This window comes from Miscanthus floridulus, chromosome 16 (assembly GCF_019320115.1).
Source record: "Miscanthus floridulus cultivar M001 chromosome 16, ASM1932011v1, whole genome shotgun sequence".
In the NCBI taxonomy this organism is placed as follows: Eukaryota; Viridiplantae; Streptophyta; class Magnoliopsida; order Poales; family Poaceae; genus Miscanthus; species Miscanthus floridulus.
The window spans coordinates 63,496,842-63,568,930 of record NC_089595.1 but is presented as its reverse complement, the minus strand read 5'-3'; the positions used below and the strand labels follow the sequence as shown (position 1 = coordinate 63,568,930).

The following is a 72,089-nucleotide window of genomic DNA, read 5'->3' as shown; positions in this document are numbered from 1 at the left end:
AATGTTGAGCTAGTTCATGCTGATGATTCTGTGAGTATAGCAACAGCTGACCCAATGTATTGGGAACTAGAAGATTTTCAGTGTTTTTCTAGGCAAGCGATGGGAAGGAGGCTTCATTAGAATCAATGATGAAGGCCAACAGCCGATCCGAGCAGTCGGCTCTAAAAGTTTGTTTTAATGGATAATCCAATAGATGATACAGATGGTAAACTAGGACATGGCTTTACGTCGGCCGATGAGTTAGAAGAAATAGATATTGGTACTAGAGATAGGCCTAGGCCGACGTATGCAAGTGCTAAGTTGGGTACTGAGTATAAGCAAGAGTTGATAGATTTGTTAAAGTAATTTAAAGATTGTTTTGCTTGGGAATATTATGAAATGCCTGGTTTAGATCTATCAATTGTTGAACATCGGTTGCCAATCAAACCTGGATATCGGCCATTTAAGCAAGCTCTAAGGAAATTTAATCCAAATGTTCTTGATGACATTAAGGAGACTGAAAGACTACTAGAAGCAAAATTTATCCGACCTTACCGATATGCAGAGTGGATATCGAGTGTAGTTCCTGTGTATATGAAAAATGGGAAAGTTGAGAGTCTGTACTGATTTCAGAGATTTGAACAGGGCTACACCGATGGATGGTTATCTGATGTCAATAGCCGATATGTTGGTAGATGCAGCGGGCGAGCACAAGGTAATTAGTTTTATGGATGGTAATGTAGGTTATAATCAAATTTTTATGGCTGAAGAAGACATAGCAAAAACAGCCTTTAGGTGCCCTGGTGCAATCGGCTCATTTGAATGTGTTGTGATGACTTTTGGATTGAAGAATGCTGGTGCAACTTATCAGAGGGCAATGAATTATAGTTTTCCATAAGTTGATCGACAAGATTGTTGAAATCTATATTGATGATGTGGTAGGTGAAATCCAAAGGATACAAAGAACATCTGGCTGATCTGCGAGAGACTTTGGAGTGCACAAGAAAACATGGTTTAAAGATGAATCCTAATAAGTGTGCCTTTAGAGTGTCAAGCTGGATAATTTTTGGGTTTTATGGTCCACGAGAGAGGAATTGAGATTGGTCAGAAAAGTATGAAAGCAATTGATGAGGCAGTACCTCCAACTAATAAAACAGAATTACAATCTCTACTTGGTAAGATTAATTTCATCAGAAGGTTTATTTCAAATATGTCAGAAAGGATTCTTCCATTTTCTCCTTTGTTGAAGTTGAAAAATGATCAAGAATTTAAATGGGGTGACATACAACAAAAAGCGTTTGAGGAGATAAAAGAGTATATGAAATCTCCACCTGTGCTGGATTCCTCCTCAGCAAGGTAAGCCTTTTAAGTTGTAGCTTGTCGGCCGATAGCCAAACGATTGGATCGGCCTTGATGCAAGAGTTTGAAGGAAAGGAATGGGTTGTTTTCTATTTAAGTAGAAGACTTTTGGATCCAGAAACAAGATATTCTCCTATTGAAAAGTTATGCTTATGCTTGTATTTCTCCTGCACTAAATTATGACATTATTTATTATCGGCTGAGTGTACAGTTGTGTCTAAAGCTGATGTGATCAAACACATGTTGTCAATGCCGATATTAAATGGGAGAATGAGAAAGTGGATTCTTGCATTATCATAATTTGATTTGAGGCTATGAATCGGCTAAAGCAGTCAAAGGGCAAGTGATGGCTGATTTTATTACTCAACATCATAAACCAAGCATCGGCTATGTGGAACCTATGCCTTGGACATTGTTCTTTGATGGATCATCGTGCAAGCAAGGTGGTGGTATTGGTATTGTTATTATTTCACCTCGAGGGGGCAAGTTTTGAGTTTGCCTTTTCAAACCAAACCAATGACCACAAATAATCAAGCAGAGTATGAAGCGATTCTTAAGTGACTTCAACTTCTTCAAGAAGTAAAGGCCGAGTCAATTGAAATATTTAGAGATTCATAGCTGGTTATTAATCAGTTGATTGGCCTATATGAATGTAAAGATAATATTCTAAAGGGGTATTATGATGAATGTCAAAAGTTACTTGAAGAGTTTCCCCTTACTTCTCTTCAGCATATTCCAAGAGCACAGAATCAGCAGGCTAATCGGTTAGCTCAAAATGCATTAGGCTATCGAGTGTTCCAAGAAATATTAAGTAGTGAGACCTTGACCAATGATTGGAGAGTTGAAATAGCCAATTACCTCAAGAATCCATCACAGAAGGTTACCAAAAAATTGAGATATAAATTGACTAAGTATGTTTTGTTGGATGATCAGTTGTATTATAAAATAGTCGATGGAGTTTTGCTTAAATGTTTAAGTCAACAAGAAGCAAAAGTATTGATGGGAGAAGTACATGAAGGAATATGCGGAGCTCATCAATTGGCTTATAAAATGAAATGGGTTATTCATAGGTCTGGATATTTCTGGCCAACAATATTAGAAGGTTGTTTTGAATATTACAAGGGGTGTCAGGATTGTTAGCGTTTTGGTAATGTTCAGAAATCGCCTGCATCAGTTATGAACCCAATAATTAAGCCATGGCTGTTTCGAGGCTGGGGAATTGATTTGATTGGCTAGATTTTTCCACCTTCAAGTAGAGGGCACAAGTTTGTATTGGTAGCAATAGTTTATTTTACTAAGTGGGTTGAGGCGATTCCTTTGAAAATAGTAACTTCAAAGAATATGGTTGATTTTGTCAAGGAGCATATTATTTATCATTTTAGGATTCCTCAAACTATTACTACTGATCAAGGGATAATGTTCACACTCAGAGGAATTCAGAGATTTTGCTTCCAGTATGGGAATTAAATTACTAAATTCTTCTCCTTATTATGCTCAAGCTAATGGCCAAATAGAGGCATCCAATCAAATTTTGATTAAGTTGATTAAGAAGAAAATTGAAGAGCAACCAAGGAAATGGCACTTGACACTTAATGAAGCATTGTGGGCATATAGGATGGCTTGCCATGGATCAATTAAATCACCACCTTATGAGTTAGTATATGGGCATAATGCAGTTCTTCCTTGGGAGATTCAGACTGGACCAAGACGTGTTACATTGCAAATGATTTGACAGTTGAAGTCTATAAAAACCTTATGATGGATGATTTGGAAGACTTAAGTTGTCATTGGCTGCGTGCTCTTTAAAATATTGAGGCTAATAAATTAAGGGTTGCAGGGCATTATAATAAAAAGGTCAAGAAAAAATAGTTTTGCGAAGGAGAGCTAGTTTGGAAAGTAAGATTGCCGATTGGGTCTAAAGACAAGCAGGTTTGGCAAATGGTCACCTAATTGGGAAGGTCCTTATCAGATTAAACGTTGTGCACCTAGAAATGCTTATATTTTGGAAATGCTAGAAGGGGGAGAGGAGTTCGATAGAGCAATCAATGAAAAATTTCTAAAGAAGTATTATCCTAGCATTTGGATTAATACTTGATAGCCGATTTGTTTGGTCATCAGCTCTAATAGTCGGTACTAGGATGGTATCGCCTTTAGTTCAAAAAGGAAAATTAAACTGAAGGGGAAAAAGCTGATATGATATGTATCGCCTATAAAGCAAAATCACATACAAAGACAATCAGGTTTATATTTCAGCAGATTCAGAAACGCATTCATAAAAAGAAGCAGAAATATTATTCATTGATAGTTTGTTCCTAGTACAAACTAATCAAAGACTATATTAATCACATCTGGGTAGATGTAATGTCCACGATGGCTGCAGCTGCATCATCAAAGTCCACGATCAACTCCTCCTGCATGCTAGGGTCATCGGCCATCGGGAAGCCAGGCTCCATGGTGCGGAGCTCGTGCTCGGTCTGGACCTGCACCGCGGTGGATGCCGTGGAGGGTGATCTCCTAGGCGCACACCAGGACGCCATGCAGATGGTTGATGAGTAAGGGGCCACGGGCATTGACAGTTGCCGTAGCCACGTTCGCCACCAGTTGGAGTGCACCATCAGGGCTAGCAATCACATAAACAAAGAAACTGTCAAGACAAAGCAGAGAAAATAAGAACAAAGGTTTTCTTGGAATCCATCTTACCCGCCACCATGGCATTGGACTTAGCCAACCGTGCCTAGGTGGTGTTGGTTTTCTTCCTCGATGGCGAGGAGGGTGGCTTGAGAGGCCTTGAGGTGGATCTCAAGCTAACCGTTCTCCCGAGTTGCCTCGGAGTAACGGTCCTTGGCCGCCCTCCATTCTTGGAGAAAGCACCGGGCATCGTTGCCGATATATGACTTGGAGGAGTCCGACGATGAGGCCAGCATGGGGGCTACAATAGACTTAGCATTGGAGGGCTCACCGGCCCTGGAGGAGGAGGAAGGAGTCTGTCATTCAAGACAAATCTGTGGACAAGTTAGAGGATGATTCATTGCCATCAGCAGAAGACGTTTGGTATTACCTCATGTGGCGAAGGTGCTAGTTCATTGGCATCTCCTCCTCTAGGATCTCGTCTGCTGCATGCTTGCTGAGGTTATCTTCGCTGACCATGGGTGTTGGTTTAGATCTTGAGAGGAGGAGAAGAGGAAATTGCTACAGGGTCTGTGAAGATGGAATGACAAAAGAGAATGAGAGCAGTTGCAAATGTAGATGTGTTTGAGGCCGAAGTCCTTTGGCTGGTATTTATAGCCATGAAGGCGAGACGGTAGATATCTTGGGACGTGTGAAAGCAACCCCAATTGATGGAAGGGGAAGCACCGCTTCACTAATACCGAGGGGAACGCGGCATTGATGACTAAGAAGGAATTCGAAGGGTTTTGTGATAAAAGCCATTTTCATATTCAGTTAAGCTAGATTAAAGTTAGAAATCAAAAATTGGCTAATTCAAATCGGCTCTTCTAGCCTAACTAAAAAGTACAGTTATCATCAGGTTTATGTGCTACAGACACTGGAATGCAAATTACAAGTTAAGAGCATCATGAATTGCTCATAGTGCTTTCAGTCGAATAGCATCAACTTCTATAATTTGTTGTTTATCGTCTTTGGCGGATTAGGGAATGCTCTCAAGACTGCTGCGAATAGCTTTGCCTTTTTTGACCTTGGTCAGCATTTCTTGCTTCTTCTATTTGATAGCATTGGGGATCTAAATCAAGTTGGACTCATGATGTTTGATGGTGGTTTTCACACTTTCCAGTTCTTTTTCAAGCTCAGCACGCCTAACTCTCAGCTGATTTAGTTCTGGTTCAATTTTGGAAGAAGAGTTCTTTAAATTATCGATCCGTTGTGCTAATTCTTTGGCTTCTTGTTTGTTAGAATTCTTTTTGGCCATCAAAGCTTCATGGTCAATCAGATTGTTTTGAGCCTTTTTCACCTTAGGAGCCTGGTCTTCGATATTGGATATAGGTATCAAGGCCTCAGCAAGATTTGGGTCAAATTATCCTTGATGGCCCAGAAGATTCTTCTCATTGGGTCTGCATCTTGAACCAAATTGGCTATGCTTCCCTCGAGCATTGGCAGCATGTCTTTTAGCCAATTTTTGGTCTCATCTGATAAAGTCTCTTGGGAAGAAATGGCTGATGAGCTAATCTCACTTTCATCTATGTATTCTTCAAAGTTGAATGAGTAGCTCAGAGCTAGAGAATTAAGTGCCTACATGTGAACAAAAGGAGTTTTATTAGAAATGGTAGATGGGTTGACAATGAGATGAATGGTGAGAGAAACACAATACCTTTTCTGGAAGAAACTCTGGCTGAGGAGAAGGAACAGCTGAGGATGTGCTAATATCTTTTTCAACATTTGGTTGAATCAGCTCTGGACTTTCGATGTTGGTGTTTGTGGGCATCAAGAAGTTTTTCGATTTATGTTTGTTATAGAAGGACAAGAATGAGCATATGAATTTCTTACCATTGATTGTTTGCTGAGTTGGAGAGTTAATGGGTTGGGTATCAGCATCAATAGGATCATCTTCAACTATTGGATTGTTAGACCTTTGCTCTTGTGCAGATGTTTTCTCAGTTGGTATCTAATAAAGGAGACTGATCAGAGAAGAGTGAGGATTACATGAGATTAAAAGGCTTGAGGAGATACCTTGGTAGCATCAAGAGGTGAAGTAGAGAGGTTCTCATCTTCTGCTATTTTGGGTCTGTCAGAAGCATCTGTTATTTCAATTGTAATCGGCTCCTTAGAGGGATTAGCCGATCAGAGGTTGGTAGACAGCCGATTCAAATGCCTGGGACAACAATTCGGCACCCAAGGCTGATTGAGATGCAATAGTCAATGGCTACAAGGAAGGGATTGAATTAGATGTTGGATATCATCTTAAGAGGGAAGATAAGTTAAGTTACTTGGGTGATTGATGATTTTGTTCTGCAAAGTCTCTTCCTAGTGGTGGTTTTTCTGAGTTACACCTTGGGTTGCCTTGCATTTTGAAGACTGATATGTGAGTATTGTTGGGGCAGCTAGGGTTTTCATCAACTTTTTCAGAGTGGGTGCAGTTGATCCCATTCTTGAGGTTGGACATGGTGGATAATATTCTATGCGATGCCCTTTCCTGTCCACACTTGGTGGATCAAATTCATTATCCTGCAAAAGAGTTTGTTAGATGAATTGATAGGAGAACTTGATCCTTCTAAAAGAAAAGTAGTAAATTACCTCACTATCAGATGCAAATTCTTCATCTAGGGCTAAATAGTTGGGATGAATTAGACTACCAAAGAGGTGAGAGTGCCATTCTTGCCACCAGGAATCAAACAAATTTGAGGAGAAGGTAGCTCTTGTCCATTCATGTAGGCAAAGAGAAGGAAGGTCTGATACCAGTTGAAAAACTCTAGAAGCTTCCATCATCTCACTGATACCTTCTTTTGGCTTCAGAGTGTTCCTGAAGAATAGCCGAGGGGGTAGTTGACCAAGGCCGGATTGATGGGCCACAAAAGAAGGATTATAGAATTCATAAGTTGGGAGGTTATCTGGGAGAAAAGAACCAGTAGCCATTTTGCCACGGCCATGGCAAAATTCGGCTGGCAATATACATGGTTTGATAATACAACTAAAAATTGCAGCAGCTGTTTCATCTGAGCAACCTGATTCAAACCAAAATTTGACTGGCAGAACTAGTTCTTGTCTTCATCCTCATCATAAGGCAGCCAAGTCAAGATGTTTGCATAAAACCCTCTGAAAAATTTCTTGAAAAGGTGGCCTATATCAACAACAATTATTATGGCTGATGTAGCTTCACCATAGTTCATACATTATCGAGTTCTTCCTTCTTTTCCTTTATAATCTTCAGCAAAGTTGGAAGAAGGGAAGCTCAGGTTCCTGAGATTGGGTCTTACAATTTTATGCATGTACAGATTCAGCCACAATTGTATTAACCACCAAAGGCCACTGATGGTATGCACTGGTTCATTTTTAGTAATTGAATAGATACTTGGTGCATCAGGTGATAAGTAGACTCCAACAGATATTTTCTAAGGGGGATTTCATTGCTGGCTACTAGACGTTCTGCCATGTATTTATGATTATAAGTTGGTCTGCAAGATGACCCACAAAAGATGAATTTTTCCAGCCACATGTTCAGGAAAGCTACATGCTCTCTTTCATCAACAGTTGATCTATCCCCAATATGGTTTAGAATATAGCTTGCCCATCCTATGTAGGCTGATATTTTGGATAAATTCTTGGACCCAGCACTTAAGAAATCATAGGGTTGCATTGATCCTATTATTCTAAGGCCGGTCAATATGTAAATATCAGCCAAAGTGTTGGTCATTGGACCATGACCAAAAACAAAAGCATTCAAAGTATTGGACCAAAAGTAATATGCAGAAATTAGAAGTGAGTCATTCCTCTCCATTTCAGACAATGAGAGTGTCAGGCATTGATTCAAGTCATAAATTTTCCAATCTCTAGCCTTTTTCTCTGATACCCTACGAAATCAGTCCCTCCATCTCTTAGGCATTTTGGGCCAGTTCCTAAAGAGAGTTTGGTGTTACAAAATCTATTGTAGATTGTTTGAAGGGGATGCGGTTGGTTTCTTGATTGATGAAATCAGATGGATCAGGGTCACCCATGGGTCCAAGGTAATAGTCATTAGGAACAATAGCTAATGGAATTAGAATTTTGTTCTTCATTTCCTAGAAATCAGTTTGGGTGAATTTAGGAAAAAGGAAAATACAGAGTAGCGGTTAACACTTGAAAGGTAGAAGTTTGAAGGCATACCTTAGGAACGTGGTCGCTAGTTGCCATTGTAGCCGAAATGGATCTAAATCAAAGGAAGGTTACTTGAATGGCAGCTTGGAAGAGCAGAGGATTTGCTAGGGTTAAGGCTTTGACGGTGGCGGCTTTGGCTGTTCAAGTTTGTTCGAGAAAGAAGGGGAAAGTAAGCAAGCCGAGCGAACTAGAAATGATACTGTTGGGGTATTATATAGAATTTGGCCCTAGAAGTAAAGAGCCATGCATTTATTTTGGAATGAGCGGTTTCAACACGGTGAACAGATGAATAGGAATTTTGGAATAAAATCATTTTTATCCCAAAATTGGGGGGCATGTGTTTACACCAAAATTGGGGGGCATGTGTTTACACCAAAATTTGGGAAGAAGAACGTGGAAACTCGACGCTTCTAGGATTGTGTCATCAAGGAATCGATTAGATGAGAATCGGTATCAGCTAATTTGGATGTAATGTCAGAATCGACTATTTTATGGATGATGTCAGCAGACGGCGTCAATGGGCTATACTTGAGTGGCGCCAGAGAGATGTGTCGGACTCTACGAATAAGGAAATTTGGGGTCTAAGTTATTATGAAGTTAGGAATTTTTCTTTTATTCCAAGAATTGTAATGAGTCATATTTGAGTAGGATTCATGTTTAGGTTCTGGGTATAAATATTAGACCCTGGTTATTGTAAGAAAGGACAAACATTCAATCAATACAATCTTTCTAGCTTTTGCCATCGCATTAGGAGTAGGAGTACTGTAGAACTCGGCGAGTTCTTCAGCAAACATGGCTGCATCGACTGATCGACCTCTAGCTTGCTTATGAGTACCGTCATGACTTGTATTGTGCTTGTAAAGCTGCATCAGTTGATTGATCTTTTATGAACCATAATATAAGTTAGTTATCGATCTGTATCATAGTTTGTAAGGCTGCATCAGCTGATTGATCTCTTACAAATCATAATATAGATCAAAGTTATCGATCTTGTGTTAAATAACCTGTTATTTAATACAATATCACCAGTTATCGAAACTGCTAAGATTAGTAAGATTTTTCTTGCTATTTTTATTGATTCACCAGTCATCGATCTTGCTATAATTAATGTTTTATTAATTATAACAAAATCACTCGATTGAGATAGAGATAGATCGGCATCATATCATCTTAATTGGTCGTCCTTTGATCTGGCCACGCTTCAAATCTTATAATTGATGGCTTAATTCTGCTAGATTGGCTATTTTATCTGTATTCTAGTCAAATATAGTATGCATCCAAAGAAATGTCTCAATCTTGAATGAACTCACTAGTTAATGAGATCTAATCCAATGACACTACCATAGCTGCATCGATCCAGTCGAACCTCACTGGTAATACTTTAGATTACAAATTATCGATTAGTGGTCTTGTTCATGATCAAGAAATGTACTCTATTTGTTTGCTATGATCGCATCGGCTATTTTAGCCGATTTGCCTATACTCTCACGCATATAGCCTGTTTTCATGAATCTGTCAACATATAAATGGTTTTATAGATTCTTTGGTTTTAGCTTATTATCGTTATCATAGCTACATCGATTCGATCAAACCTCACTGTTGATGATAATAGATTAGACTCAAAACTGTTTGTAGAATCAATTATATTAGATAGTCGATTTGTTCGTATGTTATACTCTTTTCATCAAACTTATCGGCTCAACACCTTATATCAATCATGTTCCATCTAGCCGATGATGCTTTCTGATGTTCTATGAGCATCGGTTATTTTGATTCGTATCATTATCATTTAATATTAGCCAATAATCCTTGATTTAAAGATCTTCGTTTCATGGATACGCCGGATATCGACTATTGTCGGTAGCCTCATTGAATTGGCTATCTAGCCATACATTTGGAACTATTTGGTGCAACACCGACATGTTCCACCTTAAATTACTGATAAGATTTTCTCTCCTTATCAATTGCAGGTCAAATTGACTGGCACGTCGTTGGGTTTTTAGAATCGGCTAGTTCTGTGTTGAAGCTAAGTAGATCTCTGGTCTTGTTCCACTCAGATCTTATGTCTTGTTGTGTGTTGATCACATCGCCACATTTTTGTGTCAACAACCACTCCATCACGTTTTGAGATAACGTTGTGAACTTCTATCCACCTCCACCTGCCTAAGACCTCAATGGCTCCACCCACCTGTGAAATGCAACCGGATTTGTACTCGCCACCATTCACCACACACAAGTACCATATGGAATCTAGCAGGCTATAGGTCCGGTCCATCACCATGTTCACGGAAGAGGGGTAGAGCTACATGGTGATGAGTTGCTGCACTTGCATCCTTGTTGTCTTGCCTGGAATTCCCAACTGTAGCTCCTCATCCGCCCATGGTGGAAGGCCTTAGGCTCACCAACCACATCGTCGTATGGCCGATAATGGTGGTTTGTCCCATCAGTGCCTGCACCAGGTGATGGAGAAGGATGACGCTGATGCGGTGTCACTATAAGTAGCTGCTATCCACGGTGACCATGGCCCTATTGTGAATTGCGAGTGAGCCTAGTGCGAGTCATAGTACGTGCAAGGATGACAATGGCTAGGGCTGAGTAGAAGCTAGCACATGTGCCACCCATGCCCATGGCTAGTTGTGTCCCCTCTATTGCAGGTGAGCACACCTCCCCTCAACAGCTAGGGAGCAGGAGCTACGCCTAGTGGTCTTTGGCACAACTCGACGTATGGATGGCCCTAGCATGACGTACGGGTGCAGCAAGATGAAGCAATACACCATAGCCAAGTCCTTGATCGGCCAGCCACCTCTCTGCCAGCCATCTACATCTAAGTGGAGTCAAGCGAGGTGTGAAGATGGCTTGGCCAGCACTTCAAATGAGCGAATGTGCAACAAGCCAAGGGGATTAGTGAGAGGGTGGGAAGAGGATGACGAGTGGGACCATCCTTCTTGAGTGAAACAGAGTGAGCGTGAGGTAGACGCTGTTAACAACAATTTAGCAGAATGCTAGATTCTGGAATAGATTATTACTTTCAATGGTATTTTACATAACGGTGAACTTTCGATGCGGATGTGGCGATCTTTCAATGCTATAGAACCAAATTTTCTAATCATAAAATTTCATACCATGGAAAGAGCCTGTGATCGTCATTAGATTTGACAATTCTCAATACAACGTTTCCAATAGTCTAGTCTTAAAAACTGGAACATAAAATAACCTCTCAGACCTATCTTAATATAGCGTTTCATGTTACTATTTTCAATACTACTAGGTCTTGAAAAATGGAATATGAAATAACCTCTCTGAGTTGGATAGTTTCGGTTCATTGTTTCATGTGCATATTGTAGCATTTAATTCTTGTGTTTTGCTATGATCAAATATGCCAGATGAACTTTGTTGTCGTTTATTGGGTTTGGATCAAACTCTATCACGTATGTCTACATACTAGGGATCAAACTTTGTCATGTACGGCTGCATGCCAAATAAACATGGTCAACTATATACTCCCTCTGTTTCAAATTATAAGTCACTTTGACTTTTTTGGTACATCAATTTCGCTATGCATATAGATATAATAATATGTCTAGATACATAGATAAATAGATGAACCAAAAAATTCAAAGCGACTTGTAATTTGGAATAGAGGGAGTATAATATATTAATTAAATACAATACTCATGAACGCACTTATATATAAAAATGATTACATAGACCAAACTTATTCCAAATATGTTCCACCTAAATCTTTCTTAAGCTAGAAATGAGTGGATCAATCTCAAATATCACTATCTTTTTCTAAAACTCTGTCAAACGTAACATATTGATTAGGAGAGAATTCTGGTTCTTCAATAGTCGCTGAACTGGAAGCCTCTTCAGATCTAGATTATCTTGAATGTGCTCTTCCTTTTCATCTTCAACTATCATATTGTGAAGTATGATGCAAGCTAGCACAACTGTCATGGAGTTGATCTTGGTCATATAGACAAGCTGGTCATTTTAAAATGCAAAATTGATGATGCAATACACCAAAGGCTCTTTCAATGTCCTTTCTTGCCCCTTCTTGATGTTGTGCATATAACTTGTCCTTGTCAGCGATGGGCATATGTATTGACTTCACGAATACAGCCCATTCTGGGGTCTATTCCATCAGCAAGATAGTACCCTATGTTGTGTTGATTCCAATTGACCATGTGTTGGACTCTAGGATCTTGTCCTTTCAGCTCTTTAATAAATAGAGTAGATTGGTTCAAAACATTAATATCATTGTTAGAACCCGGTACTCCAAAAAATGCATGCCAAATCCAAAGATCATGTGATGCCGCCACATGCCTCAAGAACCAATGTCGGCACTTTCTAATCACCATGAGTGAAGTGACCCTTCCATGTAGTTGGGCATCTTTTCCATTGCTAATACAAGCAGTCAATCTTGCCGAAGATTCCATGAAAATCTCATCTCTCACCAAGTTTGAGTAGATGCTCAGTTTCTATTTGTATTTCTTAACGCAAATAGAAATATTCCATAAGCGCATGGAAGTACCGTTGTAGCACTTCACCCGGAAGTATTCAGGTGTTGTATTGTCCACAGGGAACAGAGGTACTCTTCTAGCTAATTTGTCCAAGGACAACACATGGATAGAGGTGGAAAGCATAGAGGAGGATTCCTATCATATTAGGGTCTAAGGATAGATAAACTCTACTTCTACTTGTGTCGGGGTTATAATCCTCGGGTGTCTCAAGGCATCGACTAGTTAGCTGGCCGAAGCGGCCTACTGGTACACTAGCTAGCGAAAAGCCCAAACAATCAAGGCCTAGCTAAGCAAAATAGACCAGCTAGCTAGGCTAGGGTCAGCCATGACCCCTCTCTTCTGCCTTAGCCACACGCCGCATGAGGGTTCCTGACCTCTCCTCATGTCCCGACCCCTAGGAGGAATCAGAGAAGGTCAAGCCCAACCAAGCGTGCCCACTCTGACAAGAGCCGACATGCCGCACTAACCCCACTAAGGACCGAGGGGACAACAGTCACCTAGGCCTAGTCAGATGCCATCCCTGCGCCATGTGGCATAGACAAGACAACACCGCCTAGTGGTGATGGCTAGTATGGTGACCCACCATCCCAATACGGACCAAGACACATGTATGATTCTACCCACTACAGGATGGGATCCATGACGGAGGCCTTCACTTAGGGGCCATCCAAGTCGGCGGGAGCCACGACCCCAAACCTTGGGATCATGGCCACCAACTACATAGTCTAACAAGGCGATCGATGACCTAGGTGCAGCTACTAACTCCTATATGATGCCCCTAGGAGATCAGGAGGCAATGATGAAGGCCATGGCGGAGACCATGTCGTGCAGGATGGCTAGCGAACCACCACCGTGCCTACAGTGCCCCCATGGCTAGCATAGTAGCACCACACCACACCTTACCATGACGTGGGCACAAGACCATGATGACAACCACGCCTAGACATGCACCACAAGATGGCATAGCTGCAAGCCAAGTGAGCTAGGCCCCTCTCTCAGGCTCATGACCCCTCGGTCAGGAGAACCTTCTTCTTTGTTCATGCCCTAGCCCCAAACTCTATATAAGGGCAGCTAGGGCATCCTTCCTAGCATCTTGAACAATCCTCACTCTTCACATCCTTTGGACTCCTGAACCTTCCTTCAGGTAGTTCATCTCCTAGCTCTAGCTCTCCTACCTCTTCTACCATTCTTGCACCCCCATTGTAAGAACTTCAGAGCATTCAAGCGAGGAACACGCAATCGATCATCTCTAAGACTGGAGGTAGGGCTCCTGGCCTGAACTAGTATAAATCCTCATGTCTTTTGGATTCTACCATCATCTTCCTAGAGCAGTGTGACTAATCATAAAAATTTACTAGTCTAGGTTTACAAAACACCGACAGTTGGCACGCCTAGGTAGAGGGACAGTCGTGCACTCTCATTTGTTGAGAAGGAAGCGATGGCTCCTTGCACCATCAGTGGACTCGCTCATGGATGGCCTACGATGGCCACATCCATCACTGAAAACCATGAGTTCATCGATGTCGAAGGGCCACTACCCATGTCTACCTTCAGCTACGGCCCGGACCTCCACCCAAGAGATGTAGACCCACAGCCTATGGTGGACACACTCTTGGAACTACCCTCAGTGGTAGCATTCTAGAGTTTACCTACAAAAGGGGGGCCTAGTAACCTCTCTTATCACCGGCCATGGCTAGGTCTTCCACCTAGGAAGCCAGAGGCCCATGGCTTATGGTGAACTCACCCACAGAATGGCCCTTGGTGGCAACATCCTTTAGGGAAATCATGAGGATGTCCGCACTGACAAGTTAACACCCGTCACCGGTCTCTACCCCAGTCTAGGGCCACCATGTGGGAGGCATGGATTTCGATGGCCGGGACCACTGCCCTAAGCAGTGCCTCTATAGCCAGTGGAACACTACTGAATCAGGGCATAAGTGAGCGACGAAATCACCCACCGCCACGTAGTGTCATCAGTTAGTGATCAGGTGGCTACCTAACACCATGCCTCACAAGGCCAAGCCTGGAACCAAGGTCCTAGTCCCATGTGATGGACTAGTCATCTGCCATGCCTTTATGAACTATTGGTTTTCACTCGGAGGCATGTGCATCGAAGGAAGTGGGTTCTCTAAGCGCACCACGTGCCGCGCCGAGCGGACCAAACCGTGTTACCCTACGAACCCACTTCCATAGCGATAGATCATGCTAGGCTCTTTGTCAAGAGCGGCAACCACACCCAAAAGCTCAAGCACTAGAGCGCATGAGCCCTCTTAGCTAGAAACTATAGCAGGCCGAACATGAAGAAGTCATCCCCGGGGGCTCGTGAGCCCATCGAGGACATCGAGCTAGTAAGGGACAACCCGAGGCTACCTGAGATGTCGACCTACACCATCTACGACTGCTCTAGGCAACAAAGAAGCACCCTCACTAGCTCATGGTCTAGGGACTGCAACAACTCTGCCATGAGCAAGCGCTCGGTGGCTCGCCGTGTCCCAAGCAATGATAGCCTAGGTTCACTGATAGCTTCCGGTACGTTGGTCAGTCATGTCAACTTTGACCTTAGGCTCTCTACCTAAGGATGTCCACATACATGTGTAGGCTCACCTATAGTTCCAAGAAACTTAGAGCCGACCCATAGAGCTTACCTGAGAACATGATGCCCGTACACTTCATCCTAGTATTGCTTAAACTCTCGAGCAATTCGATCCGGCTCGTGCTAGCAGCTGAACACGATTCACTTGTGGGAGTATCACATATAGACACATATGCATGATCCACAATGTAGCACTGACTTGCCATCATCCCTATGACTGACTCATTTTGAGTTCTTTCCAATTGCGCCTGAAGCCATGACAAACTGGTGACCCAAGTCTTGATTTCTCAGTTTGCACTAAAATGGTCGCCCTAGCCAACCCTCATGGGCCAGCTCCCAGGCAAGGCTAGGAACCTATGCATGAGTTCAAAAGGAAATGAGGAACTCACTCGTTCAAGGAGGAGGGAACAAAAGGAAAGAGAATTCCTAGCCACTCGCTTACTCGCTTTCTTCTCGCATCGCACTGGGTCGGTGACATTTTCCTGATGTCCTACCGCACGATCGGGTCGCATGGCTTCTAGCCCCATGGTCTAGCCCCTATGCTAAAACATGCACCCACATGCATAGGACTAAGGGGGATGGCATACATTCCTAGCTTGAACTAGAAGAAAATGGGGGAAATGGCAAAATGACAAAGCGAATGCACTGATCAGACGCCATACATACATAAAACTTGAACATGTTCATCATAGCAAGATCACCCATACAACACCAAACATCCACATCAAAAACTTCTCATACACCAAAAGACTAGGTACTATGATGAATGCTCGCAGCTGACATCTTGCTTGCGAGGACCTTCGCACCTCGAGCGGCGACACTACCGATGGCGAGGACATCACTCTCGGATTTTCCGACTGCATACCCTCATCCAACAGCATCAAAATTGACACTGCCATAGTGCGAGGCCAACTGACTGTCAAGGCGGCATGAGGGCCACAACGAACTCCGTCGAAAATCAAGGAATCCACTTGAGGACGGGTCTCGTCAAGATGAGGCACTAGCTGGGCACTCCCTCGATTGGCGCCGAGCACTGATGTCACAAAGAGCCCATCAGGAGACGGTCAGCGCTGCCAGCTGGTTATCCAACTCCAGCATCCTATGGTTCATAGCCACCTTCTCCTCCTAATCTAAGAGCACCCTCATATGCTAACCCTAAAAAGAGATAGTTGGTTCATGACTAGACACAACGATAGAACGGAGACACAATGTAGAGTAGAAGAGGACTCACTGCTATAGGCGAAGCGTAGTTTTTGGCACTCAACTTCGAGGTGCTGACAACCCTACTCTGTGTTGATGGTAGCTAATAACCATTATAAACCATCAATATAACATGTATAATGGCATCAATATAATCACCAATAAAGGTCAGTTTAAACTAACAAATTTCATGAGATTTGGTGAATCTATATTTTCTATAGGATTTATCTAGAAAATCATCAAGGTGGACCTAGATGTCAGACTTAATCAGCACTTATCCACATCAAAAATAACCCTAGAAGGTTCTAGAAGACTTGAGAGGACTCCACATCGAAGTGGAGAGTGAGGCACCGCTAGGTGGGGCTGGCCGGCCCTTGGGGCCCACTAGTTAGCCCCCCTGTTGCTATGTCGGTTCTCCACCACCTCCTAGATTGCATCTATGCCGCTTATTCAAGTTGGTTTGATCTGATGGCTCAAGATTGATGCTTCGACCTATATATACCAGCCCCTGCCACCCCCCTGAGGCGTAAGTCATTTGAGAAGATAGAAACCCTAATCATCCTCAGAGCTCCACCATATTCTTGGGCATAGCTAGTTAGGCTAGGTCTAGAGGGAGGTGCTTGATGGTCGTTAATGTCAATTATAAACCATCAACATAACCTGCATATATACTTAATTCCATCACCAAACATAGGTCTAGGGGTTTAAACTAATAAATTCCATTAGTTTTGTTGAACCTATGTTTGTAGGAGGATTTAATCAGAAAACCATCAAGGTGGACCCAATCGTCAGATTAAATCAGTAGTTATCCATGGCAAAAACAACTCCAGAAGACTCTAGAAGACTCCAGAAGGCAAACCACCAAAGTAGAGGGCAAGTGGCTGTCAGGTGAGGCTGGTCTGGCCCCACCTATAGGACCGGCCAGTCTATGGTCCCCACCTATCAGCCCCTCCTTCGAATGTTAGGTTCTCCTACCACCTTAAAGATAGTATCTACACCAGTTTATTCAAGTCAGTTTGATCTAAGGTCTAGAATTGATGCTACCCCCTATATATATGGTCCCTATACCCCCTCCCTAAGATCATCCTAAAACACTAATTCATATCTTTCATTCAGATCAACACACACCAGGAGGATTAGGTCTAGAGCTCTCCAATGTAGTAAATTAGTAGCTTGGGAGTGAGGGTCGAGTTGGGCTCTTGCTCAGGATTCAGGATCTAGTCTTGGTGGCTCGGTAAAGCCATTGTATCTTCACTTATTTATCTTATGAGACTTTGTTATCATTATATCATTCTTATCTACATGGCTATACTTACTTTGAATATCAATCTTGCTTAGTTAAGCTTATCTTTACTTTTGTGTGCGGGTTCATAGAGCGCTTAGCCTGCTATAGTTTATCGATTGGGCTAAGTAGTCGAGCCTCGTGTAAGCATGGTGCTTATACAGTGCTCTGCCTATGAGTACACTCTATTCTGTAGTTGTGTGGTAGCAGCAGGGTGGTGACAGTCCCGTCTATCCTTTGTAGTCCATGCTGAATTGAATAGGTTCTTAAATTGTAGGACCGTAGTTCGCGTCAGCAGAGTTATCTATTGTGGATCTCTACTAGTCTAAGCGGCATCCCAAAGTGCATAAGAGTAGAGTTAGTCTTACCTATAGTTAGGGTATATATATACTTTGAGCATGTACTAAGAATGTATGTCACAGGAATCTACCTCACCCGTTGTTCTCCTGAGTTGACTAGTTTATATTATCTTATAGATTTATCCCCTGAGTGTCATTAAGCATTACTCCTATCATTACATTTATCCCCTGCTCTAGCTAGTGTTGGTATGCTAATAGATACTCCTTTGTTACCCAATAAATCTTTACTCCATTGTTTCCCTGTGGTAAAATATAAATAATGATACCTGGAATACTCCTGGTAAATGCTACAATGATATTCTGTATGTTTGCATAATCCTTCATATTCTATTTACATTAATAAATACCAACAAGCATTTTTTGCGCCATTGCCGGGGAAACAATTGGCGTAAAGATTTAGATAATTAACATACCACTTGCTTTAGTAGGATTACCCTTGTTCTGTTATATTATGAAATAGACAGGACAACAGATGTCATTTCGACCTTCTGGCAAGCTTCCACAAGAAAAGAAGAAACATTGAAGAACCCCAGGGTACCTAAAATTCATGATGCATCATCATGGAACCCTGCCATCTCACAGGTTTGTATAGACATATATATATTCTCTAATCAGGTGTAGATTGGAGAAAAAGGTCGTCGTCATAAGAATTCAAATCACATCTCAAGTGACCAATACAGATGCTGCACTACTCACAAATTCCATCATGTGAGTCATGGTAAGTATGATAAAGAAAGGTGAGATAGTCTTGCTCATGGACTTAAAATTTAATGAGTAGTTATCTTTTAAACTTTTTGTGTTCCATTGCATGTTTACTTTGAATAATCCATGCATCCACTCTGATTAGTTTAAATTTTCCCATATCAAATCCACAACATGTTTAGTTCCATTCATGTATCCATCCCACTTGCATCTTTATTAAATAAAGAAAAAAATATATGGACACATGAAGGTCCAAGTATAAAAAAAGAAAAAAATGTGAGCACATGAAGGCTCATGCTTGGTAAAAAAATTTCTCACCATGATCATGCTCGTTCATCTCTATTCGAATAAATCTCTATAATGCTTTCATGCAACCTTTGTTTGCTATAGTATGCTTAAGGTTTTGAAGTATCCTCATACACCTTTTTAAATTAGGCAAGGTGCTTAGTTTAAACTGTTTTCTTAAATCAAATTAGATGAGGTGTTTAGTTTGATTTTTGAACCAAGAGGTGTGTTGATCTTACTTTCAAAGGCTTTTAAAATTAAGCATGGTGCATAGGTTAAAATACCTTCCTAAATCAAATTAGACGTGGTGTCTAGGTTGATATTTGAGCCGATAGTATGCTTTAGTAGATACTGCATATTTTGTTGGACTGACCCCTGTAGGGAACTTTCAAATTCAATCTAGGTAAGTTCTGAGATAAATTCATGTCAAAGATGAATCAAGGCATGTGATGAACTCCAATAACTCTGCTGCAAAGAAGACCCATCTCATTCTTCATGGAAGGAAAAACTGTAAGTATCAAGGTTTATTCACTCATCCTTTGTTGCAAGTTATCTTAGCCTTGAACCATGCTAGAATGCAGCAAACACATAAAAATTGCTATAAGACATGATAAGCAAAACCTATGCTAAAGTAATCCTAAAGCTATCTTTTCATTAGCATAGATGAAAATCACACAAATTATAGATAACAACCCATATTTCAAATTTGTTGTATTCCCTCGGGTATGTGTCCATTAACATTTTGTAGGAAAGAATGAATATAAGATGTGCCTATCCATGGTTTGGTATGAACCTACGAACCTAAACCAAACCACCACTTCAGCTATGGAACATAGAGAAACAAGACGAGTGCCCCAAAAAGGATGTATAATAGAAGCACTCACTCATAGGAAGTGGACAAACAAATCAACAGGCCACAAGTAACAGTCGAAGGCAACCTAGCAACCTAGCAACTCACCTTTTCAGGACTCAAGCTAGGAGGCTAATGAGAAGCAGGGTGCAACTCACCTCATAATTAGCCAAAATGATGCCTGCTTTCATGATCTTCGAAAACACTGACTCGCATGTTGACAGCAAGGACCAAGACAACGAGATGCTATGATATGCATCCTCATATCAACCAACATCATCAACCGATGGTGGATTACTAACGGTGTCTCATAAGGATTGAAAATAGCCATGGTCACACATGACACCCCCTAAGTCATTAGAGATGAAGCTTTCATGCAAATTTCAAAGAAGTTCCTTCCCTGACCATTAGGACGACTGGCGTATCGCTAACAAACAAAGAAGAAGAACTCTTTGCCATGCCGCTAGAAGATAAAGACAATCAAGGAGGAACTTGAGTTTGCATCTCCAATGAACCCCAATTCATCAACCAAGGATCAATAAAAATCAAGAAAGGTTGATGGAAGAAGAGCATGCATTTGTATGTATCCTCATCTCCAGGATTGGATGGTGCAAAATAGCTAAAAGCAAGAAGAGGTCCTACTCAATGGACCTAAAGCCATGAAGCTCTCGCTAATAGATAAATTGGATAAGCTTCGTTCAGGTATGTTTTGTCACTAATCATTTCAATAAAAACAAAGGAAAACACAAGGTAGATTCAACCAAGCATTGTGCAACATGGAATCACATTCACAGGATAATTCTATCAACCAAACTTGATTCTGCATTCTGCAAAATTCAAGTGTGGGGGATAGAGTTCTCTAAAACATCTCATGTCACGTTGCTAGTTTGTCTTGGTCATCCCTACCTTTGTGATGTGCTTAACTTGCTAAATCTCTAACAAGTAACAATTTAAATAATCATGCTCCTTTGAGTCACCATACATATTCTTGTTTCTACTCGAATGAATCTCTTTAGTCTTCAAACTTCCTTATTCTACTGTAAGTATGCTTCAACATATTATACAAACATAATTATTAAATTAAAACATACTTGTATAAAATTTGGTGGTATATGTGGACTAACCCTTGCAGGAAAATATTCAAATTTTGTTGGGAATGTTAGGAGATCATTCAAAGAAACAAATCAAGATTTGATGTATTCTTCAAAACAATTTTGCACATTTTTCCTAAATTTTGTTGAAATTTTGAAGTAGTGGTGAATAATAAAGGCACATTATTTAAAACATGGGATATAGATGATTTTTAGCTCTATGACAACACTATCCTTGTTTTGAATCATTTGTATACTACTTCAGGTATGTGTTGTCCACTAATCCTTTGCAAAGAAGAAACAATGAGTAGAGTAGAAGGTCCAAATAGAATGACAAGATCCACAAAAGAAAGAACAAAAAGATGGTATGACAAAAGAATGAGAAAGAATGAGTGTGACATAGGAGACAAGATGCTCATGAACAGCTCAAGCAAGAAAAGCTTCAAGCAGGAAGAGAAGACCACCACAAGTCATCTACCCTTCATGTCATTCTACTCCAATAATGAAGGTAACATCTTAAGGCTACTATGGGACACAAGGTGGCCAGCCTCCAGCAACAATAGCAACAGCAAAACCAAAACTGGGTCTGTCCAGCATCTCCACATCCGGCCATCGCATTGAGAACCACGACAACAACCAGCTTTGGGAAGAGGCACCCCATTGTATCGAGCTAAGTATTTTCTTTTCCTTTTTATTTTATTATTTTTAGGTTTCCTTTATAAAAAAAGATGAATAACTAAAAACAAAATAAATAGTTATCCTTATAATAAGTATATATAGTCATAGTTATAATGTGTGATCTAAAAATGAAAACAAATAAAGAGAGTGTGTCCAGTTTGCTTTAATTTCTTTTTAAGAGCTGAATAAAATAAAATAAAAACTCTAAAGATGATCTTTTAAAATGGAAATGATGAATAGTTGCTCTATTGTAATTCCTTTCAAGTACCTAGTTTTTAGCCTTACATTCTCCCAAGTTTTGGATAAGATTGTTTTGATACAAGGATTTACTCTAAACTTGGAACTCGTGGGTAGCATATGACAGATATGATATGAGAAGGTCGGAGCTGCTGTTTATCTTGTTCTAATTGACACTAATGTTCTGGAGATTTATCTTTTGAAAAAACAACCATACATGTTATTTAGGCTAAGAAAACTTCCATATATATGTTGCTTGTAATTGCATTGAGTTTTGTCAAGCTTTGTTGACCATTATGAGAGGTTTGTCATGCTCTTAAAATCAAGATCACGTATTGTTGACGGTAGTTAACGACCATTATAAACCATTAATATAACATGTATAAGGGCATAAATATAATCACCAATGAAGGTTTAGGGGTTTAAACTAATAAATTCCACGAGTTTTGGTGAATCTGTATTTTCTGCAGGGTTTATCCAGAAAACCATCAAGGTGGACCTACATGTCAAATTTAATTGCGCTTATCCGTTGCGAAACAGACACTAGAAGACTCTAGAGGACTCGACACCGAAGCGGAGGACGAGATGCCACCAGGCCTATTATCTGCCAAGCCCCTGGGGCCCACCTATCAGCCCCTCATTATTATGTTGGTTCTCCACTGCCTCCTAGGTTGCATCTACTGCTATTCTTTAAGTCAGTTTGATCCAAGGGCTCACGTTGGACGCTACGGTCTATATATATCAGCCCCTGCCACCCTGAGAAGGCATAAGTCATTTGAGAAGATAGAAACCCTAATCATTCTCAGAGCTCCACCATATTTTAGGACATAGCTAGTTAGGCTAGGTCTAGAGGGAGGGGAGCAGGCTTCACTTGGATTCCCGATCTTGTCAAGAGTGTGGTTTGGTATAATCTTTGTACCCCTCTCTCTTTTGTATCTCCATTACTTTTATATGCTAGTTACAATTGTGATGACAATATTCAGTATTCATCTTATTCATATTCTTTGTTATAATGTTCATGGTCTACTTTGATTATATGCTTAGTATAGTTGGATTATCATTATGTTCATGCATAAGTTCGTATAGCACTCACTCTAAGGATCCATGGGTGGGTGGTTGACATTGTGTAAGCGTGGTGCTTATATGTTGTTTACCTATGGATACACCCTATATTGTAGGTCATGTGGTAGATCGCGGATGTGACACTCCCAGTTGAGTCCTTTGTAGTCCACTCCCTGAATATAGGCACACGTAGGGTTCGGTTACTGAAAGGAAGAGCAAGCTCTGTTCTTAATCTTCCTTAGTAATATCCCTTATGTGTAGATGTGATGATGATCTTAGCAATGATTACTAGGTATAATTGCACTAATGAATGTATGCTTTGACTTGTAATTAAGAATGACTTAGGAATTATTCTTCTAATATTCTACCTGACCATGCTAATGCCATAGAAAGAAGTACTCTGAAGTGATTTGTTATTTTCATTGATCAATACTTATCATATATATATATATATATATATATATATATATATATATATATATATATATATCTTATCCTATGACTTACCCCTGTTATGAGTAGAATATTGGTTATGGTTTACGTCTCTGTCAATAGTATAAGTTATCAATACATGTCCATTCTAGACCTTCCCTATGGTAAAAATTTAAATAATGATATCTGAAATACTCTCGGGTAAAATGCTACAATGGTATATTATCTGTGCACTTGTAGATCCTTTTCATTCATATATTTATTTATTCTTCCAAGTCACATAATTAAAAAAGAACTGCTTAGTATTATTCTAGTAGTAATGCTTTGTAGAACCAACAAGTATCTCTGATATCATCACTAGGGATGACAACCTAGTAAAATTAGGAGATATAGGTTTATAATAGGTGGCTATTTAAAAACAAGTGACACGTTAATCAATACCAACAAGCATTTCTAGCGCTTGTTTCTATGGACTAGATTTAAAACTTTGTTCTTAGTAGCGACGCTAAGAAATGTCAACAAGTATTTTTGGCGCCGTTGCTGGGGAAGTAGCTAGGCAAAGGAAGTATTGATAAACTTATACCTATTGATGTGATCGAAGATAACCATTGACTTTTGCTCAAATAGGCTTACCCTTGTTTTGTCTACTTGTGTATCTTATGCAGGGTAATGTATGACCAGTTTTGACCTTCCGACAAACTACGTTGAAGATCCAGAAGCATTAATTAGAAGGACTAGAGCTAAACTCAAGAAAGTTCTAGCTTTAAAGTTGAAAGACAACCATATAAGGTGAAGCTTAATACCAGAATTTGAAGCCATGGCTAACAGGACTCTCCGTGATTTCTCTGCTCCAACTACGGCCAACATCCGTACTGGACCAACAGTCAATGTTGGAGACAATGGATTCGACCTCAAGCCAGCTCTCATCAATATGGTGCAAGCAAACCAGTTTTGTGGAAAGGCACATGAAGATGCGAGTGCACATCTCCAACACTTCTTGGAGATTTCTAGCACTTTCACCATCAAAGGAGTAACCTAGGATGCCATATTACTTCACCTCTTCCCATTCTCACTCTTGGGGAAGGCAAAGCAATGGTTCTATGCCAACAAAGATAGAAATACTACATGGGATAACTGCTCCACTGCCTTTTTAGCAAAGTTCTTTTCCACAGGTAAGACCAATGCTCTACGTGGGAGAATTTCAAGCTTTCAGAAACAACATGATGAATCTATCCCTGAGGCATGGGAACGCTTTCAAGATTACATTGCGGAATGTCCTCATCATGGTATGGAGAATTGGCTACTCATGTAGATTTTCTACCATGGGTTGACCAACAGTACCCGTGAGACTATGGATGCTGGTGCTGGAGGTGCATTCCTATCACTCACCATACCTAGCTATAACGGCTCTTGTGGAGAAGATGGCCTCCAATCAAGGTTGGAATAAAGAACGTGTTCAAACCCGCAAGACGGGTAGAGGTATGCATCAACTCAAGGAGGTAGACATGCTATCTGCCAAGATGGACCTGCTGATGAAAAAGCTTGAAGATCAAGCCAATGAGAAGCAAGATGTCATGCATATTCATGATTCTCTCATGACATGTGAAGTGTGTGGAAACATTGGGCATTCAGGAAACAACTGTCTTGAAACCCAAGAGGATGTGCACTTTGTCAACAACAACAACAACTTTCGTATTCAGTAGAATCAAGGATGGATACAGCAACAGAGACTGAACTACCAAGGTTTATCAAGGTAATAATTTTAATAATTTTGATCAATCACCCTTGAGAGAATTAATTGCTGGCCAATCCAAACTTATGGAAGGATTATCTAGAAAGGTAGCTACCAATGATAAAATTCTAGAGAACATAAATAATAGAATGGATAGCTTTGCTTCTGCCATTAAAAACCAGCACAGCTTTAATAAAATGATAGAATCACAAATAGCTCCGCCCGCTGCTGCTGTTCTTCCATCTGACAAAGGTAAGATTCCAGGGCAACTAGAAGATCTAGAAACTACAAATCTTGTTAATATTCACAATGCAGCATATTACTGTATACAACCATCGAGGAAGGTGGATAGACTATACCTTGCCGGAAAAGAAGAGCGGTCTAGGGAGACATGTCATCCCCATCGCTATTGGACCTCACATTTTTCAAGAAGCTTGTCTGTGACTTCAGAGCAAGTGTCAACATCATGCCTAAGGTAATTTATGACCAAATTAATGGAGATACTTTGTTGTACACAAGTATGGTTTGTAGCTTGCAAATCAGTCACTCTGTTACCCCAAGGGAATTCTTAAGGACGCTATTATTCGAGTGGGACAATCATATGTTCCTGTAGACTTTGTGGTTTTGGAAATAGGTGGAGATGTAAGGGCACCCATTATTTTGTGCCAACCTTTCCTAAGTACCACAAAAGCCATCATCTACCCCATGTTAATTAAGTTGTTGTGGAATGAGATATAGTAGAATAATGAGAACTCGATTCTTGATGTCTTGTTATTGGAGAATTTTATTTCAAAAAGTTAAAAAGAATAGCTACACCTCTCCTTTGTGGTAAGCAATGTCCTACCAGAGCCAAATACGATAGATTAGGAAACCTTCTACATATACTACTTGTCATTGTGTTGAGTTTGGTCAAACCTTGTGACCCTTGTTGAGAAACTTATCATGCTCTCAAGATCAAGATCATGTACACTCCACAGTATATCTTCGGCTCCTACACTAGGGAGTACGCAAAAAGATGTTTTCCATCCACCTCAAAATGCTCTACTCTTACACTAGGAATAGACACAAAAATAAGTTTGTTAGGGTAAATGCTACAAGTTATTGTAAATGTCTCTCTTGAAAGGTTTCAATTACAGAAATAGAGGCATGGCTATGCAAAAGCTATTCATAAAAGAATGAAAAAGAAAAAGTATTGAAAAAATGGACAAGTGTTCCGAGATATTGAAAACAATGGGTACTTAGATGCCTACCCAAAAAAAAGAAAAGGAGATGAATAAGATAGCCCATGTTTTCTTGCAAAGTATTTTCAAGTTTCAATCAAGAGAGATATGTTTCAAAGAGCATAGTAGAATTAGGATAGCCACCATATACATATCCACACACATGCACATCTTGATCTAAGAGTATGACATACTTTCTCCTTGGATCCCTTGTTAGACTTTACAATATATGCAATGCAAGTATGTTTTCATATTCATCCCTACCTGAGCTCCACATAAGCTTCTAGAAGTAGACAAAAGAAATCAAAGTCATCAATGCCTTGGTGAGGATCCAAAAATATTATATATATCCAAGAGTGATTTGAGAGTACTATAAAAGGAGAAGGTAAGCTATGTTTTGTTTTAAAAAATTTTAAATGTTTCTCCAATTGACTTGACTGAAGGAAGATGGTGATCTGTTTCAAGCTGTTCCATTCTTCAACCGACCCAAAGTTTCATGGTAGACACTTTGAATCCTGCAGTGCATGCATGACTGGGGAATGGTTTTATGTTGATGACTTATCCTAAGGTTATGTCTTGAGTAATCCATCTTTTTATCGAGGATGAATAAAAGCCTAAGTGTGGGGGAGTTTGTTGATGGTAGTTAACATTCATCATAAACCATCAATATAACTTGTATAAATGGCTAAAATGGATCACCAATGTAGACTTAGGGGTTTAAACTAACAAATTCCATGAGTTTTGGTGAACCTGTGTTTCCAGCAGGATTTAATCAGAAAACCACCAAGGAGGACCTATTCGTCAAAGGAAATTATAGAATTCCATTCGCGTAATCGACAGTGTGAAGACTCTAGAAGACTCTAGAAGGCGAATTACCTAAGTGAATCCCATGTCTCTGACATGTGGGGCCGGATAGCCCCACCTAGAGGCCGCCCAACCTATGGGCCCCCATGTCAGCCTCCCATTGCTATGTCGGTTCTCCACCGCCTTAAGGATTGCATGTCCGCCATTTATTCAAGTCAGGTTTGATTCGAGGGCTCAGGATTGATGCTCTGGCCTATATATACCTGCCTACACCCCCCTCTAGGGCATGTCTCATTTGATTCTAAGAGCTAAGAAGCCAAAAACCCTAATTCATATGTCCACCAGGATCAGGGCTAGCAATCAACAGAAAATTAGTCATCAATAGGATCTAGTCTTGTATTAGAGATAGTGAAATAGAGTGAGAGGGAAGAATTTGGAGGAGTCCCGTCCTGTCGGTGCTCTCTCTACGGCTTGTATCCTGGCAGAATCAAATTCTTCTTGAGCTTGCTTCTGAGATTTCTCTGGTAATCGACTTCTAATTCAAGTAAGCATCTTATTCATATTGTTCTTTAGGTTTGCGACTCTCTTTTGAGTACTTTAATCCTTGTAGCTCCTGGGTTAAAGTAGTATTCATAGTGTAAGCGTGGTGCTTAGACTCGGTTACTCATGAATGTACCCTATTTTCTAGATCGGTGGTAGCTCAGTGAGGGTGACTCTTATAGCCTCGTTGAATCCTTTGTAGTCCACCTCCTGTTAGTAGGCCTAGCAGGACTTTGTTGCTATAGGAAACATACTCTGCCTATGTTTTGTCTAGTAATATCCCCTGAATTGAACAATAAAGACAAAGCTTACCAAAGTTAGAACTAGAAGACCTTAGCAGTCTCCTCTATGCTCCTATTATCTAGCCTTGATTGTGAAGTTGGAATAAGTTAGATTTAGTTATTATCACACATGTTTCCTTGAGTTCGATATAAAATTGAGTACTCCCGGTGAAGTGCTACATCGATATAACATCCGTGCGCTTGCGGAATATTTTGTTTGCATTAATTTATACCAACAGAGGATGAACTAGGTTCAAAGAAAATACGGCAACCATTCCCTGGCAACGGTGCCAGAAATGCTTGTTGGTATTTCTTAACGCATACAGAAATAATCCACAAGCACATGGAATTACCGTTGTAGCATTTCACCCGAAAGTATTCAGGGTATCATATTTTCCATAGGAAACTGAGGTACTCTTGTAGCTAGTTCATCCAAGGACAACACAAGGGTAGAGTTGGTAAAGGTTGAGATGGATTCGTATGGTTATAGGGTCTATTGATAGATAAACTCTACTTCTACTTGCTTACTTTGGGCGTCAGCTTACACCTGGTTTGCCAAGCGATACCGGCCTTTGCTCTACTTCGAACCCAGATGTGGGGAGTACGAAGGACGGACAGGGCTGTCACCACCTGCCGCCTACCCCTCAACCATGGGGAATGAAGCAAACAAAGGTAGCCTCTAGCATAGACACCACATCTACGCTATCGACTACTACTCTAGTGTGTATACAAGGGTTATCCATCTCTACCAGTGCCCTTCTACTAGAGCATTCATTGCAAGGGCGAACGACAATCCCGCAAACAAGTATGAGTAAAGATTAACTAATCAAGAACTTCATACCAAAGGAATCATGAATACTCACTTAGCTGGAAACCCCATTGAGGCATAAGTATTCGTTGAGGTACAAGGCAGGGAGACACCGACAAGCCCGGCTCTTCCCTGAACTCTCCCTCACATCTCTCCCTTGCAACTCTAGATAGCTACTAGGGCCTAAGCCCTTTGGAGTGTTGCTCTAACTCAAGTGAGGAGTGCTCTTGCTCTTGTGGTGGTGTGTTGAGAGAGGGGGGATACCCTCTCTATTTATACAAGGCTCTAAGGAGGTGCTCTGGCTATTCTAGGCATGAAACCCTAGGCTGCACTGCCTCAGCATGGGAGCATGCCACCGTCGATCGAAGGAGGGGCTGAGCAGCGCCAGCAAGGGGTCGAGTGCCCCTAGGGGTTGGCCGCCCATTGACCGTGGCCTCTCACCACTGCCTTCACATGGTAGGCCATGGGCTAGACCTTGATTGCTTGCCCAGTGGTATTTTGCCCCAGTTGAATTGATTTGATGGGCGTCTACATTGTTCCTTTGTGCAAATCAGTGTCGAAAAACGCCTTTCGGATGAATTATTCCATGTATTTGTGTTTGTGACCTACAAAATAATGTTCTCCAAATACATGTGGAACTTGGTTAATAGTAAATGCATATGTGTTTAAGTTTGCTATTTTCTCCTCTTTTGTGTCTTCATTAGCGGTCGGATGTGATCGGTAAAAGATCAGGCAACAGTGGTTATGGCCATTATGCTTGTAATTGCCCAGTCAAGCTACTAGAAGCAGTAGCAAGCAGCCGTACCATGGGCACCAAGCCACCAAATGTGCCGCCAACATGCCCTAAGAAGAATGCTCAGCTACACTTTATGATAGCTGAGGAAGCTAACATGGACGATAGGCATGATAGTTGGTAAGTTACCCATCAACTTAGTTCCAGCTAGAGTATTGTTTGATACTGGTGCATCACATTCATTCATTCATGAGGGATATGTTCGGGATAATAAGTTTCTAACTATGGAGTTTGGAAAGTGGTACCAAATCATTGCCCCTAGGGTTACCCATGAGTCTAACCAAATAGTTAGTTCAGCTCAGATTGATATAGCAGGTTTGGAATTTTTAGCCAACCTAATAGTTCTTAAGTTGGGAAATGATGTGGACAGTCATTTTGGGTATGAAATGGATGGTTAAGCATAAGTGCGTCATTAGGTGTGTGCCTAGATCCATAGAGATAAAACACCCCTCAAATAAGATAGTTATCTTTTATGCCTCTCAAAGTCAGCAGATTGCCTTGAACATTTTGAGAGCCAAGTCTAATGTGTTAGAGGGTGTCGAGCTAGTTCTAGTGGTGTGTGAATTCCCAGGATGTGTTTCCTAAGGAGTTAACGAGGATGCCACCAAAGAGAGACATAGAGTTTTTTATTCAACTAGAACCTAGAACCGCACCCGTGTCAAAGCCACCATATAAGATGGTACCAGTCTGAGCTAGAGGAAATGAAGAAGCAATTTACTTGCTTATTGTAGAAGGGTTACATTAGACCTAGTTCTTCTCCTTGGGGTTGTCTAGCTTTGTTCGTGACCAAGAAGGACCATAGTCTAAGGATGGTGGTAGACTATTAGCTGCTCAATGCAAGAACCATCAAGAATAAGTATCCACTCCCAAGGATCAACATCTTGTTTGATCAGCTCAATGGAGCCAAGTACTTCTCTAAGATTGACCTGAGATTGGGATATCATCAAATCCGAATTAGAGAAGGAGATATTCTAAACCGCGTTTTCCACTGTGATATGGATCTTATGAATACATAGTTATGTCTTTTGGACTAACCAATCCCCGGCATACTTCATGTATCTCATGAATTCCATCTTCTTTGAGGAGTTGGATGTGTTTGTGATAATCTTCATCAATGATATTTTGGTATACTCAAAGATTGAAGAAGACCATGTGAAACATTTGAGGCATTGTTCTGCAGAAACTAAGAGATCACAAGCTTTATGCTAAGTTTAGCAAGTGCGAGTTTTGGCTCACTGAAGTTTCATTTTTGGGTCATATTTTAACTCAAAATGGAATCTCAGTGGACCCAAGTAAAATAAAGGATATAGTGGAATGGGCTACTCCCACTACGGTGAAACAAGTTCGAGGATTTCTCCGATTGGTGGGGTATTACCGTCGATTAGTGCCAGATTTCTCCAAGATAGCAAAGCCTGTTAACTGAGCTCACAAAGAAGGAAGTGAAGTTTGTATGGAATGAAGCTAGAGAGGAAGCCTTTCAAACTCTCAAGCAAAAGTTAGTGACTGCACCCGTATTAGTCCAACTGGATATCACCAAGCCGTTTGAAGTGTATTGTAACGCATCCAACGTTGGTCTGGGTTATGTGCTTAAGCAAGATGGACATGTGATTGCCTATGCATCAAGACAATTGAAGATCCATGAGGTGAACTACCCTACTCATGATCTTGAACTAGCAGCTATAGTTCATGCGTTGAAGATTTGGAGGCATTACTTGTTTGGACAGCCATGTACAATCTATACGGACCACAAGAGCTTAAGATATTTTTTCACCATTTAGAGCTCAATATGAGGCAAAGGAGATGGTTGGAGTTAATCAAGGACTATGATTTGAATATCCAATACCACCTCGGAAAAGGCAAATGTGGTAGCCGATGCTTTGAGTAGGAAGGCAAGTTGTGATTGCATCCTATTAGAAAGGAAAATGGACTCTCTATGTCGAGATATGCAAAAGTTGGATTTGTCCCAAATACCTAGAGGTTCATTGTCTATGCTACAAGTGACCTCTCATTTATTGCGAGACATCAAAGAAGGACAACAACTAGATGTGGATCTTGCCACAATCAAGGAGAGATTAGAGGATCCTAAGGTATAAGAGCTTTCATTTGGATCACTCGAATACCTTATGGTTTGGAAAGAGGATAGTAGTGCCTAACCAAGAGAAACTAAGGAAGCAAATTCTAAATGAGGCACATGAGTCACTCTTCTCTATTCACCCCTAGCAGTAATAAGATGTATAGAGATCTGAGGAAAAAGTTTAGTGGAGAGGCCTAAAGCAAGACATTGCAAGATTTGTGGTAGAGTGTGATGTTTGTTGTAGAGTGAAGGCTGAATATCTTAAACCAGGCTGGAACTCTCCAACCATTGACAATTCCAGCTTGGAAATGGGAGGATATTACCAATGGCCTTTATTTTAGGATTGCCGAGGACTTCTAGTGGGTATGACTCTATTTGGGTGATAGTTGATCGGCTGACGAAATCAGCACATTTCCTCCTGGTCAATGTCAAGTATATGGTCCCTAAGTATTCAGAATTGTACCTCAAGCATATAGTTTGTTTGCATGGAGTACCAAAGACAATAGTTTCAGATAGAGGTCTGCAGTTTACATCTCAATTTTGGGAGGAATTGCATAAGGCAATGGGAACATCTTTGAATTTTAGTACAACTTATCATCCGCAAACCGGAGGTCAAACTGAGAGAGTCAATCGAATCTTGGAAGATATGCATAGAGCGTGTGCTCTAATATATAGTAGCAGTTGGGACACTTATTTGTCATTTGCTCAATTCGCCTACAACAATAGCTATCAAGCAAGTATCAACATGAGCCCCTATGAAGCTTTATATGGACGAGATTGTAGGACACCACTCAATTGGTCCGAGGTTGGAGAAAGAGGGTTATATGGCAACAAGAAGGTTAACGAAGCCGAAGTAAAGGTTAAGCAAGTTTGGATTGCCTTAAAAGCAGCCCAAGATAGGTACAAGGCCTATGCCGATGATCGTAGGAGACATGTTGAGTATGACATTGGAGATTATGTGTATTTGAAGGTTACACCATTCAAAGATACTCAAAGGTTCCAAGAGAAAGGAAAGTTAGCACCAAGGTATATTGGACCGTTTCGAATATATGGAAGAAGAGGAAAGGTTTCTTATGCATTAGCATTACCAAATTCACTCTTGGAAGTGTACAACATTTTCCATGTATCACAACTAAAGAAATGTTTGAGAGCTCCCACCGAAGAGGTCAATTTGCAAGATGTTGAGATTGACAAGAATTTGAGCTACAAAGAGCATCCAATAGACATTCTTGACTTTTTGGAAAGGAAAACTAGAACAAAGACCATCAAGATGGTGAAAGTGCAATGGAGTCATCATTCAACCAAAGAAGCCACTTGGGAGGTTGAGGATAAGATAAGAAAGGACTATCCTCACCTATTTGAGCCAAGGTATCTGTTTTAGGAAGTTTTCAGTTTGAGGAGGGAATTGAGTCCTTAGGAGGGAATAAAATCCTATTTTCCTTGATTTTTGTCCCTTGCTTGCATAAAAACTATTTTTGGAGAATTTTGGGTCACGATTCTTCTAAGGGGGGGGGAGAGTTTGTGATGATCCAATCATGACAAGGTTGAGCTCATTAGCATCATAAGCACCCTTGCATTTGCAATCCATTTCTAAGAAACCAAACTACACTAAAATCTATAATTAATCTGCTCACTATTGATTTGACAGAGACCGTCTAGTTTGCTAGACTATTCCGCCACTTCAATTGCACGTCCTGACAGAGTTCAGACTCCTGTCAGTTGAATCACCGACACCACCAGAACGTCCAACAGGACATCAGAACCATCTGATAAACCGTCCCATGCAACAGGATGTGAGGTTTCAAGTTAGAGATCACCCTAGCCCCACATGTCAGCATAGCTATCCACCTCATGGCAATGCCAACCCAAAACACTCTCCAGCCCTCCAGTCATTCTCACACTCCCTCTCTCTCTAGTTCATCTCTCTCTACACTCTCTCACACACTCAAGCAAAGAGAAAGAGGAGGAGAAGAAAAGGAGGGGAGGATTGGAGTTGCAGTAGTAGGAGGAAGCCATGGAGATCACCTAGAAGCTCTCATCCATAAGAGGTTGGGGTTTGAAGGGGGAGGAGGCCCTCTCACCCTCACCATAAGGAGCTAGGAGGAGGAGGAGCCAAGAGCAAGAAGATTTTGAGTCACCAAGGGGGAGATCCATCTTCCCCAATGTCTTGGAGAACATCACACCTCTCCTTTGTAGCCCTTGGTATGGTTGAGATCAAGCAAAACCTAGGTTTGCACTTTCATTACCCAAAACCTAGGAAATGTTAATTTGTGACCCAGATGTAGTTTGTGCCCTAAAGTAGCTGGTTTATCCTAGCTAGATATGTTCCTTAGAACACTAGAAACCTACCCAAATGATGGTTTGCACATGCATGAAGTCCAAAGCAAGATTTGGATTTTGAGTTGTTGAGTTGCTCACTGTCAGTGGTTTGATGGAGGGTCCGACCCACTTGGCGGAATGTCCGTTGAACACTGATACCTGTCTATCTACACCTAAGTAGAGCACTCTATAATTCACTAGAGGGTTCGACCGCTTTGGTGGAGTGTTCGTTGAATCATAAACATAAAAATAGAGCCTAGGCTGTAGACTTGCTACAATGGAGCATCCGTGAGTTTTTTTGGAGTGTCCACTAGTGAATAAATAGACTTGTTAGAGAAACCCGAGAGCAGCCAGTTCGTACCGGACAATTCGACAATCACGGCGGAACATTCCGATGAAGCCCGAACACTTAGTCAGTTGAGTGTCACCTAGACCCAATCTGATGGATGGTCCATCACCCTGACGGAACATTCCGATGATTTATACACCCTATTCGCTTATGCTGAAATTTGGCTTATGCTGATGCTTATGCTGAAATGTTGTGAGAGGAAAACATTGTTCTATGTCTGAAAAGTAGCTCAAGCAAATAGGGTGGCAGCAACCTTGTTTCCCAAGAGCACCAGGTTGGTACCGGAGAATCCACTACCCATAGCGGAGTGTCCGATACTTCCAGTGTCCTTTGTTCGCCAAGTCCCTGAAAATAGTGGACAGTTCGACACCCACACCGGATCATCCGATGCCTCAGACCAACTAGTCCATCGGTGTACACTCACACAAATAATACATATCAACATTTGTTAATCAACTAAATATCATTGCATGACATTGCGTACTAGTTACTTTTATGCATTGTACTCATCAAGCATCATGCATATATATGTGACAGAGTTCCTGGAAGAACCCTGAAGTTGAGGAGGAGCCTCAAGCCATGGAACCCTGAGTTTCCTAGCGACGAAACCCAAGGCAGGACCCTATGCATCCCTATGCTTTGCTAAGTGCATAATGAACTATGGTTATCTATTGCATTGATATGTTACTATAAGACTAGTTCAACCAAGAGTTACCTACTTGAGCTATCATACCTTGTTGATTCCACAACACTCAACCATTGCTTGAATTTCCTTTATTAATTCATGCTTAGTATGCTTAGTTCTTAAAGTCGAGCAAATGATGGGTTTCTCATTTCTCGCGTGATGTTAGGAATGTTTGTCCACTAAGCAACACTAATGGAGAATGATCTAAAACTTGAGCAATGATGAATGGATGTTGTTGAATGGTCGACGAGGGGTTGGGTCATGGCAAGAAGAGGTTGATTCTTGAATGATAGCTCGTTAACGGATTAAGGACCGTGTATCCATGATACTGGGCTTGAACATAAAATTACAAACCACTTGTCGTTTTATGGGAGCGACAAACCAAGTAGCTACTCGCGACCGGTTTATCTGTGAGATTGGCAAGAAGGTGGCGCCGGTTAGATGGTGGTACCATTAATTAGGCACCAGTCGAACCTTTCATTGGATATTCAGGCCGGTTTAGTAGAAGGTTGAAACATCGAGGTATCCCTTCTGTACCGACGGGTTTTATGGGTGACATCCCTTGTTTCTAGTGGGGACAACTTGTACCCCTCTACTGAGTGTTTATTTGAAGGCAATAAGTTCTATGTCCTAGACGTGGACTGGAGTCATGTAGGCTCTGGGCTCGTGGAAGATCGAGTTCCATTTGCTAATCGCTTAATTCATAATCCTATGCTATGCTTGCAATGCTAAGTTTTAGGATTCACTTGTTATTTATGATTCAAAGGCTTTTATGCAAAACTACGTATTCCTTGCTACTACCCAAATGCATGATCCTTGTTTATTATATTGGGTAAGTCCTGCGGAGTACATTTGAGTACTCACCCTATGAGATCTTAAGTTTTGTAGGTAGCGAGCCTCCTATCCATGGATTCTTCTATGCTCCCGATCCTTCTCAGGACACGGGATGGTGAAGGATCTATGTTCTCGTAGATACATGGATGTGGCATGCCCATGTATCGGTTATCATAAATAAATGTTATGTTGAAATGACTTCCGCTAGACTTCGATGTTGTTAAGATGTAATATGTGACTTGTGTCATGACTAAGCTTGTGAACCATGGTGTGTAATCTTAAGTACATTGAACTTGTAATGTAACCTAAGCCTGGTTTTGGTGTGTTCTCTCTCTTGGGCTGATCCTGGATGAAGGTTGGCGACATGTACATCTTATGGGAGGTGTACCAGGATGACCTACTAAGGGGTCTATCTAGACTAATAGTCCTTAGTGGACTATCACATTGGGTACCCACTTAAGAGGGTGTTGATCTTGACAAGAATAAAGATAGCCCATGTTCTCACAAAAATTTTCCAAGTCCTAATAAAGAGAGATATATGCTTTAAGGAGCATAGTCGAATTCGGTAAGCCACCATATATCCATCAAATGTACCACACACATACACATATTGATTTGATTGTATGACATTTTACTCCATGGATCCATTGTTCGACTTAGCAAAATAGACAATGCAAGTACGCCTTCATACTTTTTCTTACCCGAAGCTCCATATAAGCTTTTTAGAAGTAGGAAGAAAAAGAAGGCATTGCTATGATATGTCTTGGTGAGGAACCAAACACCATTGAGCGATTCAAGAGTACCATTCGAGGAGTACATGTGAACTATGCTTTATTTCAAAAAGATTAAAAAAACCCTCTAAGTTACTAAGATAAGAAAATAGGATGAGATGACTTTGTTTTAGAGCCGTTCCACTTTTCAACCACTCAAGAAGATATGTTAGCCACTCCACATATCCCACAAGTATAAGGTAAAGTTTTGGAATTAACCTTATGCTGGCCCATATCTTGAATAGCTATGTTTATGTTTACTTTATCCTAATTTTTGCTCGGGCCAAGCAAAGAACTAAGTGTGGGGGAGCTTGATGGCAATCCTTAACTCAAATATTTTGACCACCAAATTAATCTAAAATAACAACATTATATGATACATCATAGCAAAATATTATTTTATCTAACAAGTTCCACGAGTTTTGGTGCTCTCACTTGTTTTGCAGGATATTTAATTTTTCATAGATAAAAGCTATCTCAAATGACAAAATAGAGTACACCATTACAAAGAGCTCATCGAGACGATCAAATTGGATATATGATTTACTATATTTGGAGCTTTGAGGAAATAGATATCAAAATTCGCAAATTAAAAAGGGTGCCAACGCCATCGCTGACGTCAGCATCCCAACAGTGCCATGCACCGTCTACTAGACAACGCCACGTGGGAGCCAGCGGCGGCGCACACACTCGACCTCATGTGCGAGAGTGGCGCAGCCAGGTCGGCGGGCCCCACGGCACTACGCCCAGCCCAATCCTCGCGAGTGCGCCAACCCGGCAAGGGGACAGGGGCGGCTCCACCTGCTCCCCATGCGGTGGCCATCGATGGGCCTGGCCCGTCAGGCTTCGACGTGTGGCACCTCAGACGCGTGGGAACGCGCGCGCTCGGGTGCGGTGTCGACGCGGGAGCCGGGTCCTGGGACAGGTGGCGCGCGTGGGTTGGACCCTTGGAGGCTGTGTCGTGGTTCGCTCGCCTGGGACCAATTGGGCCGCCCGGTTTGCTCGGTTCAGAAGCCAAGGAAGCCAATTTTCTCCCCAGTTAACTGAAAACATCGCCTATCTCCTCCTCGGTTTAGCTCCGGTTCAGGCCCCAGAAGCCCGGTTTTGCTCTGGTTTTTGCTACAGGTTGGTGGGGGAGATATTTTCACGCGGGATTTGGGCAACTACCGACATGGAGAGGTCAGTTGCATGCTCCAAGAGGCGGCAATTGATGAAGAATCTAAGAATATTCCTAGGCATGCATCTACCCTCTCCTCTCCACTATAAATAGAGACCATCTCCTCCACTTGTAAACGCACCTCTACACTTGAGCACTTCTTCATCTCTACTAGAATGGACCGATCAAAATTATACTTTGTCCCCCAAGGAAAACATCCCCCGCTGAGAGCCTCCAACCATTGTGCACCTAGAAAAATATACAAAAGAATTCGTCTCTATTAAAATCAAGAGCTAATAAAACACCTAAACCAAATCCGATGGACACGATTCGATGTGTGATGCCAGGCTTCTGGCCCCCCACGCAGCTGCACCCCGCGTGCCCCCGCACGCCCTCCACGCGGCTAGGGATTGAATCCCACATGATTTCTCCGGTAAAAAGAAAAAAATGTCCGCAAGCCATTCCTCCGCGCGCGCAAAACCCTAGCCTACTTCGGGGGCGCAAGGCCAAGGCATCCCCATCCTCCCCCAACCACTCCTCCTCCTCTCCGGCTCCGGCGGCCTCCCCCGCTCTGGCTGGGCGCCGTGGCCGCAAGCTGTGCCGTCATGAGGCCCCCGCCGACGCGGACAACGCACGTTCGCTGTCAGTGCCCCGGGTCCGCGGCGGTTTTGGTCAGGGCCGTGGTCGGCGGGCGCGGGATCTGAGCCTCAAATGATGGACTTCTTTCGAGCCACACACCCTCCCTTCGCGCGTGCATGCCCGCCATGGCGAGCACCCAGTTCGCAAGCAGCTGCCGCCGCTGTTCCCGCCCGCCGCCGCCTCCCGGATCCGCCAGCCCGAGCCTTGCCGCGGCTCCCTTTTGAGGACAGCCACGCCGTGGAGCCCGCACCGCCACTACCGGTCGCGAGCGTCGCAGTGGACGCAGGGATACGGACGCAGCGTTGAGGCCGTCGTGATCTCCGGCAGCAGCGGGAGGAGTACGACGACCGCGCTACCGTGCTCACCTTGAACCTACGAAACCCAAGGTTTTGGGGCACGTGTGGTTCGTGGAAGTCGGAGGGATTTTTTTGGCTATGATGGCCGTGGTGGTAGCGATCTACCTGGATGACGAGGCAGCCTGCGCCGCCGTGGAATACGCGAGGATTGAAAAGCTGGATCCGGCTGCCTAGGGATGTCGGCCATGGCGGCAGACCGCCACCTCCTCCATCTCCTGCCGGGGCTGGAGCTGTGCCTGCGCCCTGCGGTCCAGTGGCCTTACCCTCCTCTCCTCCTCACGGTAAACCTCTACCCTAACCACACGCCGCTGGGCCCAACTCCTACTGATTTCTCTGTCCCCAAATTCACAAACTTTTGCTTTACAAACCACTTTTGCAGAGCCTCCACGCCCGAAGCATGTGACCTGCCGCTGCTGGCAAGGTGCTTTCGAAGATGGGAATGCAGGTGAGGCGTTGATGATGTTACAGAAGTGGTTTTCAGTTTGGTGCTCTGTAGACCATTTTGGTTTAATTTAACTGATTTGGTTCTTGCCACTTGCCGGGCAACGAGGGATAAGGCTGTGCCGATTCCAGATGAACTGCTTGGTCATTGCAAGGATGCCAATGGCAGGGCCCTAGACCTAGAGCCCATTGAAAAGAACTTTGCCAATGAGTCTCTGCAGTTTTCTTTTGAAGAGGAGAGTGATGATGTGGTGTGCGAAATTAGCGAAAGTGTGGTGCGAGATGTGGGGAAGGCTGCAATTGAATTGCTTACTGCCTGGTGAGAACTGATGAATAATTCCCGCCTAGAGATGTTTATGATATTTTCCTGAAACTTTGTTGGTAGCAACTGTACTGAATGTTTTTGTTCTTTCACTCTGTAGTATGAACTGGGTATCGAGCATAAATGAATAGTTTGCTGATCACACATACAGTAGAATAATGATAGAACTATCATTATCCATTTCTACAACCCGTGCAGTGTAAGTCCACAAATTTTTTAAAGGGCCTTTGCGTTTTGTATTTCCAGATCTTTAATGTTAGATCTAACCAATACCTTTTGCTGATATAGCAAGGCAGTAGGCATTAATATGTAGTTCTAAGAACAGTATTCATTTTGCTATGCCTGTGATCTCTCTATGTTTAATATCTTTGAATTTTACTTCTGAAGGGGTTTGTTGAATGATGGTTTTTATGCTGAATCATTTTCACGATCCCGGTGGCTAACATCAACATGGGGTCCAAGGCAAATAAAACAGGTCAGTGTTTTCTTTCCCCTCTCCCTTGCTGTTGTTCTAAATGAACTGTTGGCACATGAGGCCCTCCTTTATTACAAAAAAAACTATTTCATGTTCTGTGAGTGGTGAATTCCCTCTGAGTTGTCTCCATAAATTCTTAGGGTAAGATTTGATAATCTCCATATGTAAAGTCTATCCATATGTAAAGTCTGTTCAATGAGGTGAAAGAAAAGTTACTTTGCAAAGGAGCTTTATATTCTTATGCCTTCCGATTTCATGTTCTGTGAATGGTGAATCCCCCTGAGTTGTCTCCTTAAATTCCTAGGGTAAGATTTGATAATCTCCATATCCAAAGTGTCCAATGAGGTAAAAGAAAAGTTACTTTGCAAAGGAGCTTTATATTCTCATGCCTTCGGATAGTAAATTTGGATGCCTGTTTTTGTTCTTGTCGTTATTTGATTCTGTGCTTTGTGTCTCCTTGTTAAATTCATAAATAAATTATTTTGTAATTGACATTACCCGCTCTTGAATTAGGCACTGTGCCAAAAGGGTGTGCCAGAGGCTCCAGGTGTTCCTGAGGCAAGAGCTGAGGTTACTCGGCAATGATTTGGAGGAGACAAGCGAGGCCAACATGAAGGAACATGGGACCATCATCATGCATGTCCTTTTTTCTTTATCTTTGACCTGAACTTCTATAGCACACAACAGTGGATCGTGTGATTATTTAACTCTCTTTCTGATATTTCTGTAGGTTGTTCAGAATTACCTTAACAGTTTGAAGGTCCCTGAAAGATTGTGAGCCTTTGCTGGTTCTCAGGTAAGTACTTAGTGTTTTGGCTGGTTTGCCGGCATCGAGTCTTGGCGGCAGCTGATCCTGCCAAAAAGATATCCTGAAGAATTGAATGTACATTGCTATTATACGCAAAGAAACAAAAAAGAACCTATCATGCCACATTTTAATATCAAATGCTTAAAACCCGTGTAACCGAGACACAGTGTCGATGCTTCAGTAGCCTGAAGAACTTATTGTTTTATTTAATCTCTTGGAAACAGGTGAAATTTGGTCAGGATCGAAAGGGGGTGTCATAAAGGCCAAATTTGGTCAGGATTGAAAGGGGGTGTCATAAAGGCATGTCCTTGGGATGCCATTGCTAAGTCCCTCTCATTTACATCAGGATAAAAATCATAAGGCTGCCTCGCTGGTTGAAAAAATCCTATATTAACCTTAGGAACCATGCCACAGGTGGTAACATGTGCTCTTTGCCTGCTGCTGTGAAACAAATGTTCGCGGACCGCTGCCGAGCGAAACTTTGGAGTCTAACTATTGTTCTTTGGTATACTTTGATAAATATAGATATATCCAACAGTTGCCTCAAGTTCACTGGCCCTTATTTTTCTTATATATTTTATACAGGGATGCTAAGACTAAGGAACTTGGGAATCTAACAGCATTCCGAGGCCAGACAAAACACAGAAAAGCAGAAGGGATCGTTGGAGAAAACCGGCTAAAGGTGTCCTGAAACTAAATTGCGATGGGCCTTTCTCACCGAATGCCAAGAGTGGTGGCTGGGGCTTCCTCATCAGAGATAGTGATGGAGACGTGGTGCTTGCTGGATGGGGGCGAGTTGATCACATGCTCAGTGCCTTCCAGGCGGAGTTGATTGCCTGTCTCCATGGTGTTCAGGCAGCATGCAACTTGGGAATCGGGAATTTGATCCTGGAAACGGACACAACGATGGTGAAACAAGCTCTGACGACTGATGATTTTGCCAAGTCAATGTCTGGAGGTCTGATAGATGAACTACAGTCTTTGGTGTCGTCAAATTTCATAAATTTCGAGTGTGTGTCTCGGTCAAGAGTTTGTAATAGGGCAGCTCATGGGCTTGCCGCTTTTGGTGTGGGTAGCGTTGAAGGGGAGGAGCACATAACGTGCACTGCCCCAGATAACGTTCTTGTAATTGTTGTTGAGGAACTATCAACTCAGATGGAATGAAAATCTACCCAGGTTCAAAAAAAAAAGACTAAGGAACTTTTATCTCGTTTTATTTTTTTATAAAATTTATCTGGTTTTGTATTTTATCATAGCGTTAGCAAGAGCAATATACTAGTATTCTTAGTAGTAGTGTCCCCCTAGGTGCTCCTACCTAGTTGTAGTAAAGAAAATAAGGAGAGAGGAGAGGAAGAGAGCGGAGGAGGAGCCGGGTCTGTCGGATCCTCCTCAACTTTATACCTCTACAGAGCCGACTCAACTGTTGAGTAATATCCAGGTTTTTGCTTTGGTAATTCAAAGACCTCTATTTGACTAAGTTTAAGTTTCACTTCACTTTACTTACGGAACTCCAATCGACCGAGTGCTCTAGTCTAAGGTACTGGACTAGCACTACTAATTTTTGACCCTGTTGCACCGGCAAAGTTTTGATGTAATAGGTCCAAAATTGATGCGATAGCTTGGTACTGCATCAATTTCGCGTTTGATGCGAGCCGATGCAATAGCTCTAGATGCAATAGCCTTGTCGCATCGGTTTGCTATGACCGATGCGAGAGTTCGCTATTGCATCAACCATCCGTTGTCTCTTGCATCAAAATAGAGACATGCAAAGGGGTTATTGCATCAAAATCGTTTTGATACGAGGTTGCTATTGCATCAGCCATAGATGTCTCTTGCATCAAGATAGAGAGATGCAAAAAGGTTATTGCATCGAAATCATGTAGATGTAATACATCTAATAAATTTGATGCAATAAGAATTTTAATTGCAATGGCTAACGTTCGTTGCAATAGACCATATTGCATCGACATTAGGTTCGGTGCAATAAAACCTTTTGCATCGACATTAGGTTCGATGCAATACAACCTGTTGCATCAACATTTGGTTCGATGCAATTCAAACTATGGCATAGACATTAGGTTTGATGTAACACAAACTATTGCATCGACATTAGGTTTATTGCAGCGGAATCTATTCGCTGCCATTTTATATTGCACCCAATTTTATTTGCTGAATAATAAAGATTTGCGGCAGAGAAATTCACAAAATTATAAAATCTAATGACACAAAAAGGCAATGATATTAATAACTTTGAAAATCCACATTCAATAGTTTGTACAATATAATGAAATCAAATGGCTTCCTATTTCAAAAAAGTAATTGCAAAGTTTGAACTGCATAATAGACCACTAACTTATATAATTAAACAAATATGGATGACTCTTAGCACAGATCGGCATAGGATCTTTGTCATTGCAGAATCTTTGATTCAGTTCATTTTGCGAAGAGTCCCTCAAGGTTCATCTTCTTGCTCAATGGAAAAAAGTCCAAATGACATATACATCAGTAATATATAATGGATCACAGACTAGGCATCACATAATCTTCCAAATGACTATATGAGCTGAATAATTTGCAAAGTAGGCATCATAGAATCAAGTATGGCTGAATCTTCGAAATAACAGAAACACAGACTAGGTATCTCAGGTATGATGGTATCATTTGCAAACTAATGTCAGAAAGAAATAGTGCAGGCTTAGCAAACATAATTTTGCAAACTATTAAATTTCAGTGGCAAAGTTCAGATGCAGCAGCAAGCTGCAGACACAAAAATCAACCAAAAAATTTTCAAAGTGTATGTGGAGTAATCATTTCAATTAATCTAGCAAGCTGCAGACATATAGAAATCTAGTAATTTCAGTTAATCTAAGGTGAGATTTAGCAATTCCCTTGATTGAAATGCAGCCCACATCTCCAGCCACTTCTTAGAAAAAAGAAATAACATAGCTGCGGCATACTTTCTAGATGGTGAAACAGGACATAAATAACATGTCTGAATAGAACAAAAATCACGTAGCTCCACTATTTTCATTCCTAGATGCCACATTTAAATAGGTCACGACTCAACAAATATACACGCATTGATCCATTGTAATCATCAAAAGTTTTCCAGCTTATGCCATTCTGCCGTTCTTTCTCATATCTCCCTTTTTAGCTGCAGCATTATTCCTCAATGTCTGTGTTGAAATAAATTTCTCTGGCGCATTATTGCCTTTGTCATTTAGGAAAAGAGATCTGTTGGCACTGCTGGGAGTGAAGCGACTAGATTGAATTGTGTTTTGTGTGCTCAATACACTTTCTGTTATAGTCTGCAAAATCTAGGAGATTTGAAGGAACAATCACCTCAAAGCAATTATAAAAATCCATGTAACCGCAGGTTGATATTTTGCAAATATATTACCTGTTGCCTGTCCAGCAAAATTAGACACACATTATGCAACTGCTAGCTCATGTATCCATTCTCCTTAGGTGGGAGACCTGGTTAATCTGAAACTTATATATGCTGATTGCCTGTCCAATATCTATTAACTAATTCATTGTAGCACCCGGTTTTAAGAACAAAACCAGATACACACCATATGTGAGCCTAGAAAGTCAAATCTCACATATAGCTACAAATAAGGATAATATCAAAAGACAATGCTAAATATGTAACGTACTTAGTATAGAGAATATAACCTTAGATAGCAAACAGCGGAAAGACAACTCCGATCTTCAGGTGAAGACTCCAATTCCACAGGGACAACTGACTGGTTGATCACTAAGCCTAATTCCTCCAAACTCTAGCAATCTGGTACCCATCCTGGGATTTTGCCAAAGTAGTGAAATAAAACAAGCGTAAGCTACTACCGCTTAGCAAGCATAACATGAGGGGATGCAGGCTCAAAAGGCTTGACACGGCTGAACTGCGGTAAGCACTTTTAGTTGGTCATATTTTATTATTAATCATAAGTTGCTGAGTTATGCTTAGGCTCCCAAATATGAATATTTAGAGATATCAAGCAATTTTAATCATAACCCAAACCATCCGAGAAACCAACTATTCAGTAAGGATCCAGGCCGCTCGTGACCGTGAGCACGGCTGATATATCAGTTTTACACTCTGCAGAGGTTGTACACTTTCACCACGAGTGATGTAGCCCATATGCCCAGGTTAATTACTCCCAAAACACTTCTAAGGTGAGTAGGCAGGGTACACTACGAAGCTTTTCCCTAGTCGTTCTAGTAAGGAGCAGTCAGTTAAGGATTCCATCTCCCAAGTATTATGGAGTCATCTCCAAAAGTGGCACTGATACACGCAACATAGTACACACCCTGGGGATGAGGCCCATACCCAGCCCTGTATGTCCCTCTTGCCCTTTCGGTAAACTACTACAAACTAGAAAGAGCAAGGTACTGGACTAAGACCGGAGCCATGTAGTCCTCATGGTTGTACTATAAGTCCTGGGTTGTCACTTAAAGATAAGTCATTATGGAGAGAAACTAGAGCACCCTAAGAAAAGGCCCAATCACTACACCACAACACCAAGTTTAGTGATGGACGGTCTGACGCTAAAAGCGGCTACAGCGATAAACAATCTGACGCTAAAAAGTTATAGCGACAGACTTCTGCAGACGCTGTAAGTCCTGTCGCTAAACATCTTTAGCGTCAGACAGTACTTTTAGCGTCAGACAGTCCGTTGCCCTGAATTTTTTTAGCGACAGATAGTCTGCTGCTACTCTTTAGCGATAGATTGCCTCCCAGTACTCTATAGCGATAGACAATTTGAAGTTACAAATATTTTCAGCGACAGATGGTTTGACTGAGATCATTTAAATGCATTTAAAAAAATAAAAGGCCTATTTGGTTGCAAATTAATACAAAAGTAACATCATTGTGCACATTTCTCATACAAATAGATTCATTCATGACCAAGTCCAAACAGTCACTAAGACATACATATATGGTCAGCCATTACAAACATGAATCAATGATTCATCAATGATAAGTCTACAGTATCAAGTACATGTATCCAAATGAGATCGACTAGCACCTCATTGGCAATGCAGAAAATATGAGTGGATCCACTACAACTACTGTCCACTACAAACCTCATTGGCTCCTAGTAGTATCATCAACATGAAGCTCTAAGAGAACATTTGTTTTTCCTTGCATCTGGGTTTGTGCAACATCTGCTAGGGATACTTCAAATGCTTGCTTTGAACCAACCATAAAGGTTAGCATGTTTCCTACAGAGGCAAGGGTAACAAACATTAAAATCAAACTAAACATATGTTAAAAGGGGTCCCATGTACTAGTGAAGTACTTGAACTGAAACAGTCAAGTACACTCAAGGTTCAAGCAAACAAATGAAGATATTAGCAGCCAAGAAATGAGCAGAAAATAGAAGATAATAGCAATCTTTAGTTTGAAAAGCCATCTCCAGGTACTTTAGAATCAGAAATCCGCCTGCTAAAATGATATTTGTAACTTCAGGTTCATATAATCTGAATACTGAAATAATAGTCTCTTTTCCTGGGTGCAAGGACTATTCAAATTGGTGAAGCACTTCAGATGCAAATTGAGGTTCAGAGACAGCTAAATGAACAACTTGAAGTGAGTCACTGACACCACTAAGATAACACTCTTGTTCCAGATTTTTTACTTGGTAGATAAGGTAGGTTGAACAATGGGCTATCCCAAGCATTTTGGCTAGCACAGTCCCAAACTTCTGAAGAGCATAAGGGAAGACAACGATTCCAAATTACTACCTCGAGGACAAAATAATTTACAAACCGGATCTGATTCAGAACCAAACATTTACAAAGCTAAAATGACTTTCAATTTGGAACTGAGGGAGTACAAGCTAATTACCATTTTAGATTAAGCAATAAGATTGTTTGAGCTGAGTCAAGAGATGCACATAGCCATTAGTTATTACAGGGTGAAGAAACAAATAGTCTGTTAAAAAACAAATATGAAAACGGATCTCTCAAACACTAATTCTATTATTGAACTTCTAAATGTTTGATGAAAATTCCCATTAATGCAAGTCCGCAATCTTCAACAGGTGGCATGCAGCCATTATATGGTCCCTCCGTTCCAAATTATAGTTCTTTTTAGCTTTGTCCTAAGTCAAACTTCTCTAACTTTGTCCAAATTTATAGAAAAATGCATCAACATCTACAATATCAAATTAGTTTCAATGTTTTTAATGGTCCAGCAAAGTCCCCTTATAGTGTCTATAAAATGGAGCTGTGCTGTAGTGATTCTGATCTGAAATTTAAACTGGAAACAGGTGCAAAGGCATCTACAACTACGAATTGAAGCCCAAGGGAAATACCTACAGGCAGTTTTGGAGCAGGCACAAGAGACACTTGGAAAACAGAATTTGGGTCCTGCAAACCTGGAAGATGCAAAAATAAAAATATCAGAGTTAGTTTCACAAGTATCAACTGAGCAGCAGGCACCAGCAGAGCAAAGCGCAGGCGCAGTTGCCTGCCCACCAGTCACTGCCACAGATCCACGGGTGCCAGGCCCTCAACACTAGAAGGCAAACTCAAATTTTGCCAACTTGCAATAGCCAATCCACTAGTAGGAACAATGGGAATAAGAAAGCAAATATGACCAGGTCAATTAACTAAGATTGTTGTATGCAATTGTGACACAGCATTGCAAAAAAATTAAAAAAATTCTAGTTGAATCCCAATAACTACAAGAACCAAGTAAAGAAAGCTGACACCCAACACTTCTAAGAAAATGCTAGTAATGTTCACTATACCTGAATTTTAGAGTACAATCATATCTTGAGCAATACATCAGCAGCAACTACAGCTCCAGAGATAACAACGGTTCGTGCCAAGGATTCTGACTTCCAAGATAACATTCCTGATTTTGTAAACAGTGACAGTACATGAGATAGGCAATACACGACGCAAAAAACAATAATAGAAACGAATTTTTGTATAAATAAGGCACGATTGTTCATTTGATTTTCCTTCTGTAGTTCTGTACAGCACGACCATATCAAATCTAAATATGGATGAATCCATTTATATTAGTAACAATATCAAGACCTACACCTGAAACCTAAGCCCAGTAACCAGGCCAATGTGAAGTATTATATGTCATCAACACATGAAACCTAAGCCTAGTAACCAGTTCATGTACTATGCACAGATCTGTGAGACCTATAGCCTTCATATGTTGTGTTCTGCATCAAGATGAAGTTTAGTAGCCTAGTAAATTTATCTAGCAGTAAACAGTTATCGTTCTCTAATGCAGACTTAGCAGCAGCGAAACTTCTGATTAGATAGAATCATACACATGTACAAAAAGGTACATACCTTTCTGTTTCTGAGGAGATTATCTCTTAGCCGAACACGTTCAACATCTTTTTCTTGTTCGGCATTGAAGGCCTTCAGATTATTCAGATTTTGTTCCTTTAGCTTTATAGCCTAACATTGAGCAGAAGATAAACAGTACTTTCAGTAACTGAGTTGAATTTGGATGATGCGTACTGAGAGCAAAGCAATAAGTAATTTCTACAGAACCTAATCCCTGATTGGCATAGACAATACATTGTAAAAATGCCAAATGACTGAAAGATAAGGCATACTTACACATTCACTATACTTCCCATCCAAAAACATATCTGCCAATTTCTAATATATATAGAAGCATAATCAATGGAAACTAATCTTTTCCTAAAAAGATCTAAAACATCTGAAATCCAGCACCATAACATTTCATTTGTGCCATGGTTAGATGTGGGTCATATTCAAGCTGCAAGGTAGCAATCCAGGATGGAAGCCATAATTTAATGCCTGGGTGATGGATAAAGGCAGCTGGGTAGGATTCCAGTCCCACAACGTGCTAGAGGAAGCTGACAAGGCTCTAAGACAACTGGTGGCATAAGGTGAGAAGCAAAGTAATTTTAAACTTATTATCGTGACTCAGTGCAGGACAAACAGTTCAAAGTAAAGATCTGAATGTGACACCACAGAAATTGGAGTGGCCTTGTTTAGGACAGCAAATATCTACTTTTCCACCTTGTTTCATACCAAGCTCACCAAGTGTGTCCAGATAGGACATGGTCTTGTGGATCATTGCCACCAAGTTACAAGTGAGGCCTGGCCAAGTATATGCCACTCAACCTTGATCAGTTGGTTTGCTTCTTCCTCATGCCATCAAGACAAGACTAACAAAGTGGCCATGTGGCTGAACCCTGGGAAGACTTAAGAACAACAGGAAATCTAAAACCTTGTCCTATTTCATCCAGCAACCATGAAGGTAGTCAACCATGGCTTTATTAAAATACAAACTGCATTTCATGAAATGTTTAGAGCAAGGAAGTGAGAACTACTTTACTACCATATTGTCTACTATTTCTATTTAGAAATTCCAAGTCCTATGCTAGGAGCAAAAGTAACTCAGAAAATATGGAAGCATAAATATAGGTCATGAAATCAAGGTTCATATCAGGGTTTCTTTTCCTTGTACTGATTTTGAAAATAACCATCAGGTTGACCTCATAGCTGGCAATATGCTCTCCAGTATATTCATATCAGAGAAAGAGAAAGAGAAAAGTAGAAAACGAATATATGTGGTTTGGGACTTTAGGTTAAGGATGCTTAGTTGCACCAGCTTTGAGTTTTGACATTTCCAGAATAATGATTAAACAGATCTAGAGTTCAGGGTTTAAACTAAACCAGCGCCAAAGTTGAGGGCCAAAAGTAACCATTCACCTAAATAACACATACTGCTCTTGAAGTTCTTGGAAATAATATGTAATTTACATGAAAACAATATCATTTGATTAAAACTCAATAAAATTGAACAAAAGAACTCTACTGAAAGGAAATAGTAAAATGCAAATTAATGTCCATGCAATAAACCACAGTTATTCACAAAGCAATCAACAACACAGTTGGCTGGCTACAGTAGCAAAAAAAGGGAACACAGTTACCTTAGTGTAAGAATCCACTAATGCTAGGTCTTCCTTTCTTCTAAGGCATCATCAAATCTTGATTTGGCTTCCAAGTTCTTCAGATGACAGCTACATAGCATAGTAAAGATCTGAAAGTAGGCAGCTATGTAAGGGAGGCATAAACTTGCTATGAACAAAAATGATGAACTAGAAGCTCTTTACTAATCTTAAATCATGGCATAAAAGTGTAAATGATATGCTAGTGTAATATGCCCTGGTAAGGCCTGAATTTTTTAATTTTTTTTCAAACCACATGGCATAAAAAACTAGAGAAAACGTTCAGGATACCTAGCTGCAAGTCAAGTAAACTACATACCATTATTCTGTAGTGCATAAACAACACCTCTTGCATAACTTTCCCAGTTTATGTTCTCAGGTTTATCAATAAGCAAGGATTGAGGTATAAGAACCACAAAGTGACCTAGAGTATTTCCTAAGCAATAGTATCCCACAGATGAGTTTACACAAATATAGGAAGTACATTAGCCCTTTGCAAGCACAGAATGACCTTTTAGTTTAGTAATTGTGAAAAAAGCTTACCATGTTAACTGCTGGTAGTGCTTCGAGATAATGCAAGCACGGCCGGTGAAAGCGTGGAGCCCGGTGTCGGTGGCCATGGGGACAGAGAGGGAAACTACGGTGTTGGGACCCGGAGTCGTCGTCGGTGGTGCCGTGGAGGGAGCCCGCGGAGATCCTGCACCGATTCCCCCGGTGGCGGGCTCGGATCCGGCGGTGGCGGAGGCCGTGGCTGCAGGGCCCTGGTGATGGTGGCGGCGGAGGGGTCATCTCTAATGGACACCATCAGATCGAGCCTCCTAGGGTTCAGACCTCCTCCTGGCTCATGTGGCCCTGTGGTGGCAGCGGCTAGCCCCAGCAGTGGCTGCGGAGGTGCTCTAGTGCCAGCATTGCTGTAGGTGGTGGTGGTGGCCGCCACGGTGGTGTCCGGCGGCGATGGCGGCAGGGACGGTGTTGGCGGCGGTGGGGGCGGGGATGGCGCTTCAGCGCTGGATCCCGCAAGGTCGGTGGCAGCCATGGCGATGGGGCCCGGCAGCAGTGGCTTGTGGGTGGATCCCGCAGAGGTGCACCGACGCCAGCGCCGGTGGGGGTGTTGGGGGTGGGAGGGGGGAGGGGGAGGGGGAGCAGTGAGGGTGAGCGGTGTGGGGACTCAGGGGCAGGGCAGGCGTGAGGGGATTGGGGAAGAGTCTAGGGTTTGTCATGGTACCGTGGGCTAGGCAAAATTTTGCGCATGAACGGCTTATGGAGACACGGTGCATGAGCTGAGCGTGGGGCCCTTTTTTTAGCGTCAGATAGAGCAACGCTATATCTGGTTTTAGCGATAGATGGGCTAACTGCTAAACATTAACATCTATAGCGACAGACAACAAATCGATTAAATGAGGATTTAGCGTCAGATGGTCTCTAAGTTATCTTTAGCGTCAGATCATCCATCGCCAAATATATTTTTTAGCGTCAGATGTCTGACGGTGAAATGGTGTTGTGGTGTAGTGAATGCTCTAGCCCCTCTTGATTCCATGTTGCTAAAAAGCATCTTTTAATACCATGTTGCATATATCTTTAAGTGTATTCTTTAATCAATATTAGTTGAAGCAGACTGAGCATACTACCCACATGCAAAACCCATAGGTATATCAAGGACAGGATAATCAATATCAAGGTAGCTAGACTCCAAGCAGTTCATCAACATATGCATATGAATTGAGAGTGTATTAAAGTGAATAGGTAACAAGGAGCCTCATATTATACTTGCCTTAAAACACCGATCCTTCGGTAAGCTTTAATCTTCAACGTTTCTTCTTCTTCTTTTTTATCACCACGTATATCTCACCGACTGGACGAAATCATAAAGCACCACACAGGCATCCATACAATCATACACAAAGCAAACAATAGTTCTAAATTAGAACAATACACCAAACATAAAATCAATATAAAAAGTTTGTAAAACGAATCTACGTCTTACTACGAACATACAGACACGAAAAGCACGCTAATCGGAGCTATGGTTGGAAAGATACAACTACCGAAAGATCTACTCATAAAATTGTTAGCTTCATGTGTTTTAATTATATAAAATCATATATAAGATATTTTATAGATAATATAAATTAAGTCAAGTTTAAGTTTGAATTATAATACTAAAGTAAAATAAATCATATTTTATTTATAAAATCCAGTTGCATAATTATTATTCAAGTTAAAGTTTAAGCCATGAAATTCCAAAAATAGTGACATGGTAACCACTATTACTAACGCGTAGATCTCGTCGCTATGAATGTAACGCAACTTGAATGGGTCAAAACGGAGCTAAAACAGCAGAAGATATAAAATAGACAAGATTTCCTTTATTAAAATAATAGATTAACTCTAACCTCGAATTTTAAGAGTTGAAAACATACATAATAGTAGTATGAACATGTAGATTATGAAATTTTGAACCTAACGCAAGTTGAACGGATCAAATCGGAGTTAAAATAGAGATTTTATGGCTAAAATAAAATCAGTGGCAAATCTATAAATAAGTGAAAACAGTATTTTGGATCTAAACTGATGAAACTACGCTTTCCAAAGAAGAAGACATAATCAGTGATTATGCTTTGGACCAGTGGGTTAGAATCTGTAAAAGGGCAGGGTCTCTTTTGTAAAAGAAACCGGCGAAGGGGTACGGGCTCATATGAGCCTTTGGATCAGGACCGGACGGTTGAGATCAGATGGGAAAAGAGAGAGGGGAGTCCGGCCACCGACCAGAACTAGTGCCAGGGCAGGGTCACGGCGGCGCCATGGCCGAACCTCACCGGCGTTAACCAAAATGGCAATTTCCTGAGCTCAATTGATTCAACGAATAGTACGGTAAGACAGAGGGGAAACCGGTGAACCTGATGGGGGTATTGGTTGAGGTCGGGACGCGACGAAGATGGCGGCGTGCGTGATCTTGCGGCTTGAGTGTCCGACGAAGCTCCGGTGAGCGTGAACAACAGGATAGGAAATGAGAAGGCAGGAATTACTGGTACCTGCGGCATCCTTACCACGGTGGGAAGGCCGGAGAGCAGCTTGGAGCCTCGGTGGAGCGGTGAGGCAACGGGGACGTGTGCAATGGCGGCAAGCTAGGGTTGCACGGCGGCGCTGTGGCAGAATCGGGATAGGGAGGTGGTGTGAGCTCGGCTTCGGTATTTATGAGGCTAGGCTACTTGAGGCGCAAGGCAACGACGCGGGGCAGCCTTGGACTCTCGGCAGCGGCGGTGGAATCTAGCGTGGCTGGGGCTCTCGGCAGCGTCCGACTCAAGCAGAGTCCCAGTCGGACTCGAGGTAGGAGAAAACACTGACACGCGGGCCCGGGCGGTTGGTGAGACAAGGCGGGGGAACCAGGGCTGTTAGTGAACCAAGGAGAGAAGGCCGCGCGGCTTCAGCCTGGGCCTGGCCTGCTTGCTGGCCTTCGCGAGTGGAGGCGGGAGCGGCCAAAGGCGAGGTGGGCTGCGGTCTTCAGCTTGGTGATGGTGGCCCAAGAGAGGAGAGGCGGGCCACTGGTTGCTGGGCTGTGCGGGAGGGGTAGAGAAGCAACTGGGCCGCTTGGCTTGTGGGGCTGGCTGGGCCAAAAGAGAGAAGAAGGGAGAATGTAGTTTTCTTTTTCCAAATACCTTTCTATTTTCCTTTCTTAATTCCAACCAAATTTAAAACACTGAACCAAATCGAAATTCCGATGTAGTTTCAAGTATACTTTTCCACTAAAATAAAAATGAGCCATTTTGGTAAGTTTTTTCAAAAATAAATTATACAACTTTTTAATTCCTTTTACTTTCACATTTTCTTTTCTTTTCTTTCAAAGCCTATTTTTAATTTCATTTGCAAAAAGCAATTTTAACCATTTTAAATTTTCATTCAAAATCACTCAATCAAATACATCAATGCAAGGGCATGTATGCTCAAACATGTTGCTACCTTACGATAAATTTTAATTTAATGAAAATTTTTATTTTCCTATATTACATGAGCACAAAAATACAAAATTAAATCATTTTAATCCTATTTTCAAAAGAGGCAATTTTTAGGGTGTTACATTCATGCCAGATAAGTGCTTACAGTTACATAAGCATATTCTGAAGAACAGGAAGAGGGCTGCTCTCAAGAAGTGAATTGCAAGTCTGACCTGGTGGTCATCTTTTTGTAGTGGTCGTCACTTGAATAAACTACTATTATATTTATGTATGTGCTGTGGTTGTAAGAACTAATGGATGCACTCTATGTGCTGGTGGTTGTATGAACTAATGAAGGCACTGTATGTGCTAGTGTTTGGTAGTTTGTAAGACCTAATGGAACAACTATGTATATATGCTATTGCATGCTAGTTGTCTTGACTTGGTGTCAATTTCAAGTCTGGTTTTTGCTTCCCTTCAAGATGTCGAACGATTTCTTGCTCTGAGCTGCAATTAAGCTGGTTGAAGTTTTCCAATTGCTCTTAGTTTCAATTAATCTAGGGTACTGTTGATGGTGAAAATGATATAAAAATACTCACTCAAAACACCATCAACAACCTCGGTTTTATGGAAGAAAGACATGTCATGAAACATATTTTATCAATAACTAGTTTTACTTGTACCTGGAAGTATGTTTATGTAGGAAATAACAAATGGGAGAAAATGAGCCTGTGGACCCTCCATAGGGAGGTTGGGCGACCTCCCTATGGGCCCACCAGGCCCTGCCAAGGTGGCAGGATCCAGGAGAAGCACCCTAGAGCAATTCCCCACCCTTGGATTACATTTGTGTTTTCCCTCAAGGGTGAAAGATGAAGTCCCACGGATTCATGGGCCCACAACGAAGCATCCAACGTACCCAAAGTGGCCAACCACACACTATGGTAGTGGGCCAACCTTCTAGAAGGGGGAGACAGGTCCCACCTGTCTGGTGCCTCCCAACGTCCAACTTGCTCAACCGCCTTAGTGCATGCCCCCATGCACTCCCATGATTTGAACCTTTGATTTAAAGGCGGTTTGATCCAATGGTGCTTGATGGACGTCACACGGATCGCTTGACGTGGCGCCAGGCTCCACCTCCATCTATAAACAGAGGGTCACACCCCCCTCTCCATTCATGATTCATTCAGGGCTACAAGTGCAGAGTAGAGTAGTTCACTTCTGGTTAGTAGTGTAGTCTAGTGTGAGAGTTAGAATCGAATCGAGCTTGCTCAGGGTTTTCGGAGTTGTCTTCTGGAGAGTCTGGTATAGCTCTTGTATCTTTCTCGTTGTAAGACTTCGCTTATTTAATATATTACTCTTCCTCTACTTTACTTAGTTCTTACTTTGTGCAATATTATACTTGTTATACTATTGTAGTGTACTTAGTTTGTCACATAGTTATTATATACTTGGTTGTCATCCTGGAAACACACCTTATTGCGATCATCGCCTGTCATAGGGTGCTCTAGTTGGCCTTGTGTACACAACTAGAGTAGTGAGAGGAGGTGTAAGCGTGGTGCTTATACATTATCTTGCCTTTGGTTACCACTTATTGCACGGATTGTTTGTGGTAGCTAGTAGGTGGTGATAGCCCTGTCTAGCCTTCACATTCCACCACGTGTTGTAGACAAGTTCTTAAAAGGTAGGGCTCCAGTAACAAGGTAGCTATTTCGGGTAGGGGTTTTGTCTCCTATTGTCTCGCCTATCACCTAGCATACTTGTTGTGAGGTATCAACCGAGTTATTTCAATTATATGATTAAGTCCACAAAGTAGAGGTTGAAACATAGGAATCCTTTACTCGTTGTCCTCCCACCTAGCTGTACTTACTAAGTTATCTTTAGTTACCTTATTTGTGGTCATTATGAATCATCCCTTCCTATCATTTTTTGTTTACCCCCTACACTAGTTGGCACTAAGTTGTGATAAATATAAGGATCTCTCTTTTATTATCGTTTCTAGCAATCGCTTTCCCTTGGGATAAAATAAATAACAATACCTTGGAATACTCCCGGATAAAGTGCTACAACGGTATATTCTACGCACTTACAGAATTATCCAATAGACATAAGAAATACCATCAGATACCTAGAAAAGTTTGCAATTAATTTGATTGAAGTATTCCATGCAGCATGGAGATTGGAGTATATATGATTAAAAAAGATTAATAAAATTGGGATTGTCATGTTAGTTGTGCAATAAATCTGTCAGAACTAATTACTCTGTGCATGAGCAACATTTTCCATTTTAGCTAAAAAAGTGTGTAGCTGTGATACATGTTTTGAATGCTTGATTAGGCCACCTTTTCATCATCTCGTGGACTCAGTCATGATGAAGTATGGGCCAGTGACGCTGATTCATGTGTTGGGCCGTATCCAAAAGTAGCCTGGCCGTCTAATACGCGTATCTAAGCAGATACTATCCATATTGCTGAGTACGGCTGGGATGTATCCAAGGTGTATCCTACGCGTATCCGGATATGGGATACGTGACCCCTGTGAAGTATCCGCGCTACATAGGCCCCTGCCTGCGTTGACCTTTTCCAGGGCCAAGGCACTTGTGGCCTAATAGGGCATCAAAACATTCGTGACTCCATGCAATAAAAATCACATATTGTATCAGAGTATAGCAATATCAATCTGTTGCAATAGTACTTTCTAATTACACCCATATTCTACACTACCCCAGATTTGGACATCACTGCCGGCCTCATCACTACCGGATTTGTAACAACAGGCAGTGATGTATCTTCACTGTCGGTTATGAGCTTAAAAATGAGAAAATGATTGGGGCTGGGCTAAAACCGGCAGTGAAGGACCACATCACTGTCGGTTTATGGCTTGAACCGGTAGTGTTTTGGCGGCAACTCATCACTGCCGGTTTTAGCCAAGAGCCGACAGTGATTTTAATCTATCACTGTCGGTTCTAGCTAATAACTGACGGTGATAAGCCTACAGCACAAAAAGGCTGCAGCTGTGCTCTGCTTCCTCCTCTCTTCCATCCCGAGAATAAAGACGCGCGTTTAGGCCATTCCCTCCATTGTTGCGTCTACTCTTCACCATAAAGCTAGCGCTTGGATTTTGAAGAATGACTTGATCTTTTTGCTTTAAGGCTAGTAACAAACATCCACTCCTTTGATTTTGTTGCTTAATTATCTTCGTTTTGATGGCTACATTGCTTGGTGAATCCATCATCCCAAAGGTTAGTGTCTATGAACATATTTAAATTCCTAGCTAATTATTCCATGGTTGTCAAGATCATCATTGCTAGTATGTGATGCTATAATTAGTTCTTAGAAGTAGAGTAGAATAGATGTTCTTCATTATTGTGCAATAATTGCTTTTTACTATGATTTTCAATTTACAGGGCCGGGGCTACCAATTTCAATTTTCCAATAATTAGTGTATAATAATATTTTCCAAAAATGGTACTTTTGAGCTACAATTATTGTTCATAAAGCTTGATTTCTTATTAATTCTTTGTAATTATTGTCTTAGGATTTTTTTGTGCAAAGATGGATCGAGAGTGGATGCATTTGTCCTGAACGGATAAGCGGTACATGCATGACGTCAGCCAGTTTATCACCCATGCCAAAGCCCATGCTAGGAATGGGAACCCTGTCTTCTGCCCATGCAAAGATTGCAAGAATCAAAGAAACTTTCGTCAAATTGAATCTATACGATTGCATCTGATTACCAGGGGGTTCATGCCAAACTATACGATATGGACTATGCATGGTGAGGTTGGTGTGAATGTTTTGCAAGAAAACGATAATTATGTGGACATGCCTGACGTAGCCATCCACGATGCTGATGAAGAACCCGGTGTTAACATAGAACCTATGGCCACAGTTAATAATGTGTTTAGGAACACGCTAGCTGACGACACCGAGGATAACGATAGCATTTCTCAGCTGCTACATAATGTAGAGATCGGATGTCTTAGTGAAATACAACTGAGAAAGCTAGAGAAAATGAGACAAGATGGCAAAACACCATTGTATAGGAATTGTCCAATGAGCAAACCGGAAGTCGATATCATGCTGTTAGAGTTCAAATCGATAAACGGATTGAGCGATAAAGGCTTCGATCAGTTGTTTAGGTATAATAAGGAAAATGCTCCAAAAAAAATGAGTTGCCAGAAAAGACATACTTGGCCAAGCAAATGATCTGCCCCATCGGCCTCGAGGTTGAAAAAAAATCCACGCGTGTTCCAATGATTGTATATTGTACCATGGAGAAAAATACAAAGACTTAGGACAAGTGCCCCAAGTGTGAAGCTCCACGGTACAAGGAAGGGCCATTAGATGAGGGTACCAAGACCAGAGGAGATCCCATAAAGGTCGTTTGGTATTTCCCTATAGCTCTCCGGATGCATAGGCTATTGCATGTGCAAAGTTAGCTAAGTTGTTGTGTTGGCATGGCGAAGAGCGTAAGAAAGATACAATGATGAGGCACCCCACTGTTGGGCATGACTGGAGGATTGTCAATACTATGCTTCTATAAGAACATCGGTGGAGAGGTAAGGCACCTTTGGTTTGCTTTGAGCACAGATGGATGAATCCTTTAGACCAGGTTAGGAGCAATCATAGCACCTGGCCAGTGACTGCTCTGTATATACAACCTTCCACCATGGGTCTATATGAAGCGGTCGTACATCCAGATGCCACTACTGATCCAAGGGTCAAGACAACCTAGGAATGACATCGATGTGTTTCTAGGAACCAGTGATCGATGAACTAGTGGAAGATGTTTGAAAAAGGTGTGCCAGATGTTTGGGACGAGTACAAAAAGGAACATGTTCATGATCAAGGGAATACTTATCGCTACAATTATGGACCTACCAAGTCGAGGTTCATTGTTCGGAGAGAAGACAAAAGGCTATACTAGATGTGTCGAGTGCTTGGACGACACCAATACGGTAAATCTACCAAATAACTCAAAGATAGTTTATATGGGACACTGTAGGTTCTTACCTAAGGATCACCCTTACCATAGGAACAGAAAAGATTTCAATGGTACTATTGAGAAACGCTTAGCTCCAAAATATCGAGATGGGTCTGCGATACTTGGAGAACTCAACAAACTAGAGGTTGTCCTTGGGAAGGGGGACAATGTAGTAGTAGCACCTAATGGGAGCATTTGGAAGAAAAAATTGGTTTTCTGGAAACTACCTTACTAGCCATTTCTGAGTGTACGCCACTATCTTGATCCCATGCACATCACTAAAAATGTGTGCGCTAACACTCTTAACACCTTGATGGACACCGAGGGACATCGAAGGATTCACTAGCCATAAGCCTAGACATGCAACATTTGGGAATCAGGAAGGAGCTGCATCCCATGGAACTAGAGAATGGCCAGTTCAAACTTCCGGCTTGTGTCATGGACATTGAAGAAGGAAGAAAAGCGTGTGCTTATTTCTTTCTTCAATGAACTCAAAGTCCCGACGGGTTACTATGCAAACCCGAAGAGGCTAGTGAACATAAGAGAACTCAAGTTCAACTATGGCCCTATGAAGGCCCATGACTGTCATGTCATTATGACTCAGCTGCTCCCTGTTGCTTTGTGTGGTATCCTCCCCAAAGGTCCATGCCCCAATCATAAAGCTTTGCTCATTCTTCAACACGATCTCAAAAAAGGTCATTGATGTGTCCACGCTAGAGCAGTTGCAGCAGGACATAGCCAAAACTCTCATTAGGCTTGAGATGCATTTCCCACCGACTTACTTTGATATCTCATTACATCTGCTCATTCATCTTGTTGACCAAATTAGAGCCCTTGGCCCAATGTACCTGCATCAGAATTGTGGAAGATGGAAAGAGCACATACCAAAATTGTGGTGTTCGTTTTGATGCTCACGACGAAAACGACAACGTGCAGGCCACATACTATGGTTTCATAAAGGAGATATGGGAGCTAGCCTATGGTCCGTTGAAGGCAGCTCTTTTTCGCTGCTAGTGGGTCTGGCTCGAGGAAATCAACACTGATAGCTGAAGGGTTCACTACCGTTGATCTCACTAAGACCGCATATAGAAACGACCCCTTTCGTCCTTGCAAGAGATGTTATGCAAGTCTTCTATGCAAGGGACAACAAGACAAAAGGAAGGCTAAAAGTAGTCCTAGAAGGGAAAAGGAAGATTGTCGGTAGTCGATGGAGTGACAGACAAAGAAGACTACAGGGGCTATCCGGAAATGCCTCCATTCGGGGCGAACGTACCCCTACCTATCCTTCAAGAGGGTGACAAGCCTGCTTACGTATGGCTTGATCACAATGAGGCCCTCATTGTTGATGCACCTAAAGATAGTTAGATTATTGTTAACTATGTAATCATTATGCAGACGTTGTATCAGTAATTCACACTGAATATCTAATTTATATTTTGTGTGCATCTCTATAATTTAATTATTGACTATGTAATCAAATATTGAGATGACATTCACAAACACTATTATTTGATAATTATAGACCATTAATTAATTATCATAGAATTAAATAATCAAGACACAATTTTTTGTGTTATTTTAGAATATAAACTAACTGCATTATTTCTATTAATAAATAAATAAAGATAAGCAAACTAATCTGAACTCCCTATCCTAGCTCAGCGGTTAAGGCCGCGCACTCTGTACTCTGAGACCCACGCTCGAATCCTAGGCGGGACAAACTTTTTTGATTTTTCATTTATTATTTAGTAGTGCATTACGATGGGATAAAAGAAAAAAATAAAACCAATCTAATCTAACTCCCTATCCTAGCTCAGCGCTTAAGGCCACGCACTCTTGACTCCATGACCCACACTTCGAATCTCAGGCGGGCCAAACTTTTTTGACTTTTCATTTATTATGTAGTAGTAGTGCGTCACAATAGGATAAAAGAAAAAGAACAACTAATTCTAACAGTAATCCCTATTCTAGCGTAGTGGTTAAGGCTCCAAACTAAGAACCCCGAGACCTGGGTTCGAATCCTAGGCTCAGGAATTTTTTTATATTTTTTATAAAAAGGCTGCGATGGCAGGTAGCCCAGCCATTGGGCGTCAGCATGGCAGGGCCATCACTGTTGATTTTGGTTTAAAAACTGATAGTGATAGAAGCTATCACTGTTGGTTCCTAGAACTGGCATAGAAGGCAACCTTCACTGTCAGTTTTTAAACTAAAATCGACAGTGATGTCTAGATGCTCCTCACTATGCCAACAGTGCTCTCACTGACTACAACAGTAGGAACACTGCTCCCACCTACCCCGATAACTTTAGTTCAGAAACAAAAATGTACCATGACTGCTAGCCCCTATAAAATGGCCCTCGGCTAGGAGCTGGCCTCTCCATGTATGTTGGCTTCAGCCGAGGCTTATCAGCCATGATATAGTGTTTTCCTCTCACAACAAACCATAGATATCGTTATAGCTTCGTAGTCCACCAAAATGGTGCACACAAGAGATACTAGAAGAATGCTACTGAAGATAGAGCAACGCCGAAGATTGGAGATGCCACGATGGTTCACAAGGCCATCCGTTGCGGTGCACATCTGGAAAAAGGCCATGTACAGACAAGGCATGGATTCATCGATGCCACCTTGTCATCTCCAACCGGTATAGCTCGTAGACCACCTCGGTGCTGCAGTTTGACCCTAGTTGGTGCTAGAAGAATGCTACTGAGTGGTTATATTATAATGTGATGATACACATTGATTGTAACATTGACCTATACGCAAATAGGTCTTTGTTATCGTATATGAAATTTTAGTGTAAGGTCTTTGTTATCGTATATGTAATTTATTTCTAATATTTTTGTTATTTTTTGATGTATTTCATTACTATCTAAATAAATATATTGTTGTTGTTAAAACTTTCCCATTGTACTATCTAAATAAATATATCCTTTACATATATGCACCTTCACTGTCGGTTCTACTTACAAATCGACAGTGATACTAATTTTCACTGTCGGTTCTATTTAAAAACCGGCAGTGATATTAACTTTCACTGTCGGTTCTACTTAAAAACCAGCAGTGATGTCATGCCCCCCTATATAAAATAAACCACCGGCCATATAATCGATCCCACCCACCCATGAACTCTCACAGTCTCATTTCTCATGTTTCACTCTCACTTCTCAAGAAATCCACTCTCTATGTGATTTGGTCATGGCTCCTGCATTTTTCAATGGTATTGATATGTTGTCTTCTCCAATATTCTATCTATATTCATTTGATCTATATTTATATTCATGTTTCTTTGCATTCTACATTTATATATATTCTTATTCCTTGCATTCAATCTATATTTAATTATGTTGCCACATTTTACTTGGAAGAATTTTTGTGCATAAATTTTATGTTCATATTTTTTTTGCATTTTATCGATCAGGTGGTATGAACAACGGACCTCCCCCACCACAAGAACTAGGTTTCCACCCTGGCGATGAGCCATTCACTCCTAATATGGCCATTCCACGGTTCCCTGTTACAGCTATTGTATGAAATATTTTCCAACATCTTTTGTTTTTTTGATGCTAACAAATAAGTGTAATTAGTTTAATATCATTGTTGCATATATATATGTCATAGACTATATCCCCAATAGATTGGCTGCGAACAACACTTAGCTAGTTCTTTATCTCGGACATCATCGAGAACACGGCATCCAATGCAAGTGGTCGGCTATGGACGTGTGAACTCAGTTTTTCTATCCCTTTGAGGGGTGCAAATCATCGGAACCATATCCACGAGACGGGAAGACAGAGCCCAGACGTGATAAGCCCCCAATTCAGTGTCGTGCGCATCTATTTAGAGGCACTTCAACGTGTTTGCTATGATGTGCCTGATTTTCTCACACTTCAAGGCACTTGCTTTGAATGCTTGGGATATCCCTCGTCCCGCAAGCAAGCGAATGGTTTGCGAGCTACAACCATGCGGATGTGGTAAAATGATCACTTATACCTGAGTCATGGTTATTTGTTGTTTATTATTGTAATAACATTCTCTATTTTTTTCTTTTCTCCGCATGCAGATTGTGCTCCAGGACCTTACCTATGCTGCATGTGGCTTGTGGGCCATTCTAGACCAAGATATGGAGCAACTCGGGTACAATTAGGACTTCTGCAATGGAAACCTCAGGCCAGCTCACTATAGAAGGATGCCAATACTGCATAAGGATTACTAACAGGGGCAGTGTCGTTCAGTAGGTTACATCTATGGCCGACCATTCTTTTAGTATTGTGAGGCACGAGAGAGTGCACTCATATGGGCATTGACCTTCATCGATACAAGCGGATACATAATCCGCGACATCAATTACCATATATGTCTATAGAGGCATAGTTAGTGTGCATGGCCCGATCGAATCCTGACAGTGATTCTGATAGTAATTAATGTTTATTTAGCTAGGTTTTCAAGGTCATAGTTTAATTGGGTTCTAATTTTAATTTATACGGCTTTGTGTGTTTAATTATTATCATGCATGTAATTCGTGTAACATTTGTTGGGCAACTAGAAATATACATTCTAGTGTCATATTGGTCTCAAAATTATTCTCAAGCTTGCACGTGACACAGGTGAAGGAAACACCAAGTTTGTGATTTTTCGGAGATGGTTTGATACTTTTCTAAGGTTTAATTAAATTTCCACACGATGACACTGATTAATTATAGGTTGAACTGAGTCTACCCACGAAAAGATCTGAAAATGATGCCAAACATTCACACAGGCTCTAATATGCCCTAGGGATAAGTATTTTGTGGAGGTCGATGAAAAAATCTATTGGGTCCAAGATGTAATTCACCCTCTTTTGTCTCATTCAGCATAGAGAAAAAATATATTAATAAAAAAATGATCAGAAAAAACCTTAGATCTTGTTTGGGGCCTTAATCTGGGTATACATGCTTGCCAAAAAAATTTCAAGCCATTTCGACATAGGCAGAGTATATATTCTTCACAGAGGTACATGAGCCCTTTCATCGAACCATGACTATATACATAATTATCAAGGTTTCTGTGGTTCATATGCATTCCGGTGTCGTATTGGTCTCAAACTTTTTCTTAGACTTGCACGTGCCACGTGTGAAGGAAATACCTAGTTTAGGAATTTTTCGGAGATGGTTTGCTACTTTCTGAGGTTTAATTGAATTTTCACATGACGATACCGTTTAATTATAGGTTGAACTGAGTCTACCCACGAAAAAATCCAGAATGGTGCCAAACTTTTATATAGGCTCTAATGTGCTCTAGGAATAAGAATTTTGTGGAGGTCAATGAAAAAATCTATTAGGTCCAAGATAAAATTCACCCTCTTTTGTCTCATTCAGCACACAGAAGAATATAATAAATAAAAAAACTAGATCAAAAAAACCTAAGATCCTATGTGGGGTCTTAATTTGGGTGTACATGCTTGTCAAAAAAATTTCAAGCCATTTCAACATAGGAATACACATGCTTCTATTTAATATAAAAGAATTTTTTTAATATATATAAACATCATAGTCGGTTTCAAAAAACTGGCAGTGATGAGATGAAATCGATAGTGATGCTTGTTATCACTGTCAGTTTTTTTGAAAATCGGTAGTGATATATAAAAAATTAAAAAAAATTATGCCTACCCTCGAGTTCGAGCCTAGGGTCTCGGGCTATAGAGTTCAGAGACTTAACCGCTGCGCTAGTATAGGTTATGTGCCAAGGCTAATTTAGTTTTTTTCTTTTTGACCTTTAGACCGCTTAATAAATTATAAAATTAAACCAAAAAAATTGGGCCGCCTGGGATTCGAACACGGGTCTCGGGGGCTAAGTTGCGGGGTCTTAACCGTTGAGCCAGTCAGAGGTATTCGAAAGAAATGGAAAAGTTATCCTACTTAACCCCTAACTGCTACACCCACATCACTGCCGGTTTGAGGATTGGCCCGGCAGTGATGTTTCCTCGTCACTGTCGGTTTAGACTTACAACCGGCAGTGATGAACCATTTCCCAAAGTCATTTAATAATTTATAATATTGAACCAAAAAATTTTGGGCCGCCTAGGACTCAAACACGGGTCTCGGGGGCTAAGTTGCGAGGTCTTAACTGTTGAGCCAGTCAAAGGAATTTGAAAGAAAGGGAAAAGTTATCCTACTTAACCCCTAACTGCTACACCCCCATCACTGCCGGTTTGAGGAATGGCCCGGCAGTGATATTTCCTCATCACTGTCGGTTTATTATTAGAAACGGCAGTGATGAACCGACATTGGTATATAGAAAGGCATGGGTTGAAATTTTCCAAATTCATTTCAACCCCATGCCAACCCCTCCCCCGATGCCGCTAGAGCACGATCCCATGCTGATGGGCACCACTGTTCCCCGCGCACCCGTCCACCGCCCCCTGCGCCGCCATTCCTAGCCCCGCGCTCCTCTTCTTCGACGCTGACGCCCGTGCACCGCCCCATGCTGGAGCACCACCCCACGCCAGAGCACCGCCCCACGCTGTCCACTGCCCCACGTCAGAGCACCACGCACCGTTTGTGCCCTCGTTCCTCGTCCATGATGCCGGCTATACCCCTCCTCCTCCAAGCCTGCACTCCCACCACCGAGGCCTTCAGGAGCACGTGGATAGCTGCTTTCCCACCCCCCACATGTGAGTACGTGGCTCACTGCCCGCTATGCGTTTGATGAAATGCCCCACGGTTTGGAGTTTTCGTAGCTTAGCTTGGTTTCCCACAACGGTTGGCAGCCGTCAACCTTATCTCTCTCTCAGTGATTGCTCAAGCTCGAGTTGAATTTGTTAATGAAAATGGTTATACTGAGCACATGTCCATTGTTGAAATATGTTTGTTATATAAATCTAAGCACATGTCCATGCCAATGATGATTGATTATATTATGAGGATTTCTCTATACCAAGCACATGTCTATGCTTATGATGGTTGTTTTTAATCTGAGCATTGATCCATTGCCAATGATGTCTTCTTACTTCTTAGCATTGTCCATTTCCTATGATGTTAGTGCCAATGATAACTATATTTAATCTGAGTGTTTTCTCTCATCTATGATGGCATTTAGACTAAGGTTATGATGACTTAATATATTAATTGGACTGAGGCTATGGTCATGTGCAATGATAATATAATCATAAGTTGTAGTAACTATTACTGAGGCTACAGACATGTGTGCTATGGTCATGTGTTGTTATCTATTTGGTTATTTTTTAAGCTTCCTTTTATAAATTATTTTGTTCCCCTCAATTTTTTAATCTGCAGCAAAGGCTTTAAGCCTGCTTGTACAAAGAACTGCATTTGGGAAGCTGAGCTCAACCTGTACATTGCTTAACAATGTACATTAGTAAAAAGGTCTATATCTAGAAATGATGTTGCTGAATTTCATTTGTAGGAAAAATAATCGCTATAGGTAGAGTGTCAATTGATTTTGATGGAATGTATAGCATGCTTAAAAAAGGCATCTATAGATGATTGTTCTAGAAAAAAAGTTAAAAAAAACTTTTAAAATTGGTCTATATTAACAGACTAATGTAATGAAACCATGGTGGAAAGCTGCAGACCTATATCAGGAACATTGCCAACATAGTTGTCACATTTGTATTTTTGTATCCTTTGTTTGTCTATGCAATGGTTGTGTACAACAACAACAACAAAGCCTATAAGTCCCAAACAAGTTGGGGTAGGTTAGAGTTGAAACCCAGGAGAAGCAATCAATGTTCAGACACGTGAATAGCTATTTTCTAAACACTCCTATCTATGCAATGGTTGTGTATTATTCATAAATACATTAAATTTTATAAGAATACATCATGTTTGAATGACAACCTAATTTACTTAAATGTATAGGCAACCATGGCATCGTATGTAGTGCATGTTGGTCATGTGCCTAGGATTTATCGAACCTAGGAAGATTGCTATACTCAAGTCAATCGCTACCCTGGTAATTTGCACAAAAAATACAACATAGAAGCTGAAGCTTTGAGGGCCTACTATAGTCATCCTGACCTACCTTGCAAACCATGGGCAACCTGGCCTACTATGGTCCAATGAATACAAACCATGACCATCCACTAGGCACTGGAGATTGAAGAGAAGCCACCCGCCGGAGATGTAAAGATTAGGAGAATTGCTCCTTGGTCTTGGAAAGATGTCATGCTTTTATTTATGGCTATGGTCATTGCTTTTCTTATTTGGAAGTTGATGTAGGCTTAGTTTTGTAGAATAGTAGGTGGACTTTATTGTATGTGGTAAATCAAACAATGAATTTGTTCTAGGTGAACATATGCTATTATTTAACTTTGTTGTATGTGGACTATTATTAGAGTTTGTATTAAACATATTATATATATAATATGAACATATGCTATTAGTAGTTGTCCACAACCAAAACTAACCATGATCATGTCATAGCCATGACTCAGTCGTCGCCTGTTACCCCATTCACCGAAGAACAGATCAGCAACAAGAAACAGCTGATATCGCTACGACAGGGAGAGCCACATGATCCAACAAATGGTGACGGTGTCAATCAGGACAGTGAGAATGAGCAGCCATAGACCCCGTCCTGACCTACTTGAGCTAGGTCAAAATGATCAAGATGGCCAGGTAACTTTGGTATCATGTGACTATGTAGCCACACATGCTAATTAATTGAGAGGGTCAAAGCTTACTTGGTGTCTCCAGCAAGGAGCCTCCGCCGGCCAAGGAGCCTAGAGGGTTCGCGTAGCAGGAAGGCTAGATCCAAGCGAGGCATGTCAAAGATTCCTGTTGGTAGGAATGCACACTGGCACATCACTGAGTTTGATGAATTTAGGGATCCACTCTCACCGCCTATAGCTTTGACCAAATAGAAGACTATCCTCAGGTTACTTATAAGGGACTTCATGCTGATTAGGTACAGGAAGTGGAATGGGAAAGATAATGACCCATGGAGGGTTCCTGAAAGTGAGAAGGATTACATATGGGATATCAAGATCCTAGAGTATTTCACTTTCCCAATGGAGTATGACAAGGAGGTAGTCAAGAAAAAAGCAAAAGAAATCATGAGGACATGCTTCAAGAATTTCAAGGGGACATTGTACAAGAATTTTGTCCTCCAAAATAAAGAGCTAGATTTCAATGGAGGACAGTTTAGGAAGCAGAAGGACTTCTGGCAGGATTTCAAGGAGTACAGGTTATTCGAGGAGTACTTAGAACTGAGCAGGAAGAATAAGGAGAACTCACAGAAAGCAATGAATCCTCATTGTCGCAGAACCGACCAATTTATAAGAGTACAAGTACAATGGCAGCCCGCAAGCGGTCACACTTGAACCCATATAAACCCGGTAGTCCATCGAGTACCACAACGGGTCTCGATAAACGATTACCACAACCAAGATCGTATAGCAACATACATGCCACATATTACATAAAGTTCACAGATACATTTTCATCATCAAAGTACGAATAAAAGTTATTACAAACCGAGTTTGATAGATAAAGCAGAAGCAATTAAGTTCGAAAATAAAGTTTCCAACATAGTTTGTTACAGTGCCAACTAGGATCACGGTCTACAAAAGCAAAGATAGGGATTAATAAAGAAGCCTGCCCAAGGCATACTCCTCATCCACGGCGGGATAGAAGCAACTCTTGCAATAACCACGATACACAGTGCCATCTGCAACAATGGGAAATAAAACCCTGAGTACGAGAAGGCACTCAGCTAGACTTACCCGTCATAAACCAGAAATAAATCGACTCCAAGGATTATGCAAGGCTGTATAAGTGGAGATAGCTCGACAACATTTTGCATAAAGGCAATTGACTTAGTTGTATAATTAGGATCCCTTTATCAATTAATTATAACTATCCATCTCTAGATTAGCAACTATCCTGTGCCAAACATGTGGTATCAATTTAAAAGCATACAATAGTAACCATAGCAGATATTGTACTTCCATATTCATTCGAACCATCATGTTCTATAACACAGTTACTACGATGTTGGGACTAGCCAAGTTTCTCACTATCCAGGAGAGACGGCGATTCGAATTGATTTCAACCAGCTGGGAATTTATTCCTAACACAAACCCAGGCATACCGCGCGAAGGTAGCCTTAGGTCACCTTTGGTACAACTTAGGTCCACATTTCATGGGTCTGTACCGTGCCGCACAATCTGGGACACTAGATGCTAGGACGTTCAGGCCTAGCCTGCCCTTGGGCTCAGTCTGATCGCCCCCCGCAAGGAGCGCACAACAGAATGGGTCCCGGCCTGAGTTGAGCTACTTGGCTTCGTGGTCAGAACGAGTTATCCGGCCAGCTAAGTGATAGGCATGCGTTCAATCTTGTCAGAAGCGCCAACAATGGTACGGTCCTTAATCGGCTCAGACGGAATCACATGAGTTAACCTACGCATAGACTCCGCCCGGCCTCGATTTTCTTTTACCCCATGGTTCTGTTCCACGATAGCAAATATAGCCAACCGTGCTCCGGTATCCACCTATATCTCGCAGGTGACAGGACATCACCCGACTTCAACCGGTCTAAGCATGGCTAAGAATATATTCGATCCTGGACCTATACCGGTTAAAGGTGTAATATCTGGACAAGGAATTTATATGCATCAAGTGGTTACATTCAACTCTTATAACCTAATGCATCAATCATAAGTACTTAAGTAATCATTTATAAAATACTAGGAGACTTAGAATGCTCCGGGGCTTGCCTCGTAGAAAGGAAGTGGGGCGGTGGTCAGGACACTCTAGAAGCTCTTCAGGATTCTGCTCCGCGCCTTCAGGAGCTGCGACTTGAGGATTCTCCTGCTGGTCCCCTTCCTCTACTTCGTCGAATTCCAGCAACGTTATTTCTTCCTCCGATCCTAGATGCATGAATATGGCATAAGATATTGCGGATGCATATATGTTAACAAGTGTATCATGTTCTACTGAGTAGGTGCATATCTCTTCTTGATTATGCAATTAACTACTTCAACAATTCATCAACTATTTCACAAACAGCAGCTACTTATTTTACTCATAACTGGAGTTCTTATTATCCAAATGCAGTGATCCTAGACTTTCTGGAAAGCTTATAAAATTATCTACAACTCTTATTTAATTCAAAAAAGCTAATTCACAACTCATGTTAGGCAAAACAGACAATCATATCAGTGCTGTCCAGAAATTCCAGAGAGCAAGCAAATTCGGAAAAGCTAATTTTAAACAGCTGTAACTCCTGAACCGTTTGACCTATGGTCCTGAAATTTTAACACATGACATAGGATGAAGTTATCTACAACTTTGTTATTAACCATTTTTACAGCAAACATCATTTTTATCTTGCAACTTATCAAACTCCAGAATCTGTCCGGAATCGTTCCAATTCGCATTACAATGTAACAATACTTCTACTTCATGTAATCATTCAAAGTTTGACAACATAAAGTCTACCACCAGTTTAAGCATACCAAATACACTTAAGGAAATATAATGGTGAAGCGTAGACTATTTCTTTACATGCCTTTATCATTTTATTTAGATACATAGGTTAAATAATAAATATATAAGAAATGTACTTCATAAATTCTCAAAAATTTACAGTTCCTTATTAATGCTACCAAAAGACTACTGTAAAAGTTTCATACCATTTTATTCAGTAAAACACTCTATACAAAAAAGACAAAGCATAAAGGGTTAAAATAGCATAAATATAAAACCTTAGTGAAAAGTGTCAAGCAACAGATTTTATATTTTTCTTAGCCTCCTTATGGTACTAGGATGACCCCCAACAAATTTCATGAATTTTGGATTCATAAATAATTTATAAAAATTCATACAAGGATTAACAATTTATAGAAGAAAAATCTATAACTACAAATCTACAAATGCACTGATCCTCAAATTTTTACCAGAGCTTATACATGTTAAGAATAGATTACGACAAAAATTTCATAATTTTTGGAGCATGGGAACTCTAGATATAAAATAAACAAGTTTGCATGCATTAAAAAATACATTTCAAATTTCCATTTCAATCTTCCAAAATTTCTACTGTAAGTATCAAGACTATATTTTTCCTAAATACTACACTTCCTGAGGAACACTACCAAATTTATTTCACAATTTTTGAAGCTACAAAACTAGAGATACAAATATTACAAAATAGTACAAAATCTGGAATTAAATGAACTATCCTATACTCTCACTACCGCTGACCAGTGGGACCCGCCTGACAGAGGACCCATGCGTCAGTGAGACAAGAACAGAGCAGGCGGCGCTATGCTACTGGCGTGGCCAGAGCTCGCCGACGGTGAACTCGCCGGTAATGACATCTTCACTAGGTGATCCCCGTGACCTAACGCGTCGATTGGACTACTTGGTGGGACCTCTCGTCGGCCCTAGCGATGATGGCGGCGGCCATGGCAGCTCGGTGGGGCTGAATGACGGTGTTACGCCGGTGGAAGCCATGGCGGCTCAACCTAGAGCTCAGATGAGCATAACTGAACTACGGTGAATCTATCTCGTGCTCTATCGTGGCCTGCAGTGGTCGGGTTAGGTCCGACCACGGCGACGGAGGGTGGCGGTAGAGCTCTGGTGAGCTTGCACGCGGTGTTGGAGCTTACCGAGCTCTATCAGTGGGCACTAGGGGAAGCAGTGGGTTGCTGGGGTGGCGGTGGTGCTGTTGTGGTGATGGAGAAGCGGTGAGGCCAGCCGGTGACTGGCAACGGCGATGGCGGACTCTCGGCGTGGGGACGGCTACTGCTGCGGGCGAGTAAGGAGGCCGAGGCGAGGTGAATGGCATGCGTGGCTGAGTGCGGGCGGTAGCTGGGGTATTAACACGCGCGCTGGCCTAGCTCTGCCGCGCGGGGCAGGACGCTAGCGATGCGCGGCTGCTGCTGGCCTCCATGCGGTGCGCGGACTCTGTTCAGTGTCGGCCACCAAAGCCAGCCGATGTAGTTCGTTCAGTCGCACGACGGGGGCCTGACAGCGTGTTTTCCCGTCCATTTAACCGCTAATCCGTGGCTCCAAAGTGTAAACAGTCTAAATAGGATTTGTAGACCAATGTACCAGCTACAACTCTTGTCAAGGGATCATGCTCTAATTCACAACCAAAACTGAGTAATATCACCCCCAATGTCAGCCTGTGAGTCGGTCAGTGAACATGACTTAGAAAAAAATTTATAAGTGTTGAAATGTTTGTTTTGCTGACTCTTGTGATCTAATTTCAAACATGTTAGGAGCTGAATCATTCAATGACCCAAAAATAAAAGTTGTTCCTTATATCAAATACTACAACTTTGCTTTAGTGACCACCTCCATGCAAGGTCTCTAACACCTAGTTCAAACTTGGTCAAACATGTCACATTTAAATGATGA

The 72,089-nt window shown here is 41.4% G+C and overlaps 1 protein-coding gene, 1 long non-coding RNA gene and 1 other non-coding gene across 11 annotated transcripts; 1 reads left to right on the top strand and 2 right to left on the bottom strand.

Annotated features, from left to right (window-relative positions):
• Positions 1 to 24,617: 24,617 nt before the first annotated feature.
• On the bottom strand, positions 24,618 to 24,726 carry LOC136514516 (small nucleolar RNA R71). Its single transcript, XR_010773675.1, has one exon. It is a non-coding gene; the product is annotated as a small nucleolar RNA R71 (small nucleolar RNA).
• A 13,219-nt stretch (positions 24,727 to 37,945) lies between these two features.
• LOC136513339 (uncharacterized) lies at positions 37,946 to 42,051 on the top strand. Of its 8 annotated transcripts, none has more exons than XR_010773344.1 (7): positions 37,946 to 39,077; positions 39,176 to 39,241; positions 39,354 to 39,556; positions 39,947 to 40,034; positions 40,548 to 40,670; positions 40,765 to 40,830; positions 41,428 to 42,051. XR_010773344.1 is itself a non-coding variant. In XM_066507334.1 (5 exons), exons 2-5 carry the CDS (start codon positions 39,230 to 39,232, stop codon positions 40,617 to 40,619), a joined length of 375 nt encoding a protein of 124 aa, XP_066363431.1. In that variant the 5' UTR covers positions 37,946 to 39,077; positions 39,176 to 39,229; the 3' UTR covers positions 40,620 to 41,066. The 8 variants fall into 8 exon arrangements, 1 of the variants encoding a protein (XP_066363431.1); XR_010773343.1 differs by having other exon boundaries at positions 41,067 to 42,049; XR_010773348.1 differs by adding an exon at positions 39,660 to 39,758 and having other exon boundaries at positions 39,176 to 39,556; positions 40,548 to 40,830; positions 41,428 to 42,050.
• Positions 42,052 to 45,788: 3,737 nt separating this feature from the next.
• On the bottom strand, positions 45,789 to 50,542 carry LOC136514205 (uncharacterized). Of its 2 annotated transcripts, none has more exons than XR_010773565.1 (5): positions 50,352 to 50,542; positions 48,169 to 48,279; positions 47,604 to 47,710; positions 47,166 to 47,228; positions 45,789 to 46,071 (listed from the first exon to the last, which is right to left on the bottom strand). It is a non-coding gene; the product is annotated as an uncharacterized lncRNA (long non-coding RNA). The 2 variants fall into 2 exon arrangements; XR_010773564.1 differs by having other exon boundaries at positions 47,170 to 47,228.
• Between the last annotated feature and the right edge of the window lie 21,547 nt (positions 50,543 to 72,089).

Bases quoted from the DNA above. Each gene is read 5' to 3' on its own strand.
- LOC136513339 (XM_066507334.1), top strand. The intron at 39,557-39,946 runs GTGAGAACTGAT...TTACTTCTGAAG, and splicing joins ATTGAATTGCTTACTGCCTG to GGGTTTGTTGAATGATGGTT. The intron at 40,035-40,547 runs GTCAGTGTTTTC...CTCTTGAATTAG, and splicing joins GTCCAAGGCAAATAAAACAG to GCACTGTGCCAAAAGGGTGT.